We start from the raw sequence: 69291 nt of genomic DNA, 5'->3' as shown, positions 1-69291 counted from the left end.
CACTGAGGCTTGATGAGGCTTTAGTGATGGAGATTGAAGCTGTGGTGGGTGGTGATGTTCAAAAGCCTCTAATTGATCAAAAAACCGATAAGTTTTGCCTTGTCCTTTGCTGCTTCGGCTATCTTTGGTTCTCTTGTGATACTTGAAAACGTTCTCGAACTTCTCCTTGCATTTCTTGGCACTTCGATGATAACCAAGCTCCCCAAGCTTTCTGATAATATATGCAACAGAACAGTAAAACGTTCAATTTAAAACTAGATTGATCAAACTCCATTTCTGTTACTATCCCATTCTATCAGATTCAGCAATGAATCAAAATACATTGGAATTAAGAGCATTTGACACATAAAATGAACATAAGCATGCATTAATTCAGACTGATTATTCATTGAATTAGGAACAAGGTTTAAATTTGCAGTAGTGGTAAATTTGTAGACATAAGATAAAAAGAAAGTTTTACAATTCTTCTGAAGTTAACCTGGATATTGAAAATAACTAGTACATACAAAACCTGCCGTTATATATATAATACATATAAACACAATTTCAGATTATTACTACTCCCTATGAAATATGTTGGAAAAGGCCAGTGCCGGCAGAAGCGAAACAAAACAAATATCACAAGTGTCTAAAAATCTAAATTCTGACTCTGATTCTTTTCTTTTGATCCTGCATAATTCTCTTAAAATAAGCATTCAATTTTTATTTTATTTTATATATCTATATATTTAATAAAAATGAAACAAGAAGGTAAAATAAAATAAAATGAAATAACCGAAAATTAATTTACTATCAATGTGACTGTCTGAATAAGCATAAACTGTGAAAAGGAAGCTCAAAAATATATCAAAAGAAGAAAAAAGGAAACACTTTTCAAGAAAATTCAGCTCATAGATCTCGACCTAAGTGCTCAAAATTCAATTGAATTAATTATACTTATCATCAACAATCAATTCAATTGATAATTAATTAATCTCACCTGGAAATCTCTTCCCACAATGGACCTTTAACACTAGCATCACGAAAGACCACGTCCATATCTGACCTAATTTTCAAAAGAGCCATAGTCTCTTGTCTTGGCCACCTGTTCCCTCCGAAACCTCTCTCGGCTTCATCCAGAACCCTACTTTTATCATCTTCACCAGAATTTGAGCTGCCAAATATGCTCCCAGCAGCTTCACCACCTCCTTCATTCTCAGCCTCTCTGGCAGCTACCGTTGCCGTGGCGGTGGCTGTGGCGGTGGTGGCGGCAGCAAGATCACCAGATACACTTGCCTCCCCTACAAGCATAGATGGGACAGCAGCTTGGACTCTTCCTCCTCCTCCTCCTTGTAACGGTTACAGCAACGAAAGAAAATAAATGGAAGGGAAAAATAAATAAGTAAAAATTATGTCACAAAAGAGAAATAAGAGTAGAAGAAAAAGAAGAAGAAGGGTGAATTCGCTTTAAAAGGGTTTTATGAAGATGGCTTGTACGCTGAATTTATTATTTTATTTCAGCTGTGGGATCTGCTTGTCAATCTCAAGAAGCTGCTCTTCTTTTCTTCTTTTCTTTTCTTTTTTTTTTTTCCTTTTTAAAAATCTATTAAAATTATTTTTAATTATTTTTTTTCTCTTTTCTTTTAGCTGCGGAATCTTCAGTCTTTTTTATTTTATTTTTTTATTTATTGTGGATTAAAAATCACTAAAGAGCGTGGTGAGTGGTGACTTGGGCTTCTGTCTCTCGGTAATAATAATAGAGGCACAGAAAGATATATTTATAAAATAATAATAATAAATAAATAAGAGTATTTAATAAAAATTTATCAACAGCACCACAAAGAGACGATGGTAATAATTAGTTGGTTTTTGTCTGTCCAGCTAAATTTAGTTAAGAGCCGACTCATGTAGGTCAGCTTTATATCTTTATATAAATTTTTAAAATTTTTATTCATTGTCTTCAACTTTTTATTATTATTATTTTTTTTTTTTTTACTTTTTCTTTTATTCATTTTGGAGATGAATAAAATAATGAGGCTATGTCAGGTTTTTTTTTTAATGCGGCGCAATTCAACATTTTGAGTTGCAGCAGCGGTTGCCTATTCTTGTTACGAAATGACTTACGTACCCCTAACAGGGGTCGGATTGACCTTTAATCATTGAAAGAAATCCAGATTAGTGATCTTTAGTTGTTTGTGAAAAATGTATTTTCCTTTTATTAGGGCATACTGCATCTGCCCAAAAAGCCCTTGATTGAATGAAACAATTTTGGTTCTTCATTTCTGACATGAAAACAATTATTTTTAAAATTACTTTAATATAATCAATTAAAGGAAGTTGTTATTTGTTATTTTACCCCCTGAATTTGACCTAATTACAGACAAACCTATATTTAAAAAATAATAATAATAATAAGCAAAGATCTCTATTATAGGAAGATTTGCAGTACATTTTGTTAACTTTTAGGAGAGGTAATCTCCAAATTTTTTTTTTTTTAACTTTCAAAAGAAAAATTTTATAAAGACTTTCATAATATCAATAAAGATATTTCATGAATTTCAAAATTACCAAGTTTTTGTATTAAATGTTTGTCGAACATTAGGGGAAGAAAATGTATTTAAATGAGTTGTTTGATCAAACAACTAAAGTTACATATTAGAGTGGAATAATAGTATTAAAAACAAGTCTTAGCAAACCCCCTCAGGTGAAATATGGATTGAAATTTAGAATGAGAACTCGTACATGGACCAAAAGCCAAGAAAACGGAAGAGTGAGCCGAAAAATTGAAGTTAAAATAACTGAATTAGGGTTTACACGTCGGAGATCAAACTTGTAATTTTACCTTTGATATCATACTAAATTAATTTTTTGATCCAAAACTTAAGATTATAGATAAGATCCTGACAATATTGTTAAAGTCGATTCTTGACATAACATTTAATATTATAAGTGTTATTTGAAAAGAAAAAAGAATGGAAAGTAGAATTTAAATTTTAAACTCCAAATAAATGGCTTAAAAATTAACATGTCTTGAGATTCAACTCGTTGGTTGAGACTGTGTGGTAGCGTAAGAAGGCCGACTTTGATGGCGACAATTCTAGTGTGTGTTCTAAACGAAATTATTTTGATTTCATAATTATTCAAAAGAAAAAATTTCACCCCATGAGCTTTATCTTGAAAATGAAAATTAAAAAAAAAGGGACAAATTTTGAGGTGGGATCCACTATTGAATTAAAAACTTGTTAGATGTAGGTCTTGCTAACAGGCCATGCCATTTATGAATAGAAGTAAATGGTGTCCAAATTCAGTTGATTGCAAACCTACCGTAATAAATAAGATCCAAATTTTAATGGCTATGATTAATACAATCAATCATGATTCGAAAATAATTGTGATTTTTTTTGGGGGACCATTTTGATTGATATAGCTTTTGATTTATTTGGATGTTCTGTTGTTGGATTTAATTAAGAAGAGACTCTACATGTCTTTTGAGTGTGGGAACCATAAATTTGTGATATCAAATTATCTAGCTTGTGCTAATTTTAGAGCATTTGTTGTTTGGTTTTCAAAATCTTGAGGTCTTTTTCAATGCACTTACAATAGAAAATGACTTGTTATTGTGATAAGAATTCTTGAAATTCCTTTCTAATCTTTAGCTTTTGTGTGTATGTGTTTTTTTTTTTTTATATATATATATAAAAAATTAACTGTATGCATAGTTCATGATTAAAAATCAATAGCGTTATGGTATACAAATTAAGTATATCTCTACTATGTAAAACCTAATATTACTCCTAAAAAATAATCCTGAAATAATAAGAATATAATTGTTATTTTTTTTTAATTATCCAATTAAACATTTCGTTGGTTATATTTCCTATAATGAAACCAACGACATAGGGAACATGAATAAGATGTTCTAAAGAAAATGCAGATATTTTGGGTTACGTAGGATCTGATTATATGGGATTAGATGCTTTCCCAAATTATTTGTTCAAAATTTGATGAAAGTTTTGTCATTGAAGGAGAAATTTGCTCATAAATGGTGAGGACTTTTTGGATCAATAAATGTTCTCAAAGCCAAAAGGTTTAACAAGTCAAAACTTAAAGACCTTCGCAACCTGAAGTGAAAATGAAAGAAAAGCAAATGTTAGGAATCATAATATCAAATCAAAACACCAAGAAAATTGGGGAGAAAAATAAAAAATAGAGAATTTAATTTTAACCGTGTACCCATCAAATTCAGTGGCTCAATTATTGAGCCAAAAAAACAAAAAAAAAAAAAAACCCCCAAGTAGGATTTGCACGACACATAATGCGAAGGAAGGTGGGACCCAATTAATGAATAAGGGGCAATAAATGTAGAAATAATCAGAGGAGAAGTTAATAAACTATCACAGCATGATTATGTGCGGAAATTACAAAATTAAAAAAAAAAATGTTAGGGGCAATTTTGTCAACTAAAAAGAGGTAAATTATTGGTCTTTGCAAGAAACATAGAAGGGTATTTTAGTCCAAGAGTGTGATAAGGTAGGTAACGACCCGAGGGAGAGCGGGCACCGTTTAATTCTATTTTAGAGAAGGGTGAAGGCTACGCAATTAATCACTACAAAAAGTTATCAATTTAATATATATCACCATAGCAACATTTACTTTGTTCTAATTAAAGCCATTTCGATAACATACAACAAAAGTTTTTTTTTTTTTGTTTTTATAATATTAAAACAACCATTTATAACATAAATAAGACGTTGTTTGATGTTACAAATCTACTATATTATCAAAATTTATATATTAATTTCATATATGGATTGTTAAAAAAATAGTCAAATGCTTTATAATTATGTAGTCGAATATGCAGCCAGATAATCATTTCATAATATCTTAACCAGTTTAAAGAAAAATATATCCAAAAAACATTGGTATTCAATCTCTCTCTCTCTCAATATTACACAGTGAACACTGTAAATTTAAATGTTGAGATCTTGTATTTCTAAAATATTTCTTTTTTGAGTGATGTATGTTGTAATGTTGATGTTGTTACGTATACTTTGCTTGGGACTGAAAGCAAACTATTTACTTAGTTTGTTTTTTTTATATAAAGGATGCTTCGCTGGCAGGAGTTATGAAAATAGCTGGACAGACGTATTAGATGCCTTGTAGATTTTTCTCTGGGTGGATTGATGCTTTCCCACTTTGTCTATCCAATATTTCATGCCCACTCTATTATTGTTATTTTTATTTACAGCCTTAGCTACGCTAAACTTATACGTACAAAAACTTCCTTAAATCTCTCTCTCTCTCTCTCTCTCTCTCTCTCTCTATCTTTCTGTGTGTGTGCGCGCGCGTGCATGTGGGTGTACGTGTGTGTATAACACTAAACTTTTTAACACATAAACAAATCAGTTTTAATTTTGTAGTAATCTTATATATAATCAATTTGAATATCCATGTGAAATGATCATATTTCATTGAGAAAATACTATGGACAAAAAAGAAATTAGATCTAACAAAGGAAAAACCGTCCATGCCCAGTAATGACTATTTCATTGATACAAATTTTACAAATTAAATTTTGTCATAAGTTGTCATCCAATAACGTAAATATGAGTTTCATGTTGCATTTACAATATTAAGAGAGAAAAGAAAAAAAAAAATGAAGGTTGTTACGATGTTATGGTTTTGTATTTTTCCAGCATTGATATTTTAATTAAGTCGAGTCAAGTCTAGTGGTTTTATTCATGAAATATGGATTCAGAAATAGCGAAATTGATTTGAAAAGAGATTTTGATGGTTTGATAATACATCCTATTTGCCCTAAAAGTTTGCATGATTATATTAAACGTCACAAGTGTGGTTAGTCTCTCTCACCAGTCACCACCAAACAAATACTTAGAACTTGTGATGAAAAGTGAGATGGGTGCATGCTACCACACACGAAATTGCATGGCAGCTAGCTAGCATTGCTCCATTTATCCAAGTCTAGTAAGATAATTATACAGGCCGCCGCATTGTTATTGGCTAAAATGAATTAGTTTAAATTAATTAAGGCATGAATCATCGGACACCCATTCTTATTATCATTGCAGAGCAACTACGGCGGCGGCAGATATGGATTTGCTGCTTGGGTTTTTTGAAGATTTCGTGGAAGTAAAATATGAAAAGTTGACGGCAAAGAACGTGAAAGCACATATATTCTCTGCTGCTTGCTACCATTTTGAAACCTGAAATATCATGATAGTCAATTAATTGATGCCAAAAACGCGGAGAATCCACCCACAACAAAACTGATGTTATGCGTAATCGAAAGTGGTCAGTGCTTGAAAAATAATGAGACAATGATAGTGCTTAAAACCTTTTTTTTTTTTTAAAAAAAAAAAAAAAACAATTAATGGAAATTTTTGTTTGCTGATCACGTCATTGGAGAGAACACTGACTGCGCCACAACTTACTTATGCTGCTGCTATATAGAAAAAAGAATCATCTGCAGTTGATATGCAGCAATCATCAGGATACCTTGGGATTATTTAAGGTCTTTATTTTTTTTTTTTTTGACCTGCCACTTACAAAAGAAAACTTCTATTAACAAATTAAATATGCATAATTGTTCTTTTCTGTTTTCTTATCGTGGCAGCAAGATGTTTATTTCATCTAACACATATACTAAAATGTACTCGCAACATGTATTATTGTTCGCTTAAGTATTTTTCAAGTAAAACATGCCAAAAAAATATTAATAACGTAAAACGATGGTTTAACAATTATGATTTTCTAAGATAAATTATTGTACCAACAAGAAACAAGAGAGACACTCATAATACTTAAAATTTTACGAAATTGCAAGAAAAGGAAAACTAATTTGCCAGTCACACCAGGCAAGAGGCTATTTATTTATAAAGTAATAAAAATGAGCATTAATATTGCCAGTTACAAGAGACAAAAGGTTATTTACATATATATATTTAAAAAAAAAAATAAGAAGAAGATTGGAGCATGGATTTTCAATTTGTTGAGATGGCAAATAATAATAATAATAAATAAATAGAACATATGCGGACAAATGAGTTTACATAGCGGCTGAAAAAGGTAAATAGATGTATGGCTGACATTTTTAATTTTACTGGCTGGCCGGCTGGCTGGCTGGCTGGCTGGAAATTGAAAAGATTTACAGATGTAGACAAAAGGTTTATTTTCACATGGTGGCCATGTGCATGTGATATGTGAATGTACTCTTCTTACATCTTCTTCTGTCTACCATGTGGATTAAAACTCTCTCATTTATCTGTCACCAGCTAAGCAACCCACCAAGTTGATCCTTTTCTTTTTTCTCTTTCTTTTAATTTATTTTTCATTTTTTATTATCTTTCTTCGCCTTTTGAGCTCATTGCAGCAGCACAATCTTTAGGAAAGTTTTGATTAGATCCATCTTCCGATTTTAAAAGTTTACTCTAATTGGGGGCTTACCTTCCCAATTTGGAAAATGGGCACAATTCTCTCGTATAGAAAGTTTCTGAAGAATTTACCTTCTCTCTTGAGCTGCGAATATTTTTATTATTTCATAAGTTTTTTTTTTTAATTTTTTTATTTCAAGTCAATTATTACTCACGAATATATATTTACTCATGTGAATGCTCGGATCCTAAAAGATTTTTAAAGCCTTGAAGAATAAGTCTATGATGTTTGGTGGCAAAGCTTCATAAATTTTGTTAACGCGATGAATTTTAGAAAAAAAATTGTGGTGAATTGACAAACATTAGAGAAGAAATTTCTTTTTTATTTGGTTCATCCTTTTTTTAAAGAATTACTAAAAGTTGGCATGTGCGTACATTTCTCAATGAGCCCACCAAGCATACACCAGTTAACCCTCAACCCCAATTGCCTTGGCGAATCACCTATCACTTGAGTGTGACCCATCAACATGGACTTAAAAAAATTGAAAAAAATAAAAATATTGTGAGCATGACTTTGTCTGTGTGCTTTCATCAATTATGGCATTTGTCACTTTTCTCATAGCTTTATAGACTATGCTTTTCTTCATTCTAATTAGCCACATATTAAACATTATAAAGCAACATTATGCTATGAATTTCAATCATTATTTTTCTTTTTTTCTTTTTTGTCACCGCCGCTAATTTTAACCAATATCATATTAACAACTATATCTACCTAATAGCCATTCATTTAGAACCTTCGATGGTGATTTGTCTTATGCATATTATAACACCTAGAGCGAGCGAGCGAGCGAGCGAGTTTAAAAAATCAACAATAATAGGGAAAAAAAATGAATGTGAGTTCGTGAGAGTAAATTGCAAGCAATCAAATGATGTGCCGAGATCTCATTCAGTACCTAAGACTAAAGTTTACAGCTCTTCAAGTTAATTAAGCTGCCATGGCATACAACTTAATTAATTCAATTAGTTGTGTCAATGGAACATGGAAGCATGTGCATGCACATAACCATGCCAATTTGAGAATTGATTATATTATGGAAGCAGGCCATGTTACTTTCGATAGTTTTTAAACTTTAATTTAGTGTTAAACAAAATGTAACTACAAAATAAAGATTAATAATATGTAATAAATATGTTATTAAAAAATAATTTGGACAAAAATAGTTAAGATATTATAAATTTTTCATCATACAAGTGGTGAAACAAATCAACTTAACTTTCAAGGTATAATAGCTGATGTTTATTAAATATATTAATGCTATAACTTTTAAGTTACAACTGCTCAACTTCAATATCAAATTGAAATTTAGTATTGATACTATGAATATAAGTGCTAATATTGCTATCAATTTTGATAGTTATGTCTTATATAGCTTAGTAAAAAATAGGCGTTTGGATTTAAAAAATAGGATGAGTTACTTTGTTTGAAAGTTTTTTTTTTTTTTTCAGTTAGCATATGAATTTTAATACTCTCAATATATGGTATCAGAGTCATATTTTTTTAATTGAAATATGATGGACCCAATGTTGGTCTTCGAAAAAAAAAAAATTCAATGTTGACACGTTAATGCTATAATTTTTAAGTTACAACAACCCAACTTTAATACAAAATTGAAATTCAGTATCCATACTATGACGGCACAGCTGCCCCAAACGCTCCCTATGAATATAAATACTAACATTGCTATCAGTTATGACAATTATATCATATATAGGTTAGTAAATAAGAGACATTTGAGTTTAGAGAATATGATGAGTTACTTTATTTAAAAAACTTTTTTTCTTTTCTTTTTTTGTGTGTGTGGGGAATGAGAATTAGACATATAAATTTAAGTGCTCTCAATATGTGGTATCAGAGTCATATTTTAATAATTAAAATATGATCAACTCAATGTTGGTCTTCGAAAATGATTCAATATTGCTCCACCCAGTGGCACGTTGTGCAAATGAAGGAATGGTTTAATAGAGTCTTCACAATACCTAATAAAAAGGAAGATATTTAGATATACAAGTAGGATTTGTCTCTACACTAAAAATTGACCTTATGAATTATACATTCAAATCCCAGTTCCTCAATGAATTTAAAATTTAATGTTACCATTTGGATGCTTCATGTTACAAGTTCTATATTTTGCATCCCTTCATATTATTATCACAATAATTTATCTTAGAAAATAGATCGAATTACTTGCAGTCAATTTAAAGTGAGTAAATGATTTTGGTACTTAATTAGCTATACCAAATAAAAGTAAATACTTACGAAATACTTAAGTTGATGTGTTTTTCAAGCAGAAGAGTAACAATTACTAAACATTACCGTTAATGCTTTAGAAATAATAAAACCTTATCATTAGCAGGAGAGATTGAAAAAGAACTCTGGTGCAGCGTGCACCCACCAAAGTAAAGCATTGATAAGTGAAAAAGGTCGCTAAAACTAATGGACCCCCAAAAGCGTCAAAGTCTAGCACTCAAGAAAAAGGGCCATACAGAGCTAGCAATATAGCAAGGCGGAGGCCCCAATCATGCGGCACGAGCAATGACTCACGGATGAGATTTCATTTGAGGTTGCAGTTGAGAGAGAGATTAAAAAAAAAAAAAAAGTTGCTTCTCATGTCTACTTCTTTAATTACCCCATTCTTTTTTTCTTTTTCCCCCTTCTTAATCCATGGCTCCTTGACTCCTTGTGTGAGTGCGTCCACTTCTTTTGCTGTGAGCGTGACACAAATGGATAACAAGAAAAATTTTCATTTTCTTTTTTAGTTAATGCTCCAATAGGTTAATTTTCAGTTTCGGAAACGTTTCTCAAACAACAAAAATAAAATTTATATTTCTATGTTCCCAAAAATTTAAAAGATTTTTTTAGTAGCTTTTCTAAGTAGACAAAGAACAAAATATTACCCTTATTACTGTCATACATCAACAAAGCCCAAAATATTACCCTATTCAAGATAAGCCAGCTCTAGCCGTTGCAGGGTTACTAACCACAAAGCTTGAAAGTTGAAATTAACATGCGTGAACCATGAAAAATGGACCAATGACTGCATTACTGATGATCGAAAACCCATCTGCTTTTCAGCTATGGCTAAAAGTGAAAAAGAGTGGTCCAAAATCTGCTTAAAATGATTCATTGATTCTTGCCAAGACAACGCATGAAAAAAGTGCTTTTAGCCGCAGCTATTCTCCTAACATTTTCACTGATGCCGTGTGAGACTTTTCTCTGTACTTTCATTCAATGGACCGACCATTTAATGATGGATTGAATTTTCCAAAATTTTGAATGGAACATAAGCCTACACTAATTTCGAAATTTACCAAAACTTCAAGAGTATTTGTGCTCATACAAACTATCTTATACAAATTGACACAACACTGCTATAATCTATATCGTTATCATGTGATTTAAAATTTCAAACCACCAAAAAAAAAAAAAAAAAATTCATTGGGCAAACAAAAAGGCTTTGTTGTGATTATGAAAGCAATGCTAAAATTCTTCACCATTCACATATTTTAAAATACCTTTGAGGTCATCATCAACTACTGTTGGAATCAAAAGAAATATTAAAAAGTTTTGAAAAGTAAAAAGACCTGATAGCAGCTAGTTGCAGCTTGTAGCAAGACAAATGGTGGGTCAGATAGCCTACATGTCTTCAGCAATTGTATGAAACAAGCATACATCGAAACTGCAGTTACCAAATCGATTTTCAGATCTGACTGACCATTATTACAGTTAAAATGTTCAGCAAAACTCCACAAAGATTCCACCTGAGATGCATACAAGCAAAATATTCCACACAAGTCAAGAACAGAATATCTTGATCACAGAGCACGTTTCTTCATATCAGAATAACAAACTATATGTACCGGTACTTCTTTGTTTTTGATGAAACTTTTGTGGGGGTAGTTCAGGTGAAATTTACAATGACCAATAATGCTGTTTCTCGCTGTATTCGCTAATCACTTCTTCCACCATACAATTACAGTAAAACAATTTGAGTGAACCGTGCAATGAAGAGTACATCATTGTAAAATATTCATTTGTTAAGATCCAAATCCGAGATTGTATAGCATCTCACCAAGGGCATGGACCATAGAATCTCTAAGCAATCCTACCTGCCGAGTGCCAACCATCTGTTGATAAATTCGCTAATCAGAGAAAGATCTTTCCCAACACGTATGTAAATATTATGGTATGCATAGCAAGTAGCTGAACAGCTACAGCACCCACATCAACGGACACGCCATCTAATATTAAGGTGATGATTTCTACCACAGCTTCTTTCTTTCTGTGAAGGAGACAAATGTAGGAGGCACATAACACATTGCCCTTCAATGCAAGCAAACTATACAACTTATGAAATATTGCTAGAACTTGTTTGGCATACATCAAACAGCTAAATGACACCTATAGGCTATAGCCAAAACAAAACAGTTCAAGTTAGGAGTAGCTCCCATCCAATTAAAGAATACCGCACCCAAGAGTCTGTTCACGAAGCTCTAAAATGCATTCACTATTACACTTTGGGCCACCGTTGAAACCACTGAGATAAACTGTGATAATCTACAAATACAGATGTCAATCAAGATAGTTACAATGCTAAAAGCAAGTTATATGTGCAGATTCTGAAGCATGCTACAATGAGATAACAAATAATGCAATTACAGAAAGTAGGGGTCTAAACTGTCGCTTATCAACTTGCAATATGTACAGCAAAAACATGACATAATGAAAAAGTTTGCCTCCAGCATAGCGGCAATTGATCATATTCAGGAATGATTTTTGTCAGAATCCACATTTTGACCCAAAACTGAAATTTAAATATCCCCCAAGTTATTGGATTATCATATTCCAATTTAGGGGGATCCATATATAAACATATGTAGAGACACACAAAGAATTCAGAGAAGTGGTGGCAAAGTCTGGCATCACATATCTTATGGCTTTTACTGCTCTTACAACTATCAATATACAGTATCCTAGTGAATTTAGAGAAGTTATATCCACTTCCACATATACCAGTTCCCAGCTTCACGTTAAAGCCACAGAACCTTCTCACTTTAACTTCTTAAAATTAAGTTCAGTTAACATAAGGACACACTCAGATATTTGTGAAAATATTTTGAATCCCTAATCATACTTGTACACAGCTTGAAAAATCCACACATTCTCCCTTCTATGAGAACTTATATGACTGTAAATAACTATTGACGATATCAAGCATAGTGAGTAGTAAATTCTTCAATAACTTCATACTCTAGTCTCCAAATACTTATGAGAGCATAATATGAAATTGGTCCAAAAGCCTTCTACAAGCTCATCTCTGATTTTTTAAAAATAAAATAAAAATGTGATATGAGAACCTATGGCCTGAATGACGAGATTAAAATTGTTAAAACAAGTCTTCCAAACAAAATGATCATTTTAACTGCAGCATAAGAAACTGACAGCTCCAATAAGCAGTCTTAAGAAGTCAAAATAAAAAAGAGCGTGGACATCCCTGCATCTGCCTTGTTACCTTTCCCCGTATCTAATCGCATTATAAACAGCAGTGCATACTATTACCTTTATAAGAATAAGATCCATTTTTTTAAAAAGCACAAGATGATATTACAGAATACACCCGCTTAGGATTCAAATGAAATCCCAAAAGGTGAATATTATCTCCAGCAGAGACGATAACTGAATAGTAAGAGAGCAATAAATTCCTGTTTCACAAAATAAAGGTAATCTCTCAAGGGTTGGAGACAATGATAAATATTTGCTAATCTTACAAAAGTAAACCTTCAAGAAAGTGAACCTCCTTAAAACTAACCAGTCCTTGGCACGAGGAAAAGGAAAAGTACACCCAAAGTAACACATATGGTAATATGTTAAAACTGCTTATAAACACCCTAGTGCATAATCTTTGACCTTCGGTTAATAAAGAAGATTTTCTCATATTTGTTATCAATACCTATAGACATGAAGGCTTGTGTAATGTAGACAGTGAGCAGCAGAAAGCATATTACTGAATTCAACCAAAGAAACCAAACAAAAGTCTGATATTAAATATTCAAACTTACAACAATTATTAAGCCCAAAACAAGCTTAAACAAAAAGATTCTCCCACAAAATTCTTCAACCAAAAGCTTAATTTTCACTATTGGCGAAACCATGAAAACCAGCCATTGGTATTGTCACAATCCTACTTCTACACAATATATGCAGGAAAAGTTATGATTTCAGACAAGTTTCCCCATTACAATAGGTGATGCTCCAATTAACATCAACTATATCTTACCAAGAAAGAAACACATGCGTTGCATGCAAGTCCCACCAACGCTATTAACAGAGTTTGGTACCAATCCATTAACTGAAGTCAGCACCCATTTCTTTTTGCTTCAACTCTAATGCCATGCGCTCATTTTCAAGCTTCATCCTCTCGTTTTCCATCCTTAACTTTTCTAATTCGCGATCTCTTTTCTTGCTAAACCTCTGCCACTTGAATCGCTGTTTCTCCAGTTCCAGCATCTCAACTTGAATCTGTAACTTCTGTTCTTCCAATTGAAGTGAGCGAGATTCAATCCACTGCTTCTGTAACCAAGATGATTTCATGCTTTCAGGCAACGCTTGATTCATATCAGCTTGTGCAACTTGTGGAGGGTAAGAGCTTTTGTTGAAGTCCAGAGGATTCATAGAATTACCAAGACAAACATCTTCATGACCCTGACCTTGTCTCTGCCTTTTAGCAGAGCACCCTGCTATACCATATGTTCCTCGGCTATCTCCATGCAAAGCATGATTATCCTCAAACTCATCATGATCATCTGTCTCCATATCCTGATCGTCTTCATCAGGATCATGTATGTGCCTCCTCACATCATCATTATCATGATCATCTCTACTTCTGAGAGCCAACTGTAGTGAACGCTGCAATGGAAGATCATGAGGCAGATGCAATCTGTTGCCATTATGGTAAGAACACATCTCTTCATAGAACAGATGTTTGGAGCTTAATATTTTCCTAACGTCATCTTTCTCTTTCTCCGTTAGGAAGTCTATAACATCCAAAAGTGAAGGATTCTCAACAACCTGACAAGAAGTGCCCCTGCCAAGCATATCATTAAGCTTCTTATACCTTTTATTAAGGTCATTGAACTTATCCTCACACTGCTGTGGGGAAACATGAAAACCCCTCTCAGCCATGACCTTTGAAATTGCTTTCCATTTTCCCTTTTTCTGTAAAACTGCAAACTTCCTTCTTGCACCACCACCGCAATCAGAACTTGTATCCTCACCAACATAAGACACAGCAGTAATTAAAAGCTTCACCATCTTATCAGCCCACTTCACGCGCTGCCAGGGCGATCCCTTCTTCCCTTTACCAGCATCATTATGACCTTCACCACCCTCCTCAGTCAAGCTCGGATCATCATCGTCACTAAACGAGTTTTTTCCTCGCTCCCCCTTGTTATAATCAGTCATGGAAATGGTTTGATCAGAACTTTGCATGGTTCCAATTGTGAGAGGAAATCCCTCATGGATTGAGGGATGAACCGAAGGCCCTTGACGAGGATTAATAGTGTGATGATGTGGATGCATGGCATGCGGATGTTGAGCTTGATGGTGAACTCTCATTGATCCTTGCAAGTCAATACCCCCGAAGGAGGCCCCACCCGGAATCATACCTCCTTGTGATAAATTACCTTCCATTGTTTGTACGATCTCACTAATTTAGATCAGAACCATGAATCAATTTCCTGTATAACCCTGCTGCACATGAACTTAATCCTTCTTCTTAGTTAATTTTTTAAGGTCCAAGGACTCTATACATCAAAACCAAGCATACCCATTACCTTTTTTCCCCTACCAAAGCTTTTCCACTTATTAAACTAACCTCTAACCTCTACACAAAGATTTACACACAATCCAAAAATCCCATCACTTCAAACCAAGCAAATATTTGTTTCCAATATGACAATAATTAATCACAAATTTCAAAAACAGGGGAGCAAAATTTCCGAAAATTTAATATACCACCAAAATTTCAGCTCCAAAATCACCAACAATTAACTATATAAATACAAATTCAAAACCTAAAACCAAACAAAATCAAACTTAATTGTTCATCAGCGAGCAGGAGGCAGAACAACTTATCTGTACAAAATCACCTCATAAAAAAACGTTCGCTTTAGCCTAAAGGTAACTCCCCTAAAATCAAGCCGAGAATCCAGCGCGAAAGATCACGGAAAACATTTCCTTTCGAGCTCATAAGACTGACAACAGGGAAGAGAGATTTGTACCCATTTGTAACCTTGGTTTGTTTTATAAGTACACACGCCTTCATTAATTATTATGCAACAATAACGCTTGCAGTCCCTAATTTCTAGCAACATTTCGTGTAATAGTATAGTCTGTCTATTTTTGTCAAACAGGTCCACTTACTCTGTTAGTTACTGCTCCTTTGTCCTTATCGCTATTACTGAATTTTACTCTTCTTTGGTTCCCTATTTTTCTGAGTTTGTGTATGAAATTGGATATCTCATGTCCATACTGAAAAATTCTCATCCATATTTAGTGTACCGCATTGGACTATATTAAAAAAAAATTAAAATTAGCACCATATTATGTTTAATGTAGCATACAACTAAATTTGTATTTTTACTATTTTATATTAAATAATTTAATAAATATAATGATGTATTATTTATTTTTGTTGTCTCTTTATTTTGTCTTAAATATTAAAAATAAAAACGTTACCGGCAAATATCATTGTTCGTTGTCGGCACTATTGGTGAACGCAAATTACAATCAACAATCGCCAATTAGATCATCGGTAGTAGATTGCAATCATCTTTTTTTGATCTACACAGTCATATAAATGTTTTCAATGATTAAGCCCTCTTTATCATTAAAAAAAAAAAGATTAAATTTGTTAGATCATGTCGAATTTCCGTTAAATTATGGCAACTGGAGATACATCACCGTTGCCATGATCTTCAATATTGGTTGGGCTACAAATAGTGGTAACGATGCACCTTCAATTGACATCATTTGATGGTCACATTAGAAGGTGCCCAAATCGAAAATCCTTATTTGTTGTCAAACAAAAACTCAAGCACTTCTTACATTAAGTAGATCTGATGATGAGTATCTTTTTAGTACTGAAGGTGTTTTAAGTCTAAAGCATACTTTAAGACATGATGATCGGTGATTAGAAATGAAATATGATATCAGGGTTGCTAGTGTTTATGTAATTAATATTTTCCTTTTTTTTATGGGATAATAGAAATAATATATGGTAAAATTTATTATAAATAATTGGTGCCAAATTTAGATTATTACACAGCAAAGGCAAAAGTCATTTTCCCCTAAAGTCGACTAGGACATGTTTGGAATGAAATTGCATCATATTTCACTATTCCTCATATCCTATGTCTGGAATGAAATTGCATTGCATTAAATTTTGAATAAATGCAGGATTTCCAGCGTTAAATACTCCCATACCCCACTTTGGGTTTATGCTGCATAGCATTAGATTTATTTATTTTATTGTACTAGTTTTCATCAAATCAAATCAATTCATTTATTTATTTTTATTAATTATTAATTTAAGGATATTTGTTTAACTGAAGCCACATCCGACCACTGCTGGGATCGTCACCCACCATTGGTTTTTATGTCCAACAAAGTTCATTTTGGTGTCTAAAATTCTTACTGTCAAATCTACGCAAAGGTATAAGTATTACCGTCAATAGAGTTTTTATTTTATTGTAAATTTACGGTTAAAGTTTTAAATCTCGAAACTTTGACCATCGATTTATGGTGGATGGAAGCTCTGTTGCCAAAAAATACATGCACCATTGAGTAGCTATAGTGATGAGGACTCCAATGGTATCTAAATGACATTAACAAGTACCAAAATCTGACCACCGGCAGCTATTCATGGTGATTGGCGGTGCTGTCGGTGAGTAATTTTATTTTCATTTAAAAATTTAAAAAATAAATTTAATGAAATAAATATTTAAGGCATTAGAATATCGATAATTAAAAAATAATTGTAATGTAAATAGTAATATAAAAAATTATTATAACTATAATAATGCATGCTATACCGTTATATAATGCAAATACATCCTAATATAATATGACTGATGTAATACATTATAATGCAATATAATATTCCAAACTCACAACAGTATACTCTTAAGTAGTTTTATCACTCAAATTCTTAATTGACTTTAACCAATCCCACTTTTTATTACAAGCCAAACAAGTCGGATGTGTAAGAGCTCAATTTGTATAACGAATAATTAGTTTAGAATTACTCTTTTAACTGCTGCGCGATGGACTGCAAGACAATATTCCGAAATAAGGCTTAAGTTTTATGCCACTGCAGTAATGGTCAAAATTAATTTAATAAAGTTACTTCGACGAAGGTTAGAATCTATTTGAAGCAAATGGATAAATATTGCCCTTATTTGAGAAAATTTAAAACTTTAGGGACACTAAAGTTATTACTCTTTTTATATTTAAAGAAATGAATATGTTGACGTTAAGCAAAGCTCAAATTCAATGTATGGGAGGATCTAGTGGGACCCCTGTGGCATATTTTATTTGTTTATTTATTTATTTACTCTATACGGCACACTCCCAAGTCCCAACAATAGTGAAGAGTTTATATTCTGTGATTGAAAAATTTAATATTATCCTTCACTTTTTATTGGAGATGTGATTGGAATTTGGCATTTAGAATATATTTAAAAATTTATAATTTTGAATGCGATTAGTTAATTGAATGCCGCACTCATTTACAATTTGACATGTACAACCAACAAACAAGTTGTGAATTTTTTATTTGTTATATATATTTTTTGAATGATTGAGATTTTCTTTATTTAAGATAAAGAATTATATTAAATAACAATATGACAGGAAAAGAAAAACAGAGGTCAATCAAATAAAAGTAAATGAATATATATGAACCACATATATGAAAATCATATAATAATTTTTCCGCAATTTTGTAAAAGACGATTGAATAAACAATTTTTATGTACTATTAGTTTATGATAAAATGTATCAAAGCAGATCCTTTCAAACTAACTAGAAAATGTGGAACGTCATAGGAAAACCTAGAAATTTGGGACCTAATTTGGTAATTTAAATCAAATTAAAGAAAAAAATTAATAAACCTATACACCCCTTAAAACTTTAATATTACATAAAGCCCTTACGTTTTATTTTTCTGCTTACAAAAAAAAATTAAAAGTCCGGGTGGGCGGGTGACCAAGCTAAAATCCGGATCGTGGCCAACACGAATACAAGTAGCTACTGGGAAAAGCAACAAAGATCGGGGAGAGAGGGAGAGCGAGGGAGAGCGAGGGAGAGCGACTGAGCAAGAATGGCAAGCGAAGAAGAAAGCGCAGTGAAGGAGCCGTTGGATCTCATAAGGCTCAGCCTCGACGAGCGCATCTACGTTAAGCTCCGATCCGACCGTGAACTCCGCGGCAAACTCCATGTATATATTTCAATTCTCCCTTCTTTTTTTTCCTCCCTTTTGGGGACAATTTTATATGTACGACGGATGCTTATACGAATTCTTGAACATTGGCACGTGGGTTTCTGGTTATTTGATTATAGGGTTCGTGTTATGAATTGGGTATTCAACAACTTAGGGTTTTAGTTTAGTTCTTATTGAAGAAGAAAAAAAAAGGCTTTAGCATAAAAATTATTACGATTTTTTCTTTTTCGAAACCTAAATGTAGTGTCGCTGGCTTTAATGGAGGCAAACAAACACACAAGGATGTAAAAGGTTACCGTGGACAGAGATTGTTTAATGTGGTTTTAGTGCTAACTTAGGCTCCTTATAAGTTTAATGACATTGTGAAAAAGAATGAAAAGTGATCTATTATCTTATTTATTTTCTTATGGAAATTAAAGGTTACTTGTGTTGTCAGGATGTTGCTTGGAAATTGTGTTTAGGGTTCGTGAAGTGATGAGTAATGAAAGACTGTGTTTAATGGAAGTTATAGTTTGGACCGATTTCTTCTAAGACTGATTTTATTGCTGAGGGCACAGTTGTTTGAGTTTATTTCTTCGCAGATATGTTGGTGTCAATACGAACATAAATAGAAGAAACTTGTTTGAAATTGTCTTGAGCATGAATTTTTGGAGCAAATTATGTACTCAGTAATGTAGCCGCTGCAATTCAGTAATTACGCGTTAGTTACTTATCTCTTAATGGTTACTAGAGTTCTGATCATTTCTGTTGGTGGCGATCTGGTTTTGCAGGCATATGATCAACATTTAAACATGATTCTTGGGGACGTCGAAGAAGTTGTTACTACAGTGGAAATCGATGATGAAACTTATGAAGAGATTGTTCGGGTATGTTGTAATCTTAAAATTCTGTTATTGAATTTTAAGTTATAGTAGTATCTGCTGCAGAGAAGCTATCATGTTAAGCTAGAGATTGTGTCAGTATTTTTTAATACTTGTTGCGTCAGCGATTGCTGGAAGCTTATGAAGGTCAGGGCTTTCAGCATTTCAGCATTGTCTGGGTAAACAGATATTATTTGCTGAACCTTTTCATATGTTGAATTTTGTAATCCAAGTACTTCAAAAATTTGTAAGAGAAGGTAAAATAGATGTTTTTCTGTGTTTTATATGGCATGAGAAATATATCTTGGTTTGCCAAAGCGAAAAATTGTGTAAATATGGTTAGAAAAAGAGAGGAGAGTTTCATTTGTTTACTTTCTGGGTGGTAAACTTACTGAACTTATTCGTTTTATTTCAGACTACAAGGCGTACTGTTCCGTTTCTCTTTGTAAGAGGGGATGGTGTCATCCTAGTTTCTCCTCCACTGAGGACAGCTTAAATTGAAGAACAGGGTGCACACTCGATGAAGAAACCACCAATTTTACATTAATGCTTTTCTTTCTGTCACTGTTTTTGCATTTCCTAGTTTAACATCTCAAACTGATTACATGCTAAGTTGGCAATCATGAAATATCACATGTTACGGCGGGCCTTGAATTTGTATTATGTTAGAATCTTGTCAATTAGAAATTTACGGATCAGCTTTTGTTGTATGAACATAGCTTTCCTCACTTGACTGTATGTTCAATTTGTGTACCCATCGCGCACCAAACGCACACTTTCCATGATGTAGAACGGTAGATGGATTGACAGATTGTCCCATAGCCGTTAAACAAAACTGCCATCTGGATCAGATCAGAAACCATGCAAAGGTGCAATATCTGACTTCTGAATTTAACGCATTATAGCTCGAGGAGTTGAAGGCTTCAACTTGAAGCAACTGTTTCTCTTTAAATTTTATTTTATTTTTAGCATTAGTTTTTGTGGTCAGAATGTGAAATGTTCTTGTCAAGAGATGAGAGGCATTGTCATGAGATGATTGAAATGCAGGAATGTACCAAGCGTAGGATTTATTAAAATCATTTTCAAAACACTAATGCTACACATCTCAAATTTTTTATCCTAAAAAATTATCTCAAATGATGTATCATTTATCAATTAGTTGATGAGATAATTTAATTAATTCACTTAAATTTTATAAAGAATTATTAACCACTCAATTAATAACACATCATTTGAAATAATTTTTTGGAATAAAAAATTTAGGATGTATAGCACTATTGTTTTCAAAATACCGAACTCATAATATGAGCACACAGCCACAATCAGGACGGGCATTTGATAGCAAAATACGGCTTGTCTAGGCCAAAGGGAAAAATAAATATTTTGCACAAGGATTTACAAACGAAAAGAATAATTGATTTCGTTCAACTAATTGTATGAACAACTAGAATACAACAATTGCGCATACACATGGGAAAATGGAACAGACAAAACTGTTGTTGCTGACTAATTTATCTACGCCTATGCCGTGCGAAACTTGGAGATCCCGTTGGTTGTGCATTTCTGTAGTTTCTGCTGGGAGAATCCATGGCAGGGTAATTTCTTCCGGAAGGATCCATTGAACCTCTGAAGCCATAAGCAACTTTAGCTGATTCTGGTACCGAGTCCAATGGAAGTGACTCCACGAAGCATGCTGTATTGATACGAGTCCTCTCAAGCTCTGCTTGAAGCAACTCTGAGCTATACTGCTGTGCAAGAGCCTACAACATATCCAGCAATATTAAGAGAGCACATTTAGAGATAGAACTCGAAGCACAAAAGTGATATGGTTGCAGTAAAGAAGCTTTATCGTCTGTTCAACATTAAGCTAAATCGGCACGAGTAATATAATTTTCAAATGAAACAAAATAATATATGCAATGGTATCATTTCTGGCCTCGTCTACATATGCAATGGAATCGCAGTGCTGTTGTGATATTTTTATGATTCAATATCAAAACTCTGAGATCACAGGCTTTCCAGAAAGTGAAACATGATGCTATAACTCTCATATCACATATGACAAACAAAACCGACAAATCATGATGGAAGGCAACACATTAAGATGAAGATTCTTACAATCAAATCATCAGGTGATACAGTCATTCCTTGCTGTCTTTCATCTGCAAGTGCATCTTCACTTCCACGAGTTGGTCGGCGATGATGACCCGGATTCTCTACAGCCTCAGCAACACTTACAGTGGCCTTTTCCAATAGCACCCCTTGCAAATTTTTCAAGGACTCTCTAGCATCATGTGTGAAATATGGATTCAATATGGTCTCGAAATAGTCAAGCTGCAGAAGAGAAGTCAAAAACAGAAAAAAATAAAAAATCAACCAAGTCAATCAGAGGGCAAAGCAACCTGCACAGCATAAGTAAACAAGCAATAACCTCATTCAACATTTTTCCATTTAATTATAACTTTTCTTTTCTAAGTGCACAATCAGCAAGGAAATCTCATAAGAATAAATATGCTAGCAGAGTTCAGAACAAATGAAGCAAAATAAAAAACACAAGCAGCATTACTGCTCCCGATTCATCTTGACCCCCATCTGTTTTGAACTTTCCATTACTGTAGAGCTATGAGTAACAACTGGTAGAAGGACTTTCGAGAATATCAACAGTTGGATACTAGACCTCTTCAGAGAGGAAATAAGAACATTGTATACTACCTCGAGCATGAGCTGGCAGAAACCATTTGCATCAAGTGACTTAAGATTATTGGATTGGTTTTCATCAAACAGGCTAAGAAATGTGTCAATCAGACCTTCCACAAGAATGCCAAGTGTCTTGTCTAAGAGGGGCTTAGCACCAGCAAAGACCTGCAATGAGAAATACATAGCTCAACTAAAGCTAACAAAGCTTTTACATTACAAGAATTAAGAAAGCTTTATACATACACCCCACAAGATCCAAGATGTAGTACCTCTGCATGTACGGCTACCAGTGTGTGCAATAATTCCACAGCTACATCACGCACACCCTACAAATACCAGAATTTCATGGCTGCTTGAGTAAAAAGCATCTGTCAAAGTAGTTTCAGAAAGAAATAACCATGCGAGTTATCACTAGTTCCTCACTTTGACTGCCGGTGCTGCTCCCCATTGAACACCAGAATCCAACAAAAATGTAGTGGCTGCTGTTCTTATCAAGTTTGCCTGAGGAGGGAGATGTAAAGTTGCTCACGTAATGACCCAAAATGACAAAAATAAAGAGTTGAAAAATATTTGCAGCTTGTCTTTGAGCAAGAAAAGAAGGCAGGCTCCCTTATTGTTTGCCATCAAGTATCAAGTGCATTTATACCTTTGCAAATGTGTACTGCTCAAGGACCTTCTCTTCAAGTCCAGAAAAAGACATCACTAGATCTTGTATATCAGTGCCCTCCTGATCTTTTTCCCTACAATGGAGAACAATGGAAGCATGGTAATGACAATGGACTTTACGATAGATACACACTTTACAGTCATAAATTATGAAGTAAAAACCAGTCAGTAACTATGGCAATATCAAGACTTTAGTATCTTTTATATATTAAATAACTAACACATAGATAAGGGAATAGGCTTGGAGATTGGAAATAATTAAACACTTAAACTCAATCACATAAGCTACAAAAAATCAGACAGCGCAACCATCTAATCTGATTACAGAAATAACTACCCAAGACATGCATTTTGAAAGGGGCAAAACTCATTATCCTTTCTAACAAGTAATGGAAAAGGAAAAAAAAAAACTAGAATAAAATATTTATAAAAAAAGAGAACAAGCAGCCTAGTGTGCTCAACATATGTAGGTCCAGATAGCACAAAATCAAGAGATCAGGACATGTCCAAGAGTAAAAACAACTAAATCAACCCTAGATCAAGTCGCAGCACATCCCAACTATGGATAATGAAGAAAATGGCACTGCTCCTAATTCAGAGGACAAGAACCCAAATAGAGCCTAAAATCACATTTTAGGAAAACACAGCTGGCTAGTGGTCTCGCCCTTGAAGTCTTAACACTTGTTTTTCCTACATCAAAATAGCATTTATTCTGTGACAATGTATTAAATGGCAAAATCAACAAAGATTTGGGATTTCAAATCAGGACGTCCATTTATCCAATATACCAAATGGTATTTTGGATGTATATGTCCAAAACATTGACTGCCACAAGAACCATGCACAGTACATACCCTTATACAGTAATGGTATTTCCAACATATTAAGGACAAGGAGCAAAAATTGAGAAAATACCTAGATTGAAGCCAGATATCTTTATACTTGTTATATAGCTCAGAAGAAAGCTCATCTTTGCAATACCCAATATTGCTTATTACAATCAACAGTCTTTGGTGTGGATCAACAACACTTCCAGGGATATCAGACAATGATTCTGTGCATGGATCAGAAGAATATCCATTTTGTAAATGTTGACTTTCTTTGTTTGATTTGTTTTGGGCAAGCTCACTTGCAATATGCTCTAAATGACCTGATTAATGGTAACAAGCCAAAAGCATAAAAGTTAATTGGCACATCTTGAAAGTACTTCCAAACATAACATAAAGAGTTGCTACTTTACAGTACCAGCAAAATCCAGGAAACGGTTCAAAAATGAGAGTCTAACAGATTCTTGAATTTCTAGAAGCTGTGCATACATATCTTCTGATTTTGTAGCCTCACTCCTTAAAGAGTGAATCATCCTGCAAAAACATAGTGCAAAATGCTTATAGAAAGAAAGAAACATTACCATCCAGAAGTATTTTTGTATCTAATGATGTTCTTTGAAAATTTAAAACCATCTTTGAATAGGTCAAGGGTTTTCCAGTGTTGAAACTGATGCCATGGTAACAAATAAACTACCATCCCCCACCCCGAAAATAATAATAATAATAATAAAGGTCCCTTATACCTGCTAACATCAGTAAAAAAGATTGGTTAACAGCACATGAAAACACTGACACACTGACGCTTGCACTCACAACCTAGCACTTATGTCATACACGTATTATGCAGAGCATGCAGTTAGGTTCATAGAAAATCTCTGCTAGTTAGATTTAGAGACTTACAAACTAATCTGATCCATCGCTGATTTCATGATTGAACGAAACGCTAGAGGCAAATAAGAGATAGTGTAGGGAGATTTATTCCTTTCAAGAATAGATACTGGAATCCATGTTTCATCTTTTGATATTCCATCAGTTGAGCCCTGCATCCAAGAGCATAACCTTCCTATGTAGATCTTGGTGATCTCTGCCTGAAGTGTCCTGAGAACCATCACTGAGGAACAAAAAAGCAACATTAAAAAAAAAAAGTTTATTATAAATATGTACCTAGAGTGAGGAGAAAGAAGTAAAACAAACATAGTAATTTGAGAAGTCAAAATACAGAGATTCAGAATAACTTATACCAGCAACAGGAGGGGCTGACTCTTTTGCTTCAAAAGCTTGGCATGCCTTAGAGATTTCCTCTATGGCATCCCTCATGTATGATCGGAGAATATTTGAATCTTCAAGATCATTAAATGTGTTGTGAACCTGTGACCAATAATAAACTCTTTAGAACTACATCCTAAATTAACAACCTGAACAAGTAAAACAGAAGCACTGGCCCCACAGACAGCTATCCCATAAAAGAAGCCAAGGGATTAAAAATTGCTCATCACTTGGAAACACTTTGACCATTTTAAAAATGGTCAATGCCACCTCCAATACAAATAAGGTATGCTTACATAATAAAACATGTTAAAAGTAAAATTATAAAATGTTTAGATACTTTTCTTCCAACTTTGTTCGATTTAATGTATATGTTTTCTAGGCATTTACACCTTTATTTTCACCCACACCTAATATGAATCAGAAACTTCCCCAACCCATTGTGTCAGTGGGATTCAATCCTGAAGTGTACTGACCATGCAATAATCAGAAGTTAAAATTGACATATTTCCGATTAAGGGCTTTCTGTGTTTTCAACTCAAGTATGAATGTTAAGACTTTCAGATGTTTTTGGGTTGCCTGTTTTTCGACTGAACACTCAAAATAAGATATTCTCATCTAAAGATTAAGTAAGCCTTTTTGACTTAACATGTAATACAAATGTCTAAAGATGAAGTAAACCTTTATTTATTCCTTATCATGTAAAGTTTACCTATTAAAGCTTCAAGCGACACAGAGCAAGAAATTGAAGAAATCCAAATTAAATTGAAATTTATAATATTTAGGGATATTTCAATTAATTTGTATTCTAGTTTAATTTTGTTGCCTATTTAGAGTTTTATTGTTTAGGCATTGGTTGCTTAAGTTGTATTCTTAATTTAGGTAGGAGTCTTATTAAATTAAGTTTCCTAATCAAAATAGGATAAATCATAGTTAGTATAAATAAGTGTCTTTTGTACCTTTTACAAGCAGACCTAGGTAATTTTTTATTGATTATTTTTTTTCAAATAAACTCTAGATTTAAGTTCAACAATATTTTTTATTTTCAAAACTCCGCGTGAGTTTTTAAGTTTAGTTAATTTTTAGTATTTTGCAGAATAACAAGTTTTAACCCTAAGTTCATGGTATTCTTTTGAAATCAAGATGAACTTAGATCGTTCCTTATTCTAGTATTCTAAAAAATCAACGGAATATTAGAACATTAAACTTCCGCTGCATCAGTTTGGTAACACAACAACTGCAACTCTTTCAGATCCAACCACCTCATCCAGTTTCCGATTACTCCCATCGGTAACTCTATTTTGAGTTAATTGCTGTTTTGCCCTTTTTCTTTATTATTTCTAATTTTAAAGTGACTGAAAAAAGAAAGGAAAAAAAATTGAGTCATGAAACCACAACATCATTATGAAAAATTTCATCTCCAAAGAAGATGTTTTGGTTAGAATGTTAAGGATTTTGAGTTTGATTGCTCAAGATTAAAAGAAACTTCGAAATAGAGTTACCAAATTTGATGCAACACAAGTTTAATATTCTAATATTCAATTGATTCTTGAGAATACTGGATAGATCGGAGGAATACCGTGAACCTAGGGGTTAAAACTCGTCGATTTTGCAAAATACCAAGAATTAACTAAACTAAAAAACTCACATAGAACTTTGAAAACTGAAAATATTATTGAACTCAAATCTGGAGTTTATTTCAAGAAATAATCAATAACAAATAACCAAGGCCTACTTGTAAAAGCCATAAAAAAAACACTTATTTATACTAACTATGACTTATCCTAATTTGACTAGAAAACCAATTTTAATAATACTCATACCTAAATTAGGATACAACTCAATTAAGTAATACCTAAACAGTAAAACTCTAAATTGGCAACAAAATTAAACTGGAATACAAATTAATTGAAATATTCCTAAAAGTTAATAAATTTGAATCTAATTAGGATTTCTTCCATTTCTTGCTCTGTGTTGTCAAGTTAATTCAGATTTCAAAGTTCTAAAAAAATAAAATAAAATACTACCAAAGTCCACAAGACCAGATTGCAATCAGTGACAAAAAAGACAAGAATCCACACTCAGATCGAACTTAATAACTTTTGGCAATGTAAACAGATCTTGAAATAGAAAAGTACCAAACTCCAAGTACACAAAATTTCTGTTGTGAACTGTGTTTAGTTGTAGACCACTGAAATAGACGACTCAAAAAACAAGAAACATTTCCAAATTATCTGATCCTCACAAATCCTAAGTTAATCCTAGACCTTACTCCTAGTAAACCGTACTATGAGTCAGTCCCCACACCAAAGACGGCTACCAAAGTTTCTTCTATAACTGCTAGTCCAAACATAGTAATGGTTTTGACATAAAGAACATAAGTGCATGTTCACCTTGATTTCATACACAGATATTGTATTGCGTATCATTCCAGCGACTTCATCAAGAGAATGAATCGAATACTTCCCTTCTCCAACTTTTTCTTCGGCCTTATTTCCAGAAGCATTAAGATTTGACTCAGCAGAAACTTGAGAAGACTAAGAAAAATCCATAATAAAAAAGAGAGTGAGAAATTATCTTAAAAGGAAAAAAGGAAATATGACATAAAATATGCCAAAAGAAGAAAGCATATATTAATTCTCATTTACAATCCATCCCAAGCAAGGACATATTCCAAATGAAGAAACACATCGAAGAATATTACAACAGAAAACAGATGCCACAATAAGAAAACACAAGTTTGTTAAAATTAAAATTAAACCTCCGACGTCCCTAAAATTTAACTTAAAATGCATAAATTTCCTCTACTTTTCTTTTTAGCCACTCTCAATGAATTAACTAAGTCTTTTAGTTCTTCCATTTATTATTTCCCTTGATGCCTCCTCGTCAAAAAACATACAATTGACATCAAACTACTACCATTATCAACAACTAGAGCCTTTAACATATAATATAGAGCCTATTTTTTTTGGAGGATAATTTATATAATTAATATAATTGTTACCCATTAATAAGCCAATGTTCTGGAATAAAGAGCATTCAGAATACCTTTGCAAATTTCCCACTGAAAACAGAAAGTGCAACTTTCCAGAAGGCTGGTATGTGATGGATGAGTACAGCTGTTAACCTCCGGATATACCTTCCTCTAAAAGCATCAACTTCTTCACCGCTTAATTCTACAGGCAATGAATCTATTGGTTGTATGTTCCCACAAGTAACAGAGTAGTCAGCACCTGACTGACAATGATCAAAAGAATATGTAAGACAAAATCAGAAACCACCAACCAATGGGTTATCTCATTATCCATAAAAAAGAGAAAGGATTTCAATATCACAATAACCATTTTTTATAGTTGCACATACAGATTGATTTAGATCTTGTTGGATTTGCAGCCACCTTGCATCAGACATAGCCCTTTCATGTAATTCATTATGCAACGTTTCCATCCTTGCTTCGTGATCTAGGGTGCACTTCTCAAACAAACCTCGAATTCTGTGGTTCTGTCAAAGATAACTTGAGAATTTCAGTAAAGCTGTCATGTGATTGATATCAGATATAGTTTTGGCCAAAAAGTATCAATTGGCTTTTTTTCAAGTGTGAGCAATTCTGTTTTTGTCAATTCAAGATTACAAGCTGCTATTTGTTAAGTGCAAACAGTTCTTTTGATGGACTTGGTGGTGAACGTTGGTGTTTAGAAAGATACAGGACATCAACTGAGGACTGACTTCACCAGCTCAAAGACCGAGGTCCTCAAGTCCTAAGACACATAATAAGGGTACAATAAACACAGCCTAGAAGCAATTACACATGGGGTTCAAACAGTCATTTCAATTATAAACTGCTTGCGAATTACAATCTTACTCCCAAAAAAAAAAAAAAAAATTACGTAATTACAGATATACTTACCTGTACATTTAAATAATGCCATACAGGGTCTGACTCGGGTTCCAGCTCTAATAACAGCCTCACAGTATTCTCAAGCTACAAGAAATATAGCTGCTTAACAATAAATAACTAAGACTGATTCTCAACAAACATGAGTGATATCCCAGTGACAAGAGATATTCAGTAAGTACATAGCATAAATTTCAAATTCTCTAGCTTAGTCCTTGCACATCACTTCACTTATCCATCGCCAGTCTACGGGGTCCTAGTAGCTGCAGATAAGGGATATTTAAAAAACACCTAGGCAACTGAAGAATAAATACATGTTTGGTCACTTGGGTTTAATTCAGATTCAAAGTTCCTTCAATACTCTACCGAATATTAAAAGCTTTAGGATTAAATATTCAGCCACTAAGTGCATCAACAATCATTGCGAACAAAGAAGGATCAGTAGATCTAGTACATAAATTTAAAGAAATAAATATGAACTTCTGGTTGCCCAAAACTTAATAAGTGTCAAATAAGAGAAAGACTCCTTAAATATTTATCTAAATAGGGTATTTTAAGTGAGTAGAGCAGTTTTTTAACCTAACTGTCAACTTAACTCATTTACTCTTCTCTTCTATCCTTTATTTCCCTCCTGTTTTCTATTTATTTAATTTAATCAGTAAGAACTATTTGAGCGCATTTTTCCCATAATTGCAGTAGCGAAAAGCAGTAACTTGTTTGGCATCATGTTCAATGTGACTGCAGACAGTTCATAAAATAACAGGGGACTACTATAAGCTCACATTTGTCAAGTCTATATGGGGGTCTTCCATAGACTTGTACAGCATGGCTTTGAACTCCTGCATGACCTTTTCAACCTCTTCAAGAACACGTTTCAATATGTTTACCTGAAATATGCAGAATAAAACATATTTGTTCAAGTATGAAAGAAAAGCATGGTCATGGTAATACATGCTGAAGCAATACAAGTTTAAAATTATGGCATTAGATAACACAGCTCAAGGACACAACCAAAAATGATCTTAATCAGCATAAACCAGGAAAGACATGATCTGAAATTTATTAGAGCATGCAAACAGCAAAGTAACAAAACAATACAGAGTAAAACTAGTTAGTAGGTCATCCACTGATCAAAATATATGTGGAAATCCAGCTCTCTCCTTTAGAGATACCATCACAATTCCTTTCACATACATAAACTACACTAATAAACACATTAGCATATATGCTGACAAATGTTACATAATATGTATTCTTGTCATTTACATACAGCAAATGTATCACTTAACACTTAAATATTAGAATGGAAATTATTTACATCAACAGCCATGACAAAAAGTTAGGTTTCTAGCATACATGAGAGGGCAGTGCTATCGACTTTGCTTTTTTGTATTCTCTGACAGCCAGGTCAAATTCACCCTTGCTTATGCTTCCACGAATAGTACTGGGCAAGTTAAATAATGTTCTGAACCTCTGAAGCATTCCTTGGACAGACCTTATCTTCTCCGCTTGAGCCTAAGATACAGTCATTCAAGAAATAAATGAAGCTCATCATTGCTTTGAGTCTAGACATGCGAATTTCCAGGCAAATGTAAAATTAGGATCTCACCTACCTGTCTCTCAAATAGAGGCTCAAAAGCACGGTTAGCCTGTGAACTAACTCCTTGCATTAATTTGAACAAGTGAGCAGTGCCTGAACCTTCAGGATCTTCTTCAATTCGTTTCAATTTTGACTCAATATCTACAAAAGCATTAACATACTCCAACTAAATACCATAAGACTGCAATTATCCCCGTTAAATAACACTCTTATATATTTTAAACATCAAAAACCAAGAGCAAAAGAGTCCATTCCCGAAAATAAGAGTAGCCCCAAGATAGATTAGAGATGTTTACATACCATCAATTGTAGTTTTGCAAGAGACAAAGCAATCAAAATTGTCTTTAACCAATTGTTTTCTCTGCTGAGTCCGTCCTTTAAGATCAGTTTTTAAAGCAAGAGCACCAGCCTCTAAGTCCGCTGAGCTGGTATTTTGGTGAACTCGTGATAGAAACAACTTTGCATTAAAGCTGTCAGAGAAATACATCAACTTCTCTGCAAAAATTTGCATATAAAATAGAATCATCCACAGTCCATACAATTAATACAAAGCAGACAATCAACAGACATCACCGACCCATGCGGCCAGGATGAAGTTTGAAAAATATTCACAAAGATGATAACTGAGGAATCCAAAAAATAACATAATAAAATAGGCAAAGTTATAACTTACAGGCTCCAGTGTAGGACAAAAGATTACACAAAAATATCTCCACTCTAAGGAGAAAAAAATATATAAATGGCTCTCCAAAAGCAAAAGCTTACCATTCAAGAGAAATCAGCAATGCAGCGACATCAAGAATGAAAAGAGTAAAGATTTACAAGATTCTATCCTCCTAGTAATTGGAAAATTAATAATGGAAGACTAATTTAAACCTTTCATTACGCATGCATGATACTTATCAATAAACATTTCAAACTAGCAGGAACAATTAAAAAGATACAAACAAAAAATATTACGTTATTGTTAATTTTGGGAAGCAGAAGTATAAGCTCCTATCATCCCTTTTACAAAATCATATTTTCAAAAAAATGATAATGTTATGAGAAAACCACATTAAAAAAGATGTTAAATAAGTTTTAACAATGAAAGTAAAACTCAATAGCCAGCAGCAAAATTGCCAAACATGTTGAAAACTAGATGAAAATGAAATACCACGAAGGCTGTTGTCTACATTATCTCTATCAGATTTTGGAGTGCTTCCCGATGAGTCAGTGATCAATCTTAATGTCTTGTTGTCTATTATCCTGTCAAGACAAGATAAACAAATGTCAGCAGAAATGATATTAAGTGTAAATATTCTAGGGCATAGGCTAACACTCTAATATTCTGTAGTAACTTGTTCTACTAAAGTTACTAAGTATGTAATACTTCATTTTTTTCTTTATATAGGAGTTCAACTATTACTAACAGTACGTAATCAAAAAAAAAAAAAAAAAACTATTACTAACAGTACAAAAAGGAACAGGTAATGTCGCCATAAATGGGAAGGCAACCGTCAGTTTCAACAACCAAATGATTTGAACTCAAAATTCTATCAAGTGTCGATTAAGAGTTATCAAAGCAACAGAATAATATACATTAAGATAGTTATTTGCCCAAATGAGTTACAAGAAAAGACCACAACATTTACCCCAATCCTAGAGGATCAATACATTCCATGCCACGGGGGAAGGACTGCAAAGTGCTAAAACCCTTAATACCGGCTGCCATTGAAGGCTTCTTCTCATACTTTTGAGCCACAGGAGCTGTTCTCGTCTCACGCATCTCACGAACGCGGCGAGCAAGCTGTAGACAAATAACAATGTCATCAAAATAAATCAAATGTCCTTCTTCATCAAGTGAAAGTAGCATCCTAAGAGCTCTATCAATATATTAAAGGCGGCATTTGGTTCACAATTTGAAAATAATTTTATTGTTTTTATACTTAGACTCGTTTTTCAGGTTTATATTCAAAAACGAAAAAACGAATAACTAAGGACTAAGAGAAAGAAATGAATAAATTAACTAAAAAACAAATGAAGCAAGACCTCGGCTTCATCAACGCGCTTCCAGCAATTAGGCTCGTCGCCATCCCATGTGCCGTCGTCATCTTTTCTTCCTCTAGCTCTATTTTTAGCGGCTAAACCTCGATCTCTACTGACCTCTTCGTCTCCACTGGAAATGCTCAGCATCTCCACCTCGGACTCTTCCTCCTCCTCGTACTTCTTCCCCTGCGATCTCCCACCCTTCTGCGTCGCCGCCGATTTCGGTTGCTGAACGTAATTTGTCACCGGTTTCCTCGGCTGCGGAGTGTCGTAGACGACGCGGCGCTGCGCTTGCTCCTTCAACGCCATCTGAAGTAGCTCGTCCTCGTCGCTGTCGCTGGACATTTTGAATTTCAATCGATTTTTGGTTTCGATCTGATGACTTTTTTCGTTTTTATGATTAATTGTTTGTTTATTATGTAATTGTGATTTTGTTTGCCCTGTACGTGTTGTTATCAAGAAGAGGAAGAAGAGAGGGAGTAATTGGGTGTGGCCGTTTCAGCGTGGTACTGGGTTGAGATAGACACGTGGGTTATAATCAACCTGTTTGAAAGTTTGTTAATAATGACAGGAGATAGATTTTCTTTTTCAAAAATAAACGAAAATGAAATATATGATAATATTCATTTTACGGTAATGATAATATGAAATAAAGAAAATAGATACTATGAGTGAAAAAAAATTAAAATATCCAATAATATTATTATATTTTTTAATGTCATCATCCCCTCTTTTTAGTAAGATTTCAAAATTCTATTTAAAATATCAGTCAATTCAAAATTCTATTTTTGAATTTTATCTAATTTGGCCAATGAATTTTAGAAAAACTTGTAGGAGATGTTCTTTCCGAGTCTGCGGTTTGACTTCAAAGCTTTGCCGGTTTCTTTTCCCAATTACTGGAAATTCAAATAAATTCCGTGCGAGTTTCAAGTAAAAGAAAAGAAAATTATCTACCAATCAACGACACTACTAGGCCCAGGTAAAACCATTTTTTTTTTTCATGTTTTCTCATTTTTGGTGGCAAAGGCTAGCTACTACTTATTACCAACAGAAATTGGAAATTGTGACATTCATAACAGAGATTCAGAGAATGTTCTTTGCTGAGGAGCAGGCTTTTTATATCAATAAATGAATAGAAATTTTCATAATAATACAAAAACTGAAACATTCACCTTCATTTTATTCAAAATATACAGCTTGGACTGGAACTGTATCATTTCCAATACATAAAGGAACCTTAATGAAAGTTTTGTAACATGTTATGGAAAGTTGATCAGAAATGGGATCTGATAGAGATATGTAAGCATCATGAAAGATAGAATTGACAAGCTCATTCTTTCTTCTCTTCTGCAGCATAGAGTGCTTTGATTTCTTCGACATCATCATAGCTGCCCAAAAATATGGGAGAACGTTCATGAATCTTCTTTGGAACCAAGTCAAGTGCCTGCACAGAAAATGATGTCAATTCATCGGTCACAAGACATTGAAATTTAATTAGAGTCCCGAGAGATTTTATTAATGATTTCTTTTTCCTCACTCAAATTGCTATAAGCATTAAACAAACAAAAACAAAGAGTACAATAAACTAAGTTAAGCTGAACAAATCGAAACAGTAGCGTAAACTGGATTTATAAGAAGAGAGTCGACAAGTATATACATACCCGTTGCTTGCCAGTGAAAGATTGACCACCGGCTTGTTCCATCAAGAATGACATTGGGAAGACTTCATAGAGCACACTATTCCACACAATGGCTTACTCAAAACATTAGTATACGGTTTTGTAATGACAGAGTAGTTTTTCAAGCTCATGGACCTTAAGGGGAAAAAGAAATAAAACCAAAAAAAATTGCTACAGCTCCCAAAAACATACCGCAATTTGCCATTGGGGCTCTTCTTATCACGAGGATACATAAAGATACCTCCATAAAGTAATGTGCGGTGGACATCAGCTACCATGCTGTTGATAACCATGGCATCATCACAAACTATAAACTATAGAATCTTAATTATCGTCAGATAATACAAATGTTTTGACATTTCAAGGAAAAATGCTAGTTTGTGATGAAAGACAAATAGCAGAACAAGAAAACTACTAGGCAGCATTGAATTTCATGTAATTGGAGCCCAATAATAATCCTAAAGGAATGTTTTCACCACTTGTAAATCATACGCCGTTAGAAAGAGATGACTAGTAATTCAGATGTGTGAGATTTTTGCAATTACTAGGGTCGAGAAATCACCCAATGTAAACATACAAGAAATTACCTTTGGATAGAATCTATTGAAGTAATCTGATGTAAGAGCTAAATAATTCACAACCAAAGGGATGGGGTTGATTTTGGAAGTGCTAACACTCTGGGTTGGGTTGATTTTGGAAGTGTCAATACTCATCTTCAACACTAACTTCTAACTACCTACGTGAATTATCTGTTTCTGCCAAAAATGCTTTATGAAAGGAGAACGCAAGTTATTACTTACACAACGATAGATTAATGGTTTATTTTGCTTCTGGAAGTCCATGCATATAGATCAGAAATTTATGATTGGAAGCATAGGATTCAAATTCAATGGTAATACTTAATCAGTCATGAGCTAAACACTAAATGAATAATTTCAACATCTCAATATACTGTTGTTAGGAACCACAATACCTTCCAATGTATCTTAAGGACTTTGGTGATGAACCATCTTTAGGGAACTTGCATTTTTCCACATACCTAAAATAAGAGATGTCAGGAAACTATTCCACTAGAAGAAGAGAAATAAGAGATTACTAAATGAATAATGCACACTTGGCTGTTGGACCATCCCAGTTCTTAGCATTTCCTTCATTTACCGAGTAAATCTTTCCTTTCTTTGGAATCTGTCATATAAAAAATATATTAAAAAGAGAAAGTGAAAACTGTAAAACAATGCACACTTTGTGAATGGAGATGATAGATATCCCTACTACACATGCAATAACTCTTTCAAGCTTTTTTATAGGGCATATCGTAAATCCCCCTTCAAACAGAAGAGAGAGGCATATCATAATCGTCTAAGCTAGTTCTGTCAAAAAAAAATGCACATACACTTATTCACCTTAATAAACTTGGAATCTGGAGTTTATATATACGCAAGCTGTCGAAAATATAAGAAGATAAATTAATTTTCTCAAAATGCTCCTGCATCTGGCTGATAAGACATACCTTAATATCTGGGTGAGTTAGTATGAACTCCCCAAGAGACGGATCAAGCGTAAACCCATTGACACCACTCCCAGTGCTCAATACAAGCTGCAGGACAATTATATACTTGAATTAGTACAAGAATTTAACACTTTTCGCAAGGGAAGAAAAAGAGAAAAAAAAAAAAGGACCCTCATAAATCACTAAACTTTCTTCTTTGAACCTGACTATCAATGTGAATTAATTCTTTTATTTATTAATATAAGGTTTTCTGAACAACAATTACACATCTAAAACACAAGAAAAGTGATCCTTCTATACCGTGCAAGAGCTTCCATACATGCAATAGCCAGCAGCCAACATATTGTTGCCAGGTTGCAACACATCATCTAGAGTCGGTTCATGGCTATCTTTCATCATATAAATCCCAAATATCTAGATGAAAGAGAATAAGTCAATTGATCACTGCAAAATATTCATGCTGGAAAGAATAGTCATTTTATACATATGTCAGTATTTGCAAAATTTTGATAAAACAACATAAAACAGACTATTCTCAGATGAGGTTTCAAACCGTTCCAATGGAAACACCACAATCAATGTTAGAAGACCCATCCAACGGATCAAAAACAACACAGTACCTTTGCCATCAGAACAAAATAGAACCAAGTAAGTAAAAAGAGTGTAGAAAGTATAAATTGAATATTTAAAACAGATAAATGAACAAAAGAAAACTGAGAGCAAAGGAACACACCTTCCACGCTTAGAGGGCTCCACAAATATTGCCTCTTCATCTTCTTCGGAGACAAGGATGCACTGGCAGGAGATAAAAACTTTCAGAAAAATAACATAACTGGTTTCAATAAATTAAACATAGAAACACAAGGCCACTTACTGTTCGGCCACTGCTGATCAAAGCTTTGACAAAGACATCATTAGAGAGGACATCTAATTTCTTTTGCTCTTCACCCTTTAGTCAATATATAGGCAAATAAACTCAAGTTAATGAGCATATATAAGCAAAAATAAAATAAAATAAAATAATCAAATCCACCAACTACTTACCTGAACATTGGTTTCTCCAGCAAGTCCAATTAGCTTGGCAAGACCCGCCTGCAAAAAGTAAAAACAGGGGTCAAAGAAGACTTCTTTTTATGTATACGGTCCACATGATTACAGCAATTCAAAGACAGAGACCAAGAAACCTCTACTCTTTGTTTTCAAGATTTGTTCTTTGAAGCATTTCTGCTTCCACGTAACTCCAAGCGTACAACAGTTAAAATGTTAGATAAAATATCTATTTTTCACTTGCAGCTAATATTTTAACTCTGGCTTTCACATTGCTAGTGATTTCATTCGAATTATAGCACATTATTTCCTAAAATAACCTTCAACTAAAAAGACAATTCCAATATAACTTTCAACAACATTAAGAATTACGCCATCTATTTTCCTCTCTCTTTGATCCACAAAACAGAGTTTCTCCCGAATTTCCGAAAATACGAATTTCAGAGACAACGAACTAAATCACTAGACCAAACAAGACGAGGGAATTAAAAAACGAAGCGACCTTGTTAACAGCAGAACAAACGAACTTGCAGCCGAGAACAATGTGACTAAGCAAGATGCTGAAGTCGCCGCGGGACTCCGGGTGCTTCGACTGCTCGTTCAGCACAAAACGAGTAATAGTCATCAAGTCCGTCCGGTGCGCGTCCGCTTCGTGATCCATCTTCTTCGGCGGTTAAAAGAGAAACGCTGTCGTTTTCTAAGAGATATGCAAAGATAAAGCGCTGGATTCAAGGGCGTGAGATTGAGAGCGGATATATGTGTAAGCGTAGGGGATTGTGTTATCGGCAGGAAATGGAAGAGTGGAAGGACACGTGGCGGGTGGAAAGTGAGAGAAAGGTTGGGTGGTCGTCACTGAAAAGTGAAGATAGCGTGTTTCGTCAGCTTGTACTCGATGAAACGATCTGATTCGACGGTTATGTTGTTTTGCGTGTATGTTGAAGAGGACGTGTATGTTGAAGAGGACGAGGTGGTGGACTTCGAGGAAATTGGCACATATAATATAATATATTTGGTCTGTGTTGAGTCATTGTCGCCTCTCGCTTCGCTGTGTACTTGCAAACAGGTTAATATCCTTCGCTTGGCGGCTTGGGGACTAATATCATTTTGAAATTAGGGGCCACTTATGTTGCAACAAACCACTACTTTTGTCATTTTATAATTTAACCATCGGATTCAAGGCAAGAATGATGCAACGAACGTATTTATTCAGGTTATTTTCATTGCAATTCCTCTTGTATTTTGAAATATCAGAAAAAATATAATTATTATTATTTTATTTATTGGTTTAGTTGTTAAATAATATGAATAAGGAAAAAAAAAAGAAATTTTAAGAGAACTTTTATTATTAATATTAGGCAATTACAATACATGATTCAATATTCGTTTGTAAGAGCCACAACCCGTTAAATATAAAATAAAGCATGTATTTGCTTCCTAACTTCAGAAAGAAAAATATGTTTATTTATTCTACAAATTCATAAGTATTTCATAATTATCTAATTATTACTATCATTTCTGAATCTACTCTTATCGTTTAAAATTATTATTAATTATATTTAATTATTATTTTATATTAATTATTAATATATAAATATACTATGATAGAATAAAATAAAATAATAAAATAATTTATTTTTAATATTATAATTATTATAGTAAAAATAAAAATATAATTTAAATATATTTAATGTTTCAATTAAGGCAAAAGTTAGCACATTGCGTGAAATTATATAATAACCACAATCTAACTTTCAAAACTTCCCAAACATAGATAATCAATAAATTAATGTGAACAATATTATAACAATATACAATACTCTGTTCCAAACACATTCTAATGTTGCATTTATTAAACAAGAATCGAAATGAACTAGAATCGTAATAAGGAATTTGAATCAGAATAAGTTGTTTACTTGAGATGTAGGAATCGGAATCGGAATGAACAATATTCCTATTGATGTGTTTACTTTATTTTAGAATTGGAATAGACTATTACAAGTTATTAAAATGCCCTTTGTTAATTGCGTCCCTAATTGTATATATTATAATTAAAACAATAATAATAATAATAACAACAACAACAAAATTAACTGAATTAATAATATTAATAATGATAATAATTAAAATAATAAAAATTATTAATAAGTTTTAATAATATTAATATTAATAAAAATAATAACAAAAATAATAAAAATTATTAATAAGTTTTAATAATATTAATATTAATAAAAATAATAACAAAAATAATTAAAATAATAAAGTGAATATATTTTAATAATAACAATAATTTTAATCATAACAAGATAAACATTAATAATAATGAATTAATTACGTATAATAACAATTAAAATAAAAAAGTAATAAATTTTAATAATAATAATGACAGTTATAATCATAAATAATAATAATTAAAATAAATAAAAATAAGAAAATTTTAATAGCAATAATGATAATAATAATAAATTAAAATTTGTTTCAAATGCCATTTTATCCTAAAAATGGACTTATATATAAAAGTTTGTAACTTTTAGTGTCTATTGAATTTTGTGAAAATATAAGATTGTGTAGTGTAATCAAACACAGAAAGATAAAAAATTGTTGTATGTTGCAACTTTTGCAACAGGACCCTTGAAATTAATACTTTTTGCAAAAATCATAGATTAGAATATTATTTTCTTTGCGCTGTGTGGTTGGTATAATGGGCGTATTCAGGGTGGACAACGAGCGGTGCATATTGGTATCCAATTGAATCAAAAATTTCAGTTCAGCTCGGTTGGATATTAAATTTTCAAAAGTCGATAAAAATCGAACCAAAAATAAAACCGAACCAAAATTGAAGTTTTTTGTTCGATTCTGGATCAGTTTGGTTCTTCAAATATTTATATCTTTTTTAAATTTTCTTACAAAATTCAACAATTTTTATTTTATTTTTTTATGTCACTCTTAAATTATGTCACATATAAAAAAATTATTATTTTTTCAGTTTGATTCTGATTTTGAGAATTTGAACCAATAATCAAACTAAATATTTGTATTCAGCTCGCTTTATGTTTATTTTTTAAGAAAAATACGAAAACACTAAAAAATCGAACCCACCAATTTCTTTTAACCGGTTCAATTTTATCACCCCTACGCATATAAGAATTTTTATAACCAAGTTCCAAAGCATAAAATATATAAGGCGGGTTGCGGCAAACACATATACAAGCCCAAATCATACTCAAGGGCATATTATCAAATAACCACATAATATTTTCTAACTTATCACCTTACTACTAATATTTCAATTGTTATCATTTTATTATTAAATTTTTAAAAGTAACAAAATATTTAATAGAATTTTTGTTGAAAAACTATTTTACCTCTTCCAATATGTAGAAAATGATTTTGTTCTCTAAAATAAAAAAATTTCCAAAAATCAAATATTTTCAATGATAAAGCTTCTGAAGATGAATGATTATATTAATAAACTAATGTTATTTTAATATTTATATTTATATCAATTTTAATAAATACAAATAAATTATAATAATAAATTTAATAAAAATAACTAATTGTTTTAAGAAAATTATTTTATATTGGATATGTGTTCTTTTAATATTTGTATTTAGCTATTTAAATCAAATTAGTAAGTATAAATTAATTACAATAATTAATTTAATAACCCTAAATAATCTTATTATTTTATTAAAAATTTATCAATTTACACTTGGCTTATTGGGAAATTGTCAAATTGTTATGCCTTTTCGGTATTACATCAATCATCACTTCAAATTTGTCAAATTGAAGTACCTCCAATACCCTTGTGATGTCATCATTTTTTAAAAGGAGTTAACTGTTTGGTAGTAAAATGATAATCATTAAACATCAAATGGTAAGATATAGTTGTCATAAAACTTTGGTAGCAAAGTTATATATCAACAAATATTAACTATGTATTTCATAACACACACACATATATAATAAGATTTTAGTTAAGGACAAAAGTAAAATTATGAAATTTGGATTGGGTAAAATGGTGAGTTCAATAAATAAGAATTTGATTCCCATTTCCCAATCCCGTATGGAATTGGGAAATGGGAAATGTTTTATTATCATTCTCCTCCTATTTCAAAACATAAACACCAACAATTATTTTTATTTTTTGCATTTAATTCACAATAGTCCACAACACAAAATATTAAATCTTTGCATTTCATCCATCCACGAAGACACAAGTTTAAAATAGAAGGATTTCCTACTCTCATGTGCCGAACCTCATTTATATATAAAGTGAAAATAGAGAAGCTCTACTTATTTAGCTTTCAAAGCTTTAAGAGATTTGGTAATTCTTGTCCCTTTGAACTTAGGTAGTTTCTTTTTCTTTGTCAAATCTGAATAGGTCTAAATATAGCTATCTGAATGATATAATTATTTTTATTTTTCATACATCTTAATATAAATGGTAATTTGTTAGTTTTATAAATAAAAAGTGGCTTAAATTTAGTATTTTGAATTTATGTCTTTTGTATGCAAGATATATAATTGTTATATATTTTGTAAGTTAATTAATTAGAAATTACAACTAAAAAATAACAATTACAAAAATATATATCCACACAATTTATATTGTGGGTATCAATTAATTTAATTGATAAAATATGTTGTTTTGAAAACAAGAGGTCGGGAAATCAAACCCTACCCATATAAGTAGGGAGGGAATTGGGTTACAGTTAGCCTAAATTAAAAAATATTGTTCTCCTAATAGTTTATTAAATATTTATATAACATATGTACATTATTTAACATATACAATGTTAGTAGTATTATTTGTCTATACACGTATATTACCTATTTTTTGTTTAATTATATGAGCAAACATAGAATCAATTAATCATTTATCTTAAAATAATATAAAAATGTTAGCTATTGCTCCAAATACAAAAAAATTATAAGATTTATTATGATTATTAGATTGTTTAGAAGATTAAAAATGTGAAAGGAAATTCAGCTATATTACCATGATAGCGCAAATGACTATAGTCGGCTCTAAAGATTGAAGAGTATTGTCTTCAACCCATATCTAAATTGATAAAATAAAAGTGTTAGAACCAATGATTTTGGTTTCTTAGTGTAAACTAAAATATTTGATAGGGGCAGTTTTGAGAATAAAAAATTAATTTTCATTCAAACTTTTTTTTCTATTTAGATAAAAGTTATAAATTTTAATTTTTTTCATTATAGGTAAATGTCTTATAGTCAGATACAAGTTTGAAAAAAAAAAAAAACAAACAACCAAAACTCTTAAAATATTTGCTAAAATATAAAATTAAGACTTTAGATTAAAAAAAAAAAAAGCCCGTACTGTCAGTGAAGACAATAGTGGAGTAGACTTAGGGTTGATTTGGTATAAATGTGTGCAATGAAGAAAAAATTCGAGTTTAAAATAAAATTTTATAAAAATTATTTTTAAATAGTAATTTTTAGAAAACTGTTAAATTTATTATAAGTTTTTTTTAATCAAATAACTATTAAATAAAATTACTTTGAATTAAAAGAGAAAATTATGTATGATTATCAAACACAACAATAAAAGCAAAGAAATATTTAGAAACTCAATCTCTTTCGTCTTATGTAGAAGGAACATGATATATTTTCTTTACACTAAAGGCCGGTTTGGTAATGCTATAGATTTTAAATATTTATTATTAGTTGTATTGTAAAAATAATCAGTTTTTAATTAAATCAATTAAATGTTTGATAAAAGTACTGTGAATTTTAAAAGTAATCGTATGTGTTTGGTAAATCTTATTATTAAATTACCATAAGAACATAAATGACTGAATTGAAAATAATATTCAATAAAATTTATTTACATCTTTTTTATTTTGTGTGTGTGTGTGTGTATGTATGTATGTATGTATGTATGTATGTATGTATGTATGTATGGATAATAATAATAATAATAATAATAATATTTTATGTTCTTTATTTTATTTTTATTTTGTTATCTCAATGTAATTGATAATAATAATAGTCTCTTTAAAGTTAACAATTCTATTTCCTAATTAACAAGAATATTTTTTTTTTATTTTTTATGATATATATGAGAGAATAAATGTGAAATTGTATTAAATATAAAATTGATTTTCAAAATCATATTGTGAAAAACTACTATTTCTCTTCTTTTCAAAATCCACTTATGATGAAGTGATTTTCTCAAAAATGATTTATAAAAAAATTTACCAAATATTAAAATTAACTTTTAACCTCTTGAAATCACTTTTAAATTTTTCAAAAATACTCCCAAACGAGCCCTAATTATATTCATAATTGTCATTCATACGAGATGGATTAGTTTATTTTATTATCTTTTAACAATGTTAATTTTCTAATACACATTTAAGATTTCATGTGAGTCGGTATAGAAATCATGCATCTAAACTATATGTAAATTTACTCATTTTAGTTCCGCCGATGAAAAAATTTTCATCATTCACGTTTTCAATGATTTCCACCGATGGCCATCAACATTCCTTCCGTCAATCTCAGCACAATCAAGATCGACGATCAAAAACTTTTTTCCACTCTAGGAGCTGAATCACCTAACCAAATCCAAGTGTCCTCCCCCAGGATCCCATTCGGCCATTCCCCATAATTTACTCCAGCGTAGATTCTCTGACAGCGCAAAACGAAACGCTTTACTCTACATTAAAGTAAAGCATTTAACTTCTAAATTACTAAAATATCCTATCCTCTTTCGCTGTATCCCATCAATCAAGGATGACAATAGGGTAAATAAGTCATCACGCAACCGTCTCCCTTAAAATGCCTCCTAGGACAGTTTAAACGGGTGTAGTACGGTGTCGTTTGTCTTTGTCTATTCGGCATTCAAAGGGCTGGAAGTTATTTTTCATCCCGCTTTTGTCCCTGACCAGAGTTTTAATTCCAATCCTAGCTGTTCTTCATCAAATCAAATTCTTTCTTTCGAATCCCCAATTTTGTTCGATATTATTAATTGTTTTTATTGAATTCAAATCGAATCATGTAATTTATATTCAAATCGGAGAATATTTATACACAAACAATAAAAGTATATTCGAAATTCCAAATCCAAACCCTAAATTTGTAAATTACAACATTCATTAATTCAAATGGCGGATCAAGAAGATGAGGACCTGAAAATGGCTCTGCGAATGAGCATGCAAAACACCCCGCCGGAGCCGAAGCGCAGTAAGCAGAGGGAGGCGGCTGCCGCAGCTCCGCTAGCCTCGCCGGAGGATTGCCGTAGGCTACAGCGCGAGCTCATGGCCGCCGCCGCAGAGAAGCGGATGAAGGAGGCGAAAGACTCGTCTCCAACATCGAATTCGTCTGCTTCGTTGCCGAAGATAGTAAAAAGCGGTGAAATTACATCGAAAGAGAGGGTTTTGGATTTGAAAAACGCGCCTTCTTCTTCGAATTTGTCAGTTCCGTTGCCAAAAGTCGCAAAAAGCAGGGAATTTGCACCCAAAGAAGCGAATTTGGGAATTGAAGAAGCGAATCAGTTGTTTTCGATGATGTTTGGGAGTGAAGTTTCAAAAGACATACTTGCTCAGTGGAGCAATCAGGGCATAAGGTATGTGTAATTGTTAATATGTTTGTTGGGTATTGTTGGTTTTTGCTTATGGAGCATCATGAATGCAGGAAGTTCGTTTTAAATTGTAGATATAAGTGGCAATGGAATTCTTGTGATTGTGCTTAGTTTTGGAAACGTGGTAGTTCAAAGTGATTGCCATTTTCTCTTGGCAGCTGATATTTCCAGTTACCATTCACCTACCTTCATATACTTGATGGCACGTGGTTCTATTCCAGATCAGCTCTGGATTATCTGCAGTTATAGGTGTTTTGCGAAAGAATTGTTGTTGATTATGCAAACTTGAGGCAGAATTTGCAAATTTGCTTGACCCAGTTTTTATCATTTTTTTTCCCTTGTGTGCTGGTGAGCTAAATTTAGAGGTTATTGTTGTTTCTGATGCTAAATGTGTCATGTTAGTAAGTTCAGAATCATAATTCTGTTGCAGAGTGGCACTTAAGATTAGTTGGTGTATTTTGATTGCCTTGATGAACTGTATAATTGACAGTGTGCTGAAGCAAGTTGTGTTTTCGTAGCATATTGCTTTCTTTTCCATTTGTATCAGGTATAAATTGTTTTTGGCTCATACGTTCATTTATTAATCATAAGTTATTAATCCATTCTTGGGATAACTTAACATTGTCTTTATGTTTGTAGTCTGGTTTTATTGTTTGCTTGTGTGTATTGATGTTTCTCTTTGAAATTTTATTTTCTTTAGATGGGTATAAGATGTTATTTTTGATGTTTTTGAAAATAATTTTTATGACAGATTTCATTTGCATGCACTTTTTAGCTGATATTATGTAAAACTTTCCTATAGGTTTAGCTCCGATTCAGAAACATCCATGGGCTTAGTGCAGCATGAAGGTGGGCCCTGTGGCGTTTTAGCAGCCATACAAGTAATTCTCCAATTTCTGATCTTGGTGTACATAATTTATTGTAGCATAGACATATGAGTTTGATTAACTGTATTTCGCCAAACCCCTAGCAATCAATGTATTTTAATACGCACCATCATATTTTCCAAAACTGGCTATGTCTCTAATCCTAACCAATACTGGCTAGTTTTGCAATTTCAATGGGAATGGGTGATGTTGATTTCTTTGGTTGCCATAATTTTGTGGTTAGTTGATAGTGTTGAAGGTTTACTTGAAACTTTCTTTTTTTCTTTTGAAAAAAAAAAGAAAAAAAATCCTGGTGCACTAGTACTCCCACTGTGCGACTCTGATTTACCTTTTTCTCTAGTCAAGTGTATGTAGTATACAGGAATGCTGAATTATCTTATTCATAACATGCACTTGACACACACAGTATTAATTGTCATGGATTCATGGGAATTCTTCTAAACCACAGGGAACTTATTAATAATATTTGTAACCTTCATGCATAGCTAATTGATTTTACTTCTGGAGTTGTTCTTTTTTTGTATTATACAGTGATATTATTTGTATTCTCATATGCATTCTATGTGAATTATGCTAAGTGATTTTCTGATATTTTGATTATTGAAGCATGCCATAATCTTCAAACAATTATTGCTAACAAGTTGAATGTATTGGCTGGTTGTGCAGGCATTTGTGCTCAAACACCTTCTTTTCTTTCCAGATGAATTAGGTAAAGTAGCACCCAATGCACCGCAAACTTTGGGTTCCAAGAATTTCCCCAAAAAACGATATGTTGCAACGAGTAATTTTGCTTCTCCAACTGAAGATGCAAAATCAAGGTGATTGATTTGTCGTGATAGATAATACAACATTAGATTGGATAATGATATTGAAATGTGTTAAATTAACCTTTTTAAGTTCCATGGTTTGAGTTTATGAAAGGGAAGGCCATGGACCCTCAATAATTAGGAATCTGTGCATTTGTACCGTCTTACAATATGCATATTTGTAAGAATGATGCTAATCTAGCTCCTGAAGCATAAAAAATGGTATATCCAGTGGCTGCGATTCAATTCTCATTTTAATAGTTCCATGTTTGTTAATACATCAATTTTCTTTGCTTTTAGACTCTATGATGATTATAACAATCTTCTTATGTTGGTGATACAAATAATAATAGTCTCTACATGTGCTCAATGTGTTTTGAGTCATATGATTTTGTTTACTTAATTTTCACAGAACAAATACAGCTCAAAAAAATTTTCGCAGAAATAAAATTCTCACATTATTTTTCTATCATCATTATTCTGGTGGTAGATTCTAAATTAAATGCCATGCAATTTTCATAAGATAAATAGGATTCTTGTTTTAAATCCTCCTCTTACATGATGGCTTATGTTTCTCCAAGTTGAATTTGAATTTTATACCTTAAATACCTGTTTTTGATGTTTTCATTCTACCGCACTTGTATGAATGCTGATCTATACGACTATGCCTATGGGTGAGTAAAAGCTAAAATCTCAATCAACCTTCATTATTTCTTTTATTATGCTAATGTCCATCACTGTGTGCTTAAATTAGGGACAAACCAGTAAGAAGCAACACTGGTTTATTTTGAAGATTTAGTGGTTGTTTTTTCATTTTATGTTTGTATCAACATTGTAACCTTGAATCAAATTCAGTAATTTATTCCATTCCTTTTTCCCTCTCAATTTACAGAGCCCTAGTCAAAAGTATGGGTGAGATTTTATTTTCGTGTGGAAGTAATAAAAGGGCTGTGATTGCTACTTTAACTACCATTGGACACGACATTGAGGGGTCGGAGGACAGTCATAAGGATGAGGTAAATTGATATCAATGTGGTTCTGCAGCATTTGGCTGAAATCAATGTGTTTGTGTAGCATTTTGTTACTTTATATGTGATGATTTGTTCTATGTTCAACTGAACAGGTCTTAGCAAAGGCCCTTGAAGGTCTTTCAATCGAATCAGGCTCTGATATGCAGAAAGTAATAAGAGTGGATGCATACACATCTCAAGCAACTGCACTTCAGAAACTTGAAGAAGCACTTCCTGTTTTTCGAAGTCGCATGGGAGCGATGCTGTTCCTTATTTCTGCATTGCTTTCCCGAGGATTGGTATGTTTTCTTGCAAGCTTACTTTCTTTCACGTTTAATTTCAAGTGTTAAATTATGTTCCATCTGCCAGAATTGACCTCATTTTACCATCTATTAGCTCATAACATGCCAAATCAATTGTTTAGGTAAAATTTGGTGATGCATGAGCAGTTGTTCATGATTTCTTGATTTTAATGTTGATATCGAAGGGATAAATTGTTGAATATTGGCCTAAGTGATATTGGATGGTTTATTCTTGAAACAAAAGGCAAGTCAAAGTTTTCTGTCCACCTAGAGGTAAGGGAGCTTCAAAGTCTGAGCTCACTGAGGTCAACTTTTAAGATTGGTAAGTATAGTATGCCAGTATGGGGGAATTGAAGGAAACCGGACTGTAATATGCAGTAACAAATCCCACCTCAACATTTTGTTGGGGTGAAATTGTTGGTGTGTTGGGTTTTTCTGAGATTTATCATTTTTATTTTTTTGGTGTTTGAAATTGACATTTTTGGGATATGAATTTTAAAGCTATAGAGCCACATTAAACTTCATGTTTAATTGTTAGCTTGTATTTGATCAGATTTGAGTATTCTATATGGTACATGTGTTTGAAATATTTTGTTCCACAGAATGTCAGAATAATATCTAGTAAGAGCGTTAACCTTGGGATTGGAGTGATATTTTGGAAATTGTTCTCAAATTGTTACTAATCACACTCTCAGTTCCACTTATATTACAGGCTTAAATTCAACATTTATTTACTAAGTCTGCTTGGATGGTTGTGTTACTTATGTGTTCCGACCTCTTCTATTTCACAGGACTATGTTCAAGCTGACAGGGATGATCCTACCCCATCTTTAGTCACTGCACCATTTGGGCATGCCTCTCAGGTATTCACTTAGATTAATGAAGCATTAATTTTTCTGTTACTCCAATGATTGGTCCCCTTTGATTTCTTTCCTAGTTTCCTTGATCAAATCTTGTAGTATAAGAGCATTTTCTACAAGATATGACCTAGTACTGCGTGCCATGGAACAGGAAATTGTGAACCTACTGCTCTGTGGACAGGCTGTCCCAAATGTGTTTGATGGGAGGATGGATTTAGGTGGTGGCATGTGTTTGAAAGGCATATCAACCAGTGTAGAAGTTGGGTTCCTTACTCTGTTGGAATCCCTCAATTTCTGTAAAGTTGGTCAGCATTTAAAATGCCCAAAGTGGCCAATATGGGTTGTTGGAAGTGAGTCTCATTATACAGTCTTATTTGCTCTTGATACCTCTGTCCAAGATGAGAATGAATTGGAAGAAAGAGAATCACACATTCGTAAAGCTTTTGATGCACAAGATAAGAGTGGAGGTGGTGGTTTTATTAGTGTGGAAGGTTTTCAACAAGTCATCAGGGATACAAACATTAGACTTCCGCGCGAAAAACTCGATCACCTTTGTGGCTCAGGGTTTATTGTGTGGAGTGAGTTCTGGCAAGTTATACTGGATCTAGACAAAAGCTTAGGTGGTCTTAAGGATTCAACTGGATTGATGGGCAAGAAGGTGTTTGATCTTTATCACTTTAATGGGATTGCAAAATCAGATTTGAATGGTGGCCAAGTGAGCTCTTCTGGGGGCGATACTCCACTGCAAAGGCCTAGGCTCACAAAGTTGAGGGTTTCAGTTCCCCCAAGGTGGACTCCTGAGGAGTTCATGGCAGATGTGGCAGTGTCATCTGCGTCTGGTGGGAACGAATCGAGTGGAAAAGAAACTGAAGCGGCTAAACCTGAGCCGCCCCAGCATGCACCATTGGTGGACTGCATTAGGACTCGTTGGGCTCGTGCTGTTTGCAATTGGATTGGAGACCCACCTAGTATAGTTTGAGTGATTCTTATTCCCACTTGGGATTGTTACCGTGTTCTTGTTCAGAAATGCCAAGAGCAAGTATAAAAGCAGTCACAAATGAATGTAGCAGCCGAAGGGAGGCCTCTTTGGTTTGAAGTGGCATCTATGGGCACATGAGAAGAGTTTGTTTACCTGGTGTAGTTGCGGATTCAAGAATGAGGATTAAGTGGCTTTTTCTACCCTGTATTGCTGTAGTTTTCAGTTTCTAATTCGATTTTGATATGTCAAATACTGAAAAAAAGGAAGGTTTCTGTCATATTTAGTGTATAATTCATTCATATTTAAACTTCCGTTGTTGATGAGTCGAGGGAATTTAACTTAGTTGAGAAATGTCATTAATAAACTTCAGCCTGTGTTGAAATTGTTGTAACAGCAGTAAAGCTCTTTCCTCCTCCATTTTGGTACTTCTGTTATTGTGCAAGTTTCTCCGATCCTGAATTCCGGCTTTTGTAAACATTGCATCAGTTGTTTGTTGCAATTTTGTGATGAGAAATTGATTTTTTTACAGTAAATTTTTTCTTTTAATTAAATATTACATTTCAAATTTTCTCGTATCTATATTTACAAGTTTGTCGAAATCTCGTATATTATATTATCATTCGCTCCTTGACAGGCGGTTGGTGGACAACATAACTCAAAAGGTGAAAAAGATAATGTTCCCCATGTTATTTCCCAATCAGCCCCAGTCCACGTAACTTTTTCTTCATCTCCCACACTCCATAACATTAATTTGTCGAATCTTTGCAATTGCAGATTTGCAGCCGTGTTGTCTAATCCGTAGATTGAGTTGCAGAAGCCAGAAAGAGTTGGTAATGACTTGTCCAATTAAAAACAGGTCGCCACTCTTGTTTCTTTCTGTGGGTAATTTTGTCATTCAGTTCTAAGACGAAAACTCAGACGCAGTAGAAAGGAAAACAGTGAGCGGGCTCACATTTGCACCAGCTAGTTAAGCTTCTCCAGTTCATCAAGTGAATGTCACCGACTCGCCGGGTCAACCAAATTCGAGTCTAAGCTGATAAAGCATCGTAACTGCTTTGTTTATTCGTTTTTTGAATAATCGATTTATTGGCTGGTTCATCTGAATTATTAGCTAATGTAAATATGAACTGTAACCTTGGATCGCTATGGCAAAATTTCTTCTGCAATTTTTGTTTTGGCGGTCGTATGCAATGTTTGATGTGAAACCAACTCTAGCCCCGTGTTTATTTCTTAAGCAGCATTAAGTACATCTTCGTGTAATTTTTAGTCCATATCGATCCCTAAATTGCTGGTGTTCATTTCTGCGGTCTGCAAGACGCAACTTGGCACTAGTTGACCATTGACTCAGCAATTTTGCATTTTCCGTTTATTTTCAAGGTATTAAAAAGGAAAAATAGAAACATTAGATATGACACCTATCTTTGTTATCTTACTATCCTCTTGCTTTTTCACAGGTTGATTTTTCATACTATAGAGAAGATACATTAAGGAATGGTCATTGTTAACATTTATCTTGGGAACACAAGTTCCTGCCAAAGCAGACTCTACACTCTGCCATGCTTTCACAATATCCTTCGAAGTTTCTCTCTTTGGTCGATGAAGAAGGTCCCAGAACTCGAATCAGCTCTCTCGCGAAATCGTAGATGGATAGTCAATAATCAGATAAAGAACATAATACTTCGACTTCCAAGCCAAGTGGCAACTGTTAAATATCTCCAGAAGAAGTTCAAGACTCTTGATCTTCAAGGCAAAGCTATCAATTGGCTTAAGAAATATCCTTGCTGCTTTGAGGTGTATTTCGAGAACAATGAGCATTACTGTCGATTAACGAAGCGAATGATGTCCCTGGTAGAAGAGGAGGAGTCTGTGAAAGAAATGCAGGAGTCAGCATATGTTGAGCGCTTGGTGAAATTGTTAATGATGAGCAGGAATCAGAGGCTTAATGTTGTGAAACTGAATGAGCTTAAGCGAAATTTTGGATTTCCGGATGAATATATAATTAGGATTCTACCTAAGTACCCAGATATGTTTCAACTTGTTAATTATAGTGGGAGAAAGAGTTCAATGGAGATTGAACTTGTTTCATGGAAGCCTGAGTTAGCAGTTTCGGCAGTGGAAGCCTCAGCTCAGAAGCAGGGTACTGAGCCATGTTTTTCATGTTGTTTGCCTTCAACTTGGGTGAAATCATGGGAGAAATTTAAAGAATTTAATGCAACACCCTACATCTCACCTTATTTGGATACTAAAGGTTTAGGAGAGGGATCAAAGGAGATGGAGAAGAGGACAATAGGTGTGGTGCATGAGTTATTGTCTTTGACCCTATGGAAGAAAATGTCAATTGTAAAGCTAGGTCATTTCAAAAGAGAGTTTTCTTTGCCAGAGAAATTGAATGTCTTGCTGCTAAAGCATCCTGGAATTTTCTATGTTTCAAACAAGTATCAGATTTATACTGTTCTCCTTAGGGAAGCGTATAATGGGTCAGAGTTGATTGAGAAGGATCCCCTTGTTGTTGTGAAGGATAAATTTGGTGAGTTGATGCAGGAGGGGCTTCATGAATATAATCAAAGGCACCGTTTAATGAATTTAGAGAAGAAGAAGAAGAGAGGCATGATGCCAGTCAGATCAGAGAAAAGCGAGGATGTGAGAACTGAAATTTCTCAACAAGATGTTATAGGGGATAAGCTGGGAGGTTTGTTTGATCCTGAAGAAAGAAAACGATTTTATAAAGTTCTTTTTGATGATGGTGCCTCGTAAATTAAAAAGGAGGTATACTTGTTATTTCAGTCTGTGTACTTTCACATATGCATGAAATGAAGAAATGAAGAAATTTTCCGTTGTTATCATTCTCCATTTTCAGATTAGTTGTTACAAGAGTATGACACCAGAATGGTATGGTGATTGGTGAGGTCCAAGTTTCACTCTGTAGACCAAGAAACTTATGAATCTCTTAAGTGCAGATGTCATCACTGATGGGCTTCAATCGGAGGCTTCATAGTTTGTTATCATAATCACTGATGTTTGGAAGTGGAGTTTCAAACTACCTTAAGAAATAGTCAATGCTATAGAGGTAGCTGGTTGAAACCTTTAGCTACCAAACAGGTATATAAGTTAGAAATTTGTGGACATTACTTTTATCAGTTTTGAAATTGCCGCTTGAAACTGGGAACAGCACGTTTTCCAGACTAATTTGGTAGATTTATTGCATAAATTTGTGTCTTTTTTCCCCAAAAAGTAATTATTCCTCTTTCTTAAAAGTTTAGATAAATGTAAACTCACAAGTCACAACCAACCCTAAGCGAGATTTATTTATGCCAACATCATAAAATGAAATAGATTGTATTTGACCGTCACAATATGAGAATATTAAACTTGAAATGGTATTTCAGTCAATTTAGAAGGATTGAGGACCTATCCGACACAGATTTATAAGTTATACAATTATTTGAAATGATGTAAATAATAGGGATCCAGAGGTTATTATTCTAAATAAAGGGGTAATTTGGTCAGTAAATAAACCTAATTACCATTTTTACTGGATCAGGCCAGATCGGTCTAGTCCTGGATTCAAAAGGCCCACGAACGGCCCAGCTGTTGTTTATGCTGTCGCTTATTTTGACTGGTCGTTTTTTTGGTAGAACTAACTCTGAGATTATTAGCTTTCGCATCGCACGAGCCGCCGATTTCTGTTTCTCTTGAAAAACAAGGTTCGTTTCTTACTCATTTACTCATAATATACCTAATTTTTTGCGATCAGATTTTTCATTTTTCGACGTTTGTGATTCTTCTTTCTGAATTTTTCCAAATTGGATACAAATGTGAAATAATCAGCGTAATGAAGTGTAAATCTTATGAGTTGACTTTTTCAGTGATTGGCCTCGTGCAGGAAACAAGCACTTGTGCTTTGAATTCAATTCAGCTTTTTCATATTGCATTTAATCCAATGTGAGTATTTTATATTGCACTTGTCAGCTGATTAAATAATTTCTTAAAAATAAAATAAAATTTCTTGGTTGATGATCGTTTTGGTGGTGACAAATTAATTATTTTTTATGATGTGATTTTATAATCGTCTAGAAACATGCATACACACTCGCTTTTAGACAACTAGATGTGAGTAATTTACAATTTCAACTCCATTTACATTACAGAATTGTACCATTTGCTCACTTGCTGTAGCGGTGTTGCTCCTTAGATCATTTATGCTTGCTAATCTTTGCTTGTCTTCCTTTGATGACATTTAGGGCGGATGAGGAAATTGCTGATCCGAAGAAGTATCTTGAGGAAGCTTGCAAGCCTAAATGTGTGAAGTCTTTAATTGAATATGAGGTGAGAATTTTTATGGGTAAAGCTTTATGTATTTTATAGTATGCCCGTGTTCTCTTTTCTTATTTTGTACTTCTCTTTTGGGTATTTTCCACTGCATCTTTTAATCTTAGAAATGCATTTAGTTACAGTTGCACGTTTCTATATAACAGCTTTTAGTTTTTTATAGTTATCAAATTGTTTTATTTCATTCTTTTTGGCTGTTAAGATAGTATGAAATAGCTTGCAGAAGCTTTTTAATAGTGAGGAACTGAGGGTGAGAAAGCAGATATGTGTACTATCTCCGATGTGGCTATTGATTGGCCACCAACGGTTGCTGCATCCATTTTGACTTCATTAGTTGTTTGCCTACATTGAAAATGCTGTTTGTGTGCATTTATGGGTAATATATCATTGTCACTGAAAGGTCCTAATTGAAGTTGAAACTGTGTGAGAAAATGGCCTTATTAGCTGGTTGAAGTCTGAAAGTTAAATGTGAATTGAAGATCTAAAGAAATCTAACTCATGATTGATAAATAATACATTCATCTTTGCACCAATTTGCATCTAACTGGTGGCTATATTCGAAATCAGTGATGATGCAAATATGAAATAATGTATTCCTTCTGGTAATGTGGAATATTCTCACTGAGGGAAAAGAGATATTCTTGTACATACGCTTGATCTGGATTGGATCTACTAGAACAGAAGAGGAATGCCTCTGTTTATGCCTTTAGGCAGGTTAAGGAATGATTTTAGCTTACAGTGGAGCGTCGAGCAGACCTTAGACACAGTACGGAATGAATAAAGAAGAGTAGTTTGCAACATCGGTGGTGAAATTTCATTCATCCTTCTTGAGAGAAATTGATTGGTTTGAGTCGAGCTCGAGGGTCGTTGGAATAGTAAGGTGTTAGATATTTTATATGTTTGTGAATGCAGAGAAATGGATGCAGAATATATTTGGAAAATAGTGACAAAAGATTTTGTCCATATTCAGGCACTTAATGGATAATAACTGATGGGAAACCATTTTTTGGACACTTGCTTTCATCAAAACACTAAGAATTGAAGCCAGAAGATCAGAAATCGATGGGGTCTGTTGGTGTAATTGATCATAGATGCCAATTTCTGACATTCTGTAAAGTGTTAATCATCAAAGGTTTCATTTAAATATTTATGGTTGCTGTAGAAATTGAACTACACGGGATGCGGGTACAATTGGGAACATGTAGTAACGTTTACCAGTACTTTTAACCATTTGTACATAACTGAAAATACATTCAAAATGTTGTCATGGAGTTGAACTATAAATTTTGCTTTGAAATGCTAGTAGGTGCAGCAGCTTGATAGGTCCCAGTGAAAGGTTTGTTAACGGTGGCAAAGAATAGTAAATATTCTCTTAGGGTGAGAACAAACCACACTGGAAATGGAATTGAAAATATTTGACATATTTTTTTAATTGATTCCAATGAGCATAAATGCAAATCATTCCACTACCCAACTTCAGCAACTATAGCTGAAATTAAAGGTCCATACCACTACCATAAAGTTCAGAGGAGAAGTGGGGGGTTTTTTTGGGGGTGGGGGGAACAACAACATAAACCATGACACATTCCTGCATGTGGTTATTATCCCTCCTAATTGCTTGGCCATAATGGAACAAGAACTTGGCTAAGTGGCCCTTGCATGCTTGCATGGATACATGACTTCATGCATGATATTGCCCTTGCATGCAAACGTGACTTCATGCATGATATTTCGGGATGATCTTGATGGCGTGTACGTGCGAACGACGAGCACATGCAGAGTCGTATCACAGCTACTCTGACCTTTTGTTTATTTTTCATGTTGTTGTCATAATTTTATGACATGAAGTACGAGAAATTCGATTGTTTTTCTGTCCTTTCTTTTGTTCATATTACTATTTTCCTTATCTTGTTGCCCCGAATTACTTCATTAACTATCTGTGTTTTGCTTTTGTTTTGGTTGTCTCCCTCGCTCATTTTGAAATTTGAGGTAGTAAAAACAGAAGACAATGAGAAAGCAATGCGCATGATAAATCAGTCACGCTTTCAAATTGTTTTATTTTAATGGGATTAAACAGGGGGAATTGGTCTTTTCCAGGATTAGTTTTTGTTCAGTTATTAAAACCTGAACCTATGCTACTTGTTACAGGCTTGCGTTAAAAGGATTGAAGCTGATGATACTGGCAGCAAGCATTGCACTGGGCAGTATTTTGACTACTTATCGTGTGTTGATAAATGTGTAAGAATTCTACTCATTATCAGTAAGGTTCATTTAGATCCTCCGGGGGTCACCAGCTCATATCAGCATTGTGATTTGCAGGTTGCCCCGAAGCTATTCATCCAGCTGAAGTGATTATGAAGTTAATAGGATATCTGCTGCCTTATTCTCGTTTCCTCTTTGCGAATGTCAGCCAACCATAGCCAAATGGTTTATTGGTTCATCCATCCCCTAGCTACCGTTTATTTTGGTTTTGCTAATGGCTTTCCCCTTCCAGCCTTTTGGATTGAGAACTGATCTATAATAAAGAAAAGGCGTCCTTCATTATGATGTGAATAATATCAGGAATTGGAATATGATGAACCTTCGTTCAAATTTTCTATTAGAAACGTATTGGGTCGTCAATTTATTTTCTAACATTTTAAATAGTTAATCAAATGATAATTAAAATTAGTTCACAGAAAATGTCAAAATTGATTAATATTATTATTTTTTTGAAGAACTACAAATTACGATGCATATTGGAAATCATTAAGTAGTCCTATCAAAAACTAATATGCATAAACTTTAACAAATGTATTATAAAATATATGCTTTAATCTTCATTTATCATCATATTTTGTATGAAAAGAAAGCGGGATAATCCAACGCTGAGAATTATATATGATATGATAAAATAACTAATTACAATCCTATTAGTAAGATTATTATATTTCATAACAATCCTATCAAAATAAGATAAGTAAATACCAATCCCAGTAAACTAATATAAAAAAATTAGAACAAAACTCCCCAGACTATTTTCCTATTTTATTTTATTTTGTATATAAAACATTTATAGAAAATCCCAGACAAGAAGATCAGATCAAACAGATGGCGGCGATTGGCATTTCACTGTGGATCCGGCCCGGCCCATAAACACAACCCTAGGAGAAGGATCATGCGTAGAATTTATTTCATTATTATAATTCACGCTCAACTCTTCCCGTGTCTCTTAACAAATCTCTCTTCGTTGTCGCTGTGTCTCTGTGCGTTACTCACAGCAGAAGGGAAGAAAACAGACCCTCAAATTTTATGCAACTCATCTCTTCTCAATCTTTCATTCGATTCCGTTCGTCCTTTCGACGTTATCGCTTCAAGTTGGCTCTCTTTTTCGCTCTTTCTTGCTCTTTCTTTATTCATTATTTGCACGTATATATTTAATGATTGAATGTGTAGATTAAAGATTAAAGAAAGTTGGGGTTTATGTTGATCTGATCAGGATTTTTTATTTATTTTATTACAATTTAATTGAACAGTTTTTGTAGTTACATGCGTTGATATCTATATACGAGCGTACTCTTTTTTTGGTTGTTGATTTGGAACCAGGGTGTTAGAGACTTAAGTCTTGTTATATTAAGCCAAAATTTGTTGAAACCTAACCCTAGATTGTGATGGGTCGGAAGAAGCCATCAGTGAGAGACGAAGCGAATTTGCCTGCGGTGGCTCAGGGCGGTGGTAAATCGAAGAAGAAGGCGGTTGTTATTGATGATGATGAGTATTCTATAGGTACTGAACTAACGGAGGAGCCGCAAGAAGAGGAGGCTGTGAATAACAATAAGAAGAAGAAAGGGAAGAAGGGAAATCAGAAGAATTTGCAGGCTGAAGATGATGATTCTAAGGGGGAGGAGGGTGAAGAGAATGATGCAGAGGCAATTGTGTTCACTGGGAAGAAGAAGTCGAAAGGGAAAAAGAATGGGGGTAATAATGCTTTATCTAAATCAGCCTTTGAGTTGCTTGAGGGGGCAGATAAGGATGATGATGATGATGATTCAGGGGATAAACTTAGCAAGGGGAAGTATGTTTCTCTGGCGAGTAAGGGTAAAACGAAGGAGGGTTTGAAGAAAGGTTGGAATAAGAGTGGTAGTCTGTTTGCGGCAGCGGCTTTTGATGCAGTTGATGGTGGTAGTGAAAGTGAGGTGATTGATGATGATCATTCTGTGGAGGAGAGTGATGATGATGATGATGATGTGGTGGAGAAGTCAAAGAAAGGTGGCAAGAAGAAGAGCGGTACTACTGGATTTTCGGCCTCTGCTTTTGATCTTCTTGATGATGAAGATGAGGATGTGAGGGAAGACAAAGATGAAGAAGATGAACCTGTTATTTTCACAGACAAGAAAAAGAAATCAAAGAAGAGTGGCAAGAACAGTTCTACTTTCGATCTGCTTGTCAATGAAAATGATGATGTCAAGGAAGACAAAGATGAAGATGATGAACCTATTACTTTCACGGACAAGAAAAAGAAGTCGAATAAGGGTGGCAGGATGAGGAGTTCTGCATTTGATCTGCTTGAAAATGAGGATGAGGATGATGATGAGAAGAAAGACAAGGATGAAGAAGATGAACCTATTATTTTCACGGACAAGAAAAAGAAGACCAAGTCTTCAAAGAAGACTGTTAGTTCATTTAGTGAAGTATTGCTTGATGAGGAAAATGTTGTTGAAGATGCTCCTGTGCTAAGTGATGTTTCAGGTGCTGTTGACACGAAGCAACAAAGTGGGGATAGTAGTATTGTCGAATCCGATGATTTTAAAGTTAATAAGGGCGAAGTGGTGGCACAAACATCAAAGAATAAGAAGAAGAAGAAGGAGAAGGAGAAGCCTAGGAGTGAAAGGACAGCTCAAGAAGAGGATGATCTAGAAAAAATTCTTGCAGAGCTTGGTCAAGGCCCTGCTCCACAAGAGGAGAAAGTTCAGGTTCAGCCTCCTGAACCTGTTGCACCACCAGATGCTGCTGATGAGAAGGTAGGTGAAGAAGAAAAAGAGGAGTCTGCCGCATCAAAGAAGAAGAAAAAGAAGAAGGAGAAGGAAAAGGAGAAGAAGGCAGCGGCGGCTGCAGCAGCAGAAGATAAACAGCAGGGGAAAAGCGAAGCTGTGGAAACCAAAAAGAATGATGGGAAGAGTAAAGGACCAGAGAAGAAAATGTCAAAGCAAGTTAGGGAGATGCAGGAAGCACTTGCTCGACGAAAAGAAGCTGAAGAGAGAAAGAAAAGGGAAGAGGAGGAAAGGTTAAGGAAGGAAGAAGAGGAGCGAAAGAGGCTAGAAGAACTTGAGAGACAAGCAGAAGAGGCTAAGCGTCGAAAGAAGGAAAAAGAAAAGGAGAAGCTTTTGAAGAAGAAACAGGAAGGCAAGCTTTTAACTGGCAAGCAGAAGGAAGAAGCACGTCGGTTGGAGGCTATGAGGAACCAGTTTCTGGCTAAAGGTATTCCTCTTCCCACTGGTGACAAGGAAGCTGCATCAAAACGACCCAAATATCAGACAAAAAAGAAATCAGCTCACCATCAAGCAAATGGTGCTGTGCCTCTTAAGGAGCTCAGCATAGAGTCCAAAGAAAAAGAGCAAGAGAAGCAAGAAACTCTATTGGAGGTGGATGTTGGGGAAACAGAGAAAGTTGAAGAAGGGGAATCATTAACTGTGGAGGAGAAACCAGAAATTGCTGATGCGCCCAAGGAAAATGAAGTAGAAGAAGAAGATGATGATGATGATGAGGAATGGGATGCAAAGAGCTGGGATGATGTTAATCTCAATGTCAAAGGGGCATTTGATGATGAAGAGGCTGATTCTGAACCTGAACCTCTGGTGAAGAAAGAGATAAAGAGTGCTATACCATCTCCACGTGATGCAGGTGAGGTTTATTGCTTTATATTGCCATTGAGTCGCTATCGGTTGTTTTGTTTTTTGTTTTTTATCCTTGTGGTATTAATATATTTGTTTTCAGCTGAAAAGCCAGCTGTTGCTGTTAAGAAAGCCATTCCTGAGCAGCCATTGAAGTCTCAGGATGCTGTGACCAGGAAGAAAGAGCCTGCTGCAAAAAGTAAAGAACCAGAAGTAGATGCCACCCCAAAGCAGGCTGAAGAAAACCTTCGCTCTCCTATTTGCTGCATTATGGGCCATGTCGATACTGGTAAAACGAAGCTACTGGATTGTATCCGAGGGACTAATGTTCAGGAAGGTGAGGCCGGGGGCATTACACAACAGATTGGTGCAACATATTTCCCTGCTGAGAACATACGCGAGAGAACTAGGGAATTGAAAGCTAATGCGACGTTGAAGGTTCCAGGTTTATTAGTTATTGATACCCCTGGGCACGAGTCTTTTACTAATCTAAGGTCACGAGGTTCAGGACTTTGTGATATTGCTATTTTGGTTGTTGACATTATGCATGGCTTGGAGCCACAAACCATAGAATCATTGAATCTTTTGAAAATGAGGAATACAGAGTTCATTGTTGCATTAAACAAGGTAAGATTCAGTTTCTAGGGGAACTGTTATTTGCTTTTCCGGCACTTCATTTTCAATTTCAATTTCTTTACCGCTTTATTTTTCAGGTGGACAGACTCTATGGGTGGAAAACTTGCCGCAATGCACCTATTGTGAAAGCAATCAAACAACAAAATACAGATGTGCAAAATGAATTTAACATGAGGCTTGTACAGGTGACATAGATTCAGCCATCTCTGTCACTATTAGCTTTTATTGTTTGTTGATTCTGTTTATGTTTTCTTATTTTTGTTATTGTTTGGTTTGGCAGATTGTAACTCAACTTAAGGAGCAAGGAATGAATACAGAATTATACTACAAAAATAAAGATAGGGGAGAAACTTTCAATATTGTACCCACTAGTGCAATAAGGTATGCTTTGGAATCTATCTCCTCTATCTCTAGGCTTTTAGCAACTCTGTTCAATGCTTGTTACTTGCAAAATCTTTAATTACTTCTTGGTTATTGTCCTAATAATATTGAATTTCTGGTGTTACAGTGGAGAAGGGATCCCTGATTTGTTATTATTGCTGGTTCAATGGACTCAGAAAACAATGGTTGAGAAACTGACATTCAGAAATGAATTGCAGGTTTGATTTTGTTCATTTGGTCCTTGGTTGCTTCAATGATATTGCATTGCATTAGCATGAGGAGTCTTAATTGTGTATTGGATCTTTCTGTCAGTGTACGGTGTTGGAGGTCAAGGTAATTGAAGGCCATGGGACAACAATTGACGTTGTGTTAGTTAATGGTGTGCTTCATGAAGGAGATCAGATTGTTGTTTGTGGCTTGCAGGCAAGGATCTGACAACTTATTTTCATATAAAATCTGGTAAAATGTTGTTTTAAGTTTCTCACAAATATACTTTTATATTTAGGGACCTATTGTCACCACGATTCGTGCCTTATTGACACCCCATCCAATGAAGGAACTGCGTGTTAAGGTAAGGATCTACACTGGGACTTCTACTCTCCAACAATAGAATGATAAATTGGTTTGCGATTGAAGAAATAATTTTGTCCTATGAATTTTTGATATTTTGAAAATGCTTATGGAAACTGAATGTTTACTGCCACTGAACCGAATAAATGAAAGCCTTTACATACCTGTTGTATTCACTGAAGACTGGAAATGATTAAATTCCTGTTGGGAAATCTGTCATTGACTGCCTGTTTTCTGGTTATATCATGTAAACTCAAGATAGTGATAATAGGTTACCATTTTCCATTCTTCCATTAATCTGGTCCAATCTTATTAAAAGATAAGATAATGCATTACAAATATGTTGAATGTTGGATATTGGTAAATGTACTTTTTGATTAAAGCATATTCGTTTTCTTCACATCTCTCTCAGAGATAATGGATGTCATAATAGTCATGTAATGATTGGAGCAGCACCTATTGTATCTGTATTTATGGATGGTACAATCTTTCAGATTGGTATGCTGTTTGTTTTGTATGGCTCAAAGTATGGCTGTTTGGTATGCTACCAGTGTTGTGGTTGCGAAACATATTTATTCTCAACTTTGATGATGCTATTGCTGCTGAATTTCAGGGGACTTACCTGCACCATAAACAGATCAAGGCTGCACAGGGTATTAAGATTACTGCCCAGGTGATGTAACTTGCCTGACATACTTGGCAATTTTTTTGTTTATTAGCAGTTTCGTAGAGTTGTGACCTGTACTGTTAGATTAATTTCCTGTTTAATTGAGTTTTGTATTTTACTGCAGGGCCTCGAGCATGCTATTGCTGGCACTGGTCTGTATGTGGTTGGGCCTGATGATGATTTGGAAGATGTCAAGGAAGAAGCAATGGAAGATATGAAATCAGTCATGAGCAGGATTGACAAAAGTGGTGAGGGTGTTTGTGTACAAGCATCTACCTTAGGCTCTTTGGAAGCATTGCTGGAATTCTTGAAGTCCGATGCTGTTAAGATTCCTGTCAGTGGTATAAGCATAGGTCCTGTACATAAGAAAGATGTCATGAGGGCCAGTGTAATGCTTGAGAAGAAAAAGGAGTATGCAACTATCTTGGCATTTGACGTCAAAGTTACACCGGAGGCTCGGGAACTTGCAGAAGAACTGGGTGTAAAGATTTTCATTGCTGATATTATTTACCATTTATTCGATCAATTCACAGCTTATATTAATAATCTCAAGGAGGAGAAGAAGAGGGAAGCTGCTGATGAAGCTGTCTTCCCATGTGTTCTCAAGATTTTACCAAACTGTGTTTTCAACAAGAAAGATCCAATCGTCTTGGGGGTTGATGTTGTTGAAGGCATAGCAAAGGTACGAATGTCTGCGTTCCAATTTGTTCTTGCCTTTATTCTTCTTCTTCTTCTTCTCAGAAACAAAATAAGTATATTAGATGTAGGAAGTGTACATAGAGGAGGGACAAGAAGTCCACAGAGAAGGAAAATATAAAAATTCTCCAAGTCCAAGAGTTTCAACTTCTACAAGATCATATATTCTAACTAACGATATTACACCATAGCTGCTTCCCAATTAATCAAAATAAAGAAGAAAGTATATCTTTGAACTCCGGAGAGATAGAAGCTCAAAATTTAATTCTTGTAGCAAAGAAACATTTAATCCTCCATCACTTCAAATTAATCTGAGACCCACCAAATCTTTATGTTCATCTTCACCTTATTTAAAAAATTGGGTTACATTTTGGGGATGGGATAGCGTAGCCTCCACTAGTTACCAGACCCGAAATTTTGAGTATAAGTGGAATTGTGGTGCCCTATAACTTGTTCTGCAATGAGTATGAGTAGCTTTTGTACATTGATATCTTGTATGGATTTTACAGCCCTCTGATACTATCTGCCTTTTTATACAGGTTGGAACTCCAATTTGTATTCCCCAAAGGGATTTTATTGATATTGGCCGAATTGCGTCTATTGAAAATAACCATAAACCCGTTGATACTGCCAAGAAAGGCCAGAAAGCAGCCATCAAGGTATGAGATCTGACTTGTTGCTTATTATAGAATCTTTTGTTTATAGCCTTAAAGGATAAACTGCTTGTACTGTTTTTAAGGTCCTGCTCAGACTCATGCTATTTCTGGTACACAGTTTTTGCTATATTTTTTTCTGGTTTTATGGTGCTTTTTCTAAGTTTTCTTAATCAGCATACATCTTTGTAAATAGTTTTCATTGAATCAATAGATTCTAGTTGTCTTTCAGGTTTATCTGTGTCTGGAAATTGTGGAGATTATGTATAACAAAGAAATTAAAATAATGTAAAAACACATCTAGAATGACATGGGTAGAATTAGGATTCCCGATAAATGTGGCCCATGGAATCTTTATTAGTTCTAGAGTTGATTTGCAATATATGTGCTGATGGTAAAAATGATTATTCTTAGTGATTGAACTATTATGTGAATGCTTTTGCGCTCTACTTCTTTGATCTCTCATTGGAGTTGATCTTATCTACGCATTTTTTTTTTGCAGATAGCTGGATCCAATTCTGAGGAGCAGCAGAAAATGTTTGGCAGGCATTTTGATATTGAGGATGAACTTGTGAGCCACATTTCGAGGAAATCAATTGATGTTCTTAAAGCCAATTACCGGGTAAGTTTTAAAAAATTCTACTTTTATCGACTTTCTGGTTAAAGTCAGGCTGGTTGCTTATGAAAATTTAATATGTTTCAGGATGATCTCTCTATGGATGAGTGGAGGTTGCTGGTGAAGCTGAAAAACCTTTTCAAGATACAATAAGAAGTATATATAGTTGACAAATGGCTGATCAGTGAGGGAGTGACGCTCGAGTCCGATGTGAAGGGTCTGTCGAGTGAAGAAAATTTTGAGCTACACTGATATATGCAGAGGTTGGAATAACAAAATCGTACTTTTTGGCTAAAGGAAACTGAGAATCTCCATCAAAATGCCTTCGTTATTGGCATCATGTACGTACAAGCTGCAAGTATGCAGAGCGGTAATGGCGTTGGAGGGCTGAGAGTTTGTTGAGTGGTGTCTTTGGAGATGTTTTAACTTGCATTTCAAGTTTTGTTATAGTTATCACTGATGTTTCCAGGTGATTAATAAATCATTTTTCTTTTAATATACGCAGATGTTATGACATTTTCTTATGCAATTTTTTGTACGCGAGAAAGTGATCTCCCTGATTTTCCATTTTCATAGACCAAAAGCCATGCACTCACCATTTTCTTTCCTGGATTGCCTGGCCTGTTTTAGTTTCCTTTGCAATCTAACTTGTACACAGATAATTGTACACAGATAAGTTAGTAGGCTTTAATCTAGTGGTTAGAACTATGGGTTCGAGTATTGTGGGGTTTAATTTTCTTCCTGGGGTTTTTTTTTTTCGAATTGCGAGTGAAGTAGACGTCTGAGTGAAGTAGACGTCTCTGGATTATACTATATAAGATTTGTAAATTAATCTCAGTAATTATGTTATTCTAAATATTGGTATATTAATCTCATGAAATATGAGTTGTAATCTAATTAATAATCTTATAATTAAAAAAAAAAAAAAACTTGTACAATGAAATGAGGAAAAAGTAAATGTCATTGCTACGAATCAGATTAATTGTTCCACAGCTGGCCCTCTCGTTATACACAGCAAATTTATCTCTCCCTTCTTTCCTCGCGGTATTTTGTTTTTTTTGGTTCAGCAAGTTTTTATCATGTCTTTTTGTTTGAGAATAGATTCATAGAATGATTGAAGATTGTTGTTCTCAATCTGCGTTTCCGATTTATTAGTAGAAAAATAATTTTTTTGGTCATACATTTTGTTCGGGAATTTTTTTTTTCATTTATATTGTTTTTTATAAGAGTGGAACAAGGAAGGTATATACTAGGGGTGTTCAGAATCCAATCCGATCCGCTCAATCCGTCCAATCCGCTCAATCCGTCCGATCCGCTGAATCCGATCCGTATAAATCCGATCCGTGGATTGGTGGATTGGATATGAATTGAAAATTTAAAAATCTGCAGTCGATGGATTGGATATGAATTTACTTCTGTAAATCCGCAGAAATCCGTGAATCCGCAAAAAAAAAAAAATATACATATATATATATATATAATTAAAAATTATTATAAATTTAATTAAAAAATTATAAATGTGACATTACATAGTTACTAAGCACTATAACATATCTTAGCCATTACCCAATAATAATATAAAATGAAAAATAATTAAATTATCAAATATACAAATATAACTTGTAAAAATTGTAAAACAAAATAAAAGAAAAGTCACACGCACTAGCAAAAATAAAGTAACATAACGCCAAGTCACAAACAATTTGCAAACAAAAAACCCTAAGCTTCCCCGCCGTCACACACACTAGCAACACTCAATACTAGTTGAATACACTCTCAACACGGATTTAAAGGACATCGGTCGCGCGATTCCGACGAGAGCAAACCATCTTCTTTCTCAAGTCCATTGAGCCACTTCACATTCACTGGTTCCAGTTGAACAATTTCACTATCACAACCTTCAAAATCGCCACCCGTACGGCTTCTCCTGGTTCCCATCGTGGATGGCTCCATAATCACCACTTTTCGACAAGCGCAACAGCCCTGGTGAAGGATCAGACTATGTTTGGTTTCCGAAACTTCGCCATTTCAATTAATTGTGGCTTTATTTGAACAATTAATTTCGGTGTTATATTAACGTATTATTGTAACTTTATTTGAACAATTAAGCTTGTTGTGTTATATTTTGAAACTTTGAACGTATTATTGTAGCTTTATTTGAATACTTAGTCTCGTTGTGTTATATTGTGAAACTTTAAATGTATTATTTTAGCTTTATTTAAACAATTTATTTATTTAAATTCTATTCAATTTTAAATTTAATTGGTAGCAAAATTATTTTTATATTATATTTTTTTATTTCATTAGTTGGAGAGAACTAAAAATTTTTAATTCGAAAACTAATGCGTAAAATGGTGGATTGCATATGGATTGAGTCAAATCCACATCCGATCCGCAGACGTATGGATTGGATATGGATTGAGTCAAATCAGCATCCGATCCGCAGATGTATGGATTGGATTTGGATTGAATTTTATCAATCCGTGGATTGGATTGAAAAATTATAATCCACAAAATCATGGATCGGATATGGATTGATGTCCAATCCGTAAAATCCGATCCGCGAACACCCCTAGTATATACCAAACAGACTAGCAAAATATCAGCTTAGGTCATGGGAAATTCAGTAGTACTACAACACTGTATGCAAGGTAGTTTGTTATTCCCTTGTCAATTCTCTTCCAACGTCGAGTAGAGAGAATGAATCCTGATGGCCCCGTAGCCTCGAAGGGTTTAGATCCTGTGAGCTGAGATGTACAAGACAATTATCTTCCTTTGCGTCTTCATGAGTCGATGAGTGGGTGGTCTAAAATAAGGAAATAGTGTAAGTTTTAATTTGCAATTGCCAAGTGATTATCGCGGAGTCCCTCTTATTGTTCCAGTCGAGTCAGCAAATTAACATCAACGTAGATGGGTTTGTTGGCATTGCCAAACACTTCCCACCATCGTTTCCTTTCCTTGTTCTTCTTCATCAAGCTTATTTCTGTGACCGAAATATTTTGGGATTCTGATGGACGCATCTTTTAACCATTATTTTACGAAAAAAAATAATGAAGAAAAAATCGTGATTGACTAAAGACCAAGGCGATATTAATTCTTGAAGGAGTGGGAATCGCCACACGATCTGTTGACCCATCTAATTAGAAGCAACCAGTGCCAAAATTAGTTGAAATATTAATAGGATTAGGCTACACGCAACAAAGCACATGGCAAATTCACAACAGTGTCCATTTGTTTAAAACTCAAGGTAAACTCGGATTCAATTCAAATTTCTCAACAATAGCCCATTGAAGAGCAGTTTGTCTGATGCATATCTACCTCTCGTATGTATGCCTTGATCATGGCCAAAAACGTCGTTTTCCTGACCAAAAAGTAATCCTCTCCCAGTTGGGTTTAATAAGGAATTTGTTTATAAGCATTGGTTCCAAGTTCCACACTTGGCCCCCAAAATAAAAGCTGTATCCCAAAAAATCACCTTTTTAGGAATTGATCACCAGCTTTATAACACTTGGAATCTATAATACTTAATGGCACATCCATGCTGCCATTCAGGGATGAACCTGAATCATATTGAAGAGTAGTCTGTCTGAAATGACAGCTGTGAAGTTTGCCATTGTCGCCGTTTCCCATCGGCGGCACCTGTTCTGTGCCACCTTAAGCCACTCCACCCTTTAAATAAGTGAACAAACTGTTTGAACAGTACCCGATTGGCTTGTTTGTTTCACAATGTAGGAGCCACCAGTTCCCCGCGGCCTTGTCCTATTTTTGAAGAACACATAAAAAGGTGCTTTTGTTTAAAAGCACTTCCAAACATATGAATTGTTGTTATCTAGTAATATATAGCAGTTCATTCTTGCCTGATTGACTGCTACTTTGACATAATACTGTGGACCCCGAACAACTGAAACTGGTTCAAGGACCATCCCAAGTGTTAATGTGGCATGTTTGTACGAAACCTGAATAATATGTGTTGTAGCAACCATGAAAATCCGTACATACACTTTGCCGATGAAGAAAACATGTAATCCTGTAAGTGCTTTTCGAACTCAAGTAATTAAAGAAACCAATACGAAGAAAATAAAGAAGAAGCGATACATACCCCCAGACGGTGTAAAGACGAGTACGATTGTGTTGAAAGATGTTTATATTGACCTTCAAGATGTAACTTGAAGCTCAAGAAAGGTAACAGAAAACATAATTGGAAACATAATGAAAATTTCGCGATATTATACCATCAATCCAACCCTTAATAGTGCTGAAAGAATCAGGCGGACCGCCTTGATGAAGTGAAATTACGGATGCACCGAGTTGTCCAAGGCCAACTGGATTGCATATACTACCGTATCCTGCAGCCCCTTGGTTGCTGTTGGTTTTGCAGAAAGTCCTGCAAATTAAGAAGATATGTATGCATTTTTTCGTCACATTTGATCACAAAATCTTTTGAGATGGTTCAAAGGGTATTATAATTAATATAAAAATTAAAGGAAAAGGAAGAGATGATTAATATGTGTAACTCACAATGAGTTTGGCTAGTTCATCTGCATTTACCGGAAATGAACCTTTGAAATGCTCTGTGAATTAGGTTTCAGCTGTTACTAGTTCTTCTTTTGTTGTCCTACGTATGGGGACAGTTCCTGATGGACATTCATCGTCTAAACCGGCATCCATGGTGTTGCTTGAAGGACTAGTGCCTGTAGGTTTGGATACATCCGGTTTCTGATTGAAGCTTGTTCTCATCTATGAGACAAACATATTTGTAACAATGAGATTAAAGCTAACCTGTATCTTATGATCTTTGAGCAAAGGATCGTCAAGAGCTGGCTGGTTATTTGATCCACACAATCGAAAAAAGTATCAGTATATAGTCTGCAACAACAATTAACATATCCTCAGTGCGTCATATAGTCTCAGCAGTAAGGAGAGAGAGAGGGAAAAAAATAAAAAAAGGAGAAGACAGAAGGTGAAATTAAGGTGTACCTTGATGGTCATCACAGGAGGACAAAAATCTCACTGAATTGTCTTAAAAGGTTTCATTTAAAGATAAAAAAAATATGTAAAATGTACAATTATGTGAGGCTAACTCATTGTTACAATGAGATTTATTATATTTCTTAAGAAGCAAAAGGAGGTAACATGTATTTATGAAGCCGGCAGTAGTTGATATTCTTGCTATAGCTTGGAAGTGGCTTACTCTTATCTCCAGCTTTTTCCAAGTTGTATGTATATATGTGTGTTTGTGTGTGTGTGTGTGTGTAATTAAGTTTCTATTGACTATATAAATAATTTGGTCACTTTTGGAATCATTTAACATGCAAGCTAAAGAAGAATTAGGGTTGGATGGATGGTGCATCATTCTTGTCCATTATCTTAATTGGGTGCTCTTCTTCTTTAATTTAAAAGATCATTATGGCTAT

The 69291-nt window shown here is 34.0% G+C and overlaps 9 protein-coding genes across 14 annotated transcripts in view; 5 read left to right on the top strand and 4 right to left on the bottom strand.

Annotated features, from left to right (window-relative positions):
• The window catches only part of LOC18040859 (trihelix transcription factor GT-2), a 3289-nt gene extending 1733 nt beyond the window's left edge, over window positions 1-1556 (bottom strand). Inside the window, exons 1-2 of the mRNA XM_006434392.2 lie at window positions 980-1556; window positions 1-211 (exon numbers count right to left, since the gene is read on the bottom strand). The exon at window positions 1-211 is cut by the window's left edge and continues 1733 nt beyond it. Coding sequence (XP_006434455.1) covers window positions 1-211; window positions 980-1290 — 522 coding nt within the window. The 5' untranslated portion in view covers window positions 1291-1556. The remainder of the gene's footprint in view (window positions 212-979) is intronic.
• Window positions 1557-13450: 11894 nt separating this feature from the next.
• LOC18041979 lies at window positions 13451-15709 on the bottom strand. Its single transcript, XM_006434391.2, has one exon. The coding sequence runs from the start codon at window positions 15118-15120 to the stop codon at window positions 13777-13779; it is 1344 nt and encodes a 447-aa protein (XP_006434454.1). The 5' UTR covers window positions 15121-15709; the 3' UTR covers window positions 13451-13776.
• A 2983-nt stretch (window positions 15710-18692) lies between these two features.
• On the top strand, window positions 18693-20519 carry LOC18042822 (sm-like protein LSM3B). The gene is made up of 3 exons (XM_006434390.2): window positions 18693-18928; window positions 19702-19797; window positions 20207-20519. The coding sequence occupies exons 1-3, from the start codon at window positions 18812-18814 to the stop codon at window positions 20285-20287; spliced, it is 294 nt and encodes a 97-aa protein (XP_006434453.1). The 5' UTR covers window positions 18693-18811; the 3' UTR covers window positions 20288-20519.
• Window positions 20520-21060: 541 nt separating this feature from the next.
• LOC18042821 (exocyst complex component SEC5A) lies at window positions 21061-33228 on the bottom strand. 3 transcript variants are annotated; one of them, XM_006434386.2, is made up of 21 exons: window positions 32774-33226; window positions 32377-32531; window positions 31899-31990; window positions 31043-31237; window positions 30756-30883; window positions 30499-30657; window positions 29925-30029; window positions 29155-29229; window positions 28611-28748; window positions 28296-28484; window positions 27641-27784; window positions 25223-25349; window positions 24882-25092; window positions 24400-24515; window positions 24070-24304; window positions 23135-23228; window positions 22912-22989; window positions 22758-22814; window positions 22504-22653; window positions 21910-22125; window positions 21062-21551 (listed from the first exon to the last, which is right to left on the bottom strand). In XM_006434386.2, the coding sequence occupies exons 1-21, from the start codon at window positions 33113-33115 to the stop codon at window positions 21303-21305; spliced, it is 3255 nt and encodes a 1084-aa protein (XP_006434449.1). In that variant the 5' UTR covers window positions 33116-33226; the 3' UTR covers window positions 21062-21302. The 3 variants fall into 3 exon arrangements, with proteins under 3 accessions (XP_024039052.1, XP_024039053.1, XP_006434449.1); XM_024183284.1 differs by lacking the exon at window positions 29155-29229 and having other exon boundaries at window positions 21061-21551; window positions 32774-33228; XM_024183285.1 differs by lacking the exon at window positions 29925-30029 and having other exon boundaries at window positions 21061-21551; window positions 32774-33228.
• Window positions 33229-33852: 624 nt separating this feature from the next.
• LOC18040806 (fructose-1,6-bisphosphatase, cytosolic) lies at window positions 33853-38000 on the bottom strand. The gene is made up of 12 exons (XM_006434384.2): window positions 37509-38000; window positions 37004-37051; window positions 36834-36908; window positions 36693-36754; window positions 36513-36579; window positions 36260-36373; window positions 35960-36046; window positions 35564-35634; window positions 35423-35488; window positions 34642-34728; window positions 34432-34507; window positions 33853-34214 (listed from the first exon to the last, which is right to left on the bottom strand). The coding sequence occupies exons 1-12, from the start codon at window positions 37665-37667 to the stop codon at window positions 34101-34103; spliced, it is 1026 nt and encodes a 341-aa protein (XP_006434447.1). The 5' UTR covers window positions 37668-38000; the 3' UTR covers window positions 33853-34100.
• Window positions 38001-43658: 5658 nt separating this feature from the next.
• Window positions 43659-49971, top strand: LOC18040805 (ubiquitin carboxyl-terminal hydrolase MINDY-3). The gene is made up of 7 exons (XM_006434383.2): window positions 43659-44600; window positions 45418-45496; window positions 46169-46320; window positions 47201-47324; window positions 47432-47617; window positions 48412-48483; window positions 48632-49971. Exons 1-7 carry the CDS (start codon window positions 44140-44142, stop codon window positions 49457-49459), a joined length of 1902 nt encoding a protein of 633 aa, XP_006434446.1. The 5' UTR covers window positions 43659-44139; the 3' UTR covers window positions 49460-49971.
• Window positions 49972-50129: 158 nt separating this feature from the next.
• Window positions 50130-53164, top strand: LOC18042968 (protein WHAT'S THIS FACTOR 1 homolog). Of its 2 annotated transcripts, none has more exons than XR_002905627.1 (2): window positions 50130-52558; window positions 53001-53164. XR_002905627.1 is itself a non-coding variant. In XM_006434382.2 (2 exons), exon 2 carries the CDS (start codon window positions 50951-50953, stop codon window positions 52211-52213), a length of 1263 nt encoding a protein of 420 aa, XP_006434445.1. In that variant the 5' UTR covers window positions 50130-50836; window positions 50914-50950; the 3' UTR covers window positions 52214-52299. The 2 variants fall into 2 exon arrangements, 1 of the variants encoding a protein (XP_006434445.1); XM_006434382.2 differs by lacking the exon at window positions 53001-53164 and having other exon boundaries at window positions 50130-50836; window positions 50914-52299.
• On the top strand, window positions 53071-56361 carry LOC18042967 (cytochrome b-c1 complex subunit 6). 2 transcript variants are annotated; one of them, XM_024185080.1, is made up of 5 exons: window positions 53071-53163; window positions 53343-53401; window positions 53701-53785; window positions 55937-56026; window positions 56108-56361. In XM_024185080.1, coding segments are annotated over exons 2-5 (210 nt in total). In that variant the 5' UTR covers window positions 53071-53163; window positions 53343-53399; the 3' UTR covers window positions 56141-56361. The 2 variants fall into 2 exon arrangements, with proteins under 2 accessions (XP_024040848.1, XP_006434444.2); XM_006434381.2 differs by having other exon boundaries at window positions 53084-53163; window positions 53326-53401.
• A 500-nt stretch (window positions 56362-56861) lies between these two features.
• LOC18042966 (eukaryotic translation initiation factor 5B) lies at window positions 56862-64424 on the top strand. Of its 2 annotated transcripts, XM_024184814.1 has the most exons (13): window positions 56862-57144; window positions 57374-59668; window positions 59762-60285; window positions 60372-60479; window positions 60575-60675; window positions 60803-60893; window positions 60988-61098; window positions 61181-61246; window positions 61859-61918; window positions 62037-62594; window positions 63148-63267; window positions 63764-63883; window positions 63965-64424. In XM_024184814.1, exons 2-13 carry the CDS (start codon window positions 57439-57441, stop codon window positions 64028-64030), a joined length of 4155 nt encoding a protein of 1384 aa, XP_024040582.1. In that variant the 5' UTR covers window positions 56862-57144; window positions 57374-57438; the 3' UTR covers window positions 64031-64424. The 2 variants fall into 2 exon arrangements, with proteins under 2 accessions (XP_024040582.1, XP_006434442.1); XM_006434379.2 differs by having other exon boundaries at window positions 56862-59668.
• Window positions 64425-69291: the final 4867 nt, after the last annotated feature.

The sequence above is a fragment of the Citrus clementina genome, unplaced genomic scaffold (assembly GCF_000493195.1).
Source record: "Citrus clementina cultivar Clemenules unplaced genomic scaffold, Citrus_clementina_v1.0 scaffold_5, whole genome shotgun sequence".
NCBI classification, from domain to species: domain Eukaryota; kingdom Viridiplantae; phylum Streptophyta; class Magnoliopsida; order Sapindales; family Rutaceae; genus Citrus; species Citrus x clementina.
The sequence above is the reverse complement of the archived record's forward strand: the minus strand, read 5'-3'. Positions and strand labels throughout refer to the sequence as shown.

What these genes read in the sequence shown, in the direction of transcription:
- LOC18042821 (XM_006434386.2), bottom strand. Translation starts at nt 33,115, where the DNA reads ATGTCCAGCGACAGCGACGAGGACGAGCTACTTCAGATGGCGTTGAAG. An exon ending in CGATAGCACTGCCCTCTCAT is followed by an intron (nt 30,030 to 30,498) that starts GTATGCTAGAAA and finishes TGCATATTTCAG; the next exon opens with GTAAACATATTGAAACGTGT. An exon ending in CCCATATAGACTTGACAAAT is followed by an intron (nt 29,230 to 29,924) that starts GTGAGCTTATAG and finishes TATTTCTTGTAG; the next exon opens with CTTGAGAATACTGTGAGGCT.
- LOC18042967 (XM_024185080.1), top strand. An exon ending in AGTCTTTAATTGAATATGAG is followed by an intron (nt 53,786 to 55,936) that starts GTGAGAATTTTT and finishes TACTTGTTACAG; the next exon opens with GCTTGCGTTAAAAGGATTGA. An exon ending in TATCGTGTGTTGATAAATGT is followed by an intron (nt 56,027 to 56,107) that starts GTAAGAATTCTA and finishes TGTGATTTGCAG; the next exon opens with GTTGCCCCGAAGCTATTCAT.
- LOC18040805 (XM_006434383.2), top strand. Translation starts at nt 44,140, where the DNA reads ATGGCGGATCAAGAAGATGAGGACCTGAAAATGGCTCTGCGAATGAGC. An exon ending in TGGAGCAATCAGGGCATAAG is followed by an intron (nt 44,601 to 45,417) that starts GTATGTGTAATT and finishes ACTTTCCTATAG; the next exon opens with GTTTAGCTCCGATTCAGAAA. An exon ending in AGGACAGTCATAAGGATGAG is followed by an intron (nt 47,325 to 47,431) that starts GTAAATTGATAT and finishes TCAACTGAACAG; the next exon opens with GTCTTAGCAAAGGCCCTTGA.
- LOC18042968 (XM_006434382.2), top strand. Translation starts at nt 50,951, where the DNA reads ATGGTCATTGTTAACATTTATCTTGGGAACACAAGTTCCTGCCAAAGC.
- LOC18042822 (XM_006434390.2), top strand. Translation starts at nt 18,812, where the DNA reads ATGGCAAGCGAAGAAGAAAGCGCAGTGAAGGAGCCGTTGGATCTCATA. An exon ending in AACTCCGCGGCAAACTCCAT is followed by an intron (nt 18,929 to 19,701) that starts GTATATATTTCA and finishes CTGGTTTTGCAG; the next exon opens with GCATATGATCAACATTTAAA. An exon ending in CTTATGAAGAGATTGTTCGG is followed by an intron (nt 19,798 to 20,206) that starts GTATGTTGTAAT and finishes GTTTTATTTCAG; the next exon opens with ACTACAAGGCGTACTGTTCC.
- LOC18040806 (XM_006434384.2), bottom strand. Translation starts at nt 37,667, where the DNA reads ATGGATCACGAAGCGGACGCGCACCGGACGGACTTGATGACTATTACT. An exon ending in TGATCAGCAGTGGCCGAACA is followed by an intron (nt 36,755 to 36,833) that starts GTAAGTGGCCTT and finishes ATCTCCTGCCAG; the next exon opens with TGCATCCTTGTCTCCGAAGA. An exon ending in GTGGTGTTTCCATTGGAACG is followed by an intron (nt 36,374 to 36,512) that starts GTTTGAAACCTC and finishes TCTTTCATCTAG; the next exon opens with ATATTTGGGATTTATATGAT.
- LOC18041979 (XM_006434391.2), bottom strand. Translation starts at nt 15,120, where the DNA reads ATGGAAGGTAATTTATCACAAGGAGGTATGATTCCGGGTGGGGCCTCC.
- LOC18042966 (XM_024184814.1), top strand. Translation starts at nt 57,439, where the DNA reads ATGGGTCGGAAGAAGCCATCAGTGAGAGACGAAGCGAATTTGCCTGCG. An exon ending in TCATTGTTGCATTAAACAAG is followed by an intron (nt 60,286 to 60,371) that starts GTAAGATTCAGT and finishes TTTATTTTTCAG; the next exon opens with GTGGACAGACTCTATGGGTG. An exon ending in GTATTAAGATTACTGCCCAG is followed by an intron (nt 61,919 to 62,036) that starts GTGATGTAACTT and finishes ATTTTACTGCAG; the next exon opens with GGCCTCGAGCATGCTATTGC.